The sequence below is a fragment of the Cyprinus carpio genome, chromosome B20, assembly GCF_018340385.1.
Source record: "Cyprinus carpio isolate SPL01 chromosome B20, ASM1834038v1, whole genome shotgun sequence".
Classification (NCBI taxonomy): domain Eukaryota; kingdom Metazoa; phylum Chordata; class Actinopteri; order Cypriniformes; family Cyprinidae; genus Cyprinus; species Cyprinus carpio.
This window is the reverse complement of record NC_056616.1, coordinates 1258312-1312690: the sequence shown is the minus strand read 5'-3', so window position 1 is coordinate 1312690 and position 54379 is coordinate 1258312. Positions and strand designations below refer to the sequence as shown.

Sequence of the window (54379 nt, the reverse complement as noted above, 5' to 3'; positions counted from 1 at the left end):
GAATTTACAGTTTTAGCTATATGAAGTTTGCGCACAACTAGATAATGATAATTTCTTGTGACAGTATTAAATCTAGAATATTAATTTGACAATGAGTAGGTCCTGACACGTGTTGTCTAACCCCAATAGACTTCAGAATGTCTATGAATGCTGACCCCAATGCATCTTTTTCATTATCAACATAGATAAAAAAAAAGAACTTTATCTGCAGCCAGCACTAACTTGGATATAAAATCAGCACATTCTTTAATAAAGTCTGTATGGTGCCCTGGTGGCCTGTATATAGTAGCCAGTACAAACATCACAGGGGATTTATCATTAGCACTTGTTTATCTGGATATTGTTATATGAATCACCATTACTTCAAATGATTTATACTTAAAGCCCGCCCTCTGAGAAATACTGAAAATATCATTATAAATTGTAGCAACACCTCCCCCTTTACCTTTTGGACGTGGCTTAACATTAGTCTGTGGGGGGGTAGACTTGTTTAAAATAATGTAATCATCAGGTTTTAGCCAGCTTTCTGTAAAACAGAGCATATCTAGGTTATGATCAGTGATCATATCATTTACAAAAACTGCTTTCGTAGAAAGGGACCTGATATTCAGTAAGCCAAGCGTTATCATTTGTTATTATTATCTATTTTTTATTTGTTGAACATCAATTAATTTGTTACTCTTAAATTGGTTTGGACGTTTTTTGTATTTTCTAGTTCGGGAAACAGACACAGTCTCTATATTCTGGTATCTAATAATAAGTTTGTGCTTCTTTATCGATCTGCCGTCCACAGATTTGCTGCTATTGCAGTCACATACACATACAATATAAACAAGCTCCACCTCAGAGCATATAATCACCTAACAGAGGGGGATCCTGCCTGAGTGATTATATCTATCACTGCTAGCCCCCTGAATTCCTACTCATACCTCCCCGGGACCAGCTATGGAGGTTCCAAAGGTCTGGGCACAGTTACCAAATTGCACCATGCCTCTGTGAAAGAAAATCCTTCCTGCACAACTGAAGCTGGTAATTCATAGCTGCTTTTAAAGTCTTGACTAGCCCAATTACATGATGGAGAGTGGAATTACTGCCAAGAAGGCAGGCTATTTGCAATAAGTGTAAATTGACACTCCATATTTTTTATTCCATAGTAAGCGCAATTCATACAATACATTTAAACTGAGCTACTTTAATACAATCTCCGAACTTTCTACCACAACTTTGCTGTTCTTCGGCTGGTTCTTCCTGCATACCTTGATTGACAGATGTCTCGTCCATTCAGCAGTGAGTAATCCCAAACCAATGGTGCTGTCTCAAACTATACCTACGTCTTCCGGTATGTCTGATTTGTCGTTGTGTTTTCTGACTTGTTATAATATTTTCTGAATTGTTGTTGTGTTTTCTGAATTGTTATTTTGTTTTTTTAGATTTGCATTTGCTTTTGTAATTTGTTATTTTGTTTTCAGAACTGTGATTTGTTTTGCATTTCTTGGCCACCGTACACATGGAAATGATGTCATAAATATATATATCCCAAAATTATATATATATATATATATATATATACAGTACAGACCAAAAGTTTGGAAACATTACTATTTTTAATGTTTTTGAAAGAAGTTTCTTCTGCTCATCAAGCCTGCATTTATTTGATCAAAAATACAGAAAAAAATGTAATATTGTGATATATTATTACAATTTAAAATAATTGTTTTTAATTTATTGTACTTTAAATTATCATTTATTTCTGTGATGCAAAGCTGAATTTTTAGGATCATTATCACATGATCCTTTAGAAATCATTCTAATATGATGATTCATTATCAAAGTTGTAAACAGTTCTGCTGCTTAAATATTTTTTCAGAACATGTGATACTTTTTTAGGATACTTTGATGAATAAAAAGTAAAAAAAATAAAAATAAAAAAAAGAAGCTATGTTTTTAAAATATAAATATTTTGTAATAACAATATACAATATTTTTTAGTAATTTGGGGTCAGTAATTTTTTTTTTTTCTTTTCTTTAAATAAAATCAATACTTTTATTCAGCAAGGATGTGTTAAATTGATAAAAAGTGATAGTAAAGAAAATATATTATTAGAATATATATTATTATATTTTTTTTTTATTTTGAATAAATGTAGTTCTTTTTAACCTTTTATTCATCAAATATATTAGACAGCAGAACTGTTTCCAACACTCATAATAAATCAGAATATTAGAATGATTTCTAAATGATCATGTGATAGACTGGATGTTACATGTGACACTGAAGGCTGGAGTAATGATGCTGAAAATTCAGCTTTGCATCACAGGAATAAATAATTTTTTTTAAGTATATTCAAATAGAAAACTATTATTTTAAGTTGTAATAATATTTCACAATATTACTGTTTTTTCTGTATTTTTGATCAAATAAATGCAGGCTTGATGAGCAGAAGAAACTTCTTTCAAAAACATTAAAAATAGTAATGTTTCCAAACTTTTGGTCTGTACTGTATATATATACATATTCTGTATGATTTCTTATGAATCATAACTGAGTGTCATTGAAAATGTATTATACACACACACACACACACACACACATATATATATATATATATATATATATATATATATATATATATATATATATATATATACACATACATATATATACACTAACATCTACGTCCTACATTATAATGTATAACTTAGTTATACATTAGGGCACATTTAAGTTCTTTTAAAAATCACTAAACAAACATTTTTCTTCATTGCTCCAAAATAAACAAATGTTTACATTTTATTAGCATTTGTTTTATTGTTTAATTGCAATATTGTTTCACAGCAAACATTTGTGCATTGCTGAATCAAAAGCTTGAAGTAACAGACTGGCTTTCACTCTGCTTATAACTCATCTGAGTGAACGTGATGAAGTGGTCTCTGTGGCTTATTAATTGACATTTAGCTATTACAGAACTGCAAATAATAATAATAATAATAATAATTATAATAAATAATAATAATAATAATAATTAAACAAATGCCCCCATAATGCTTCAGTATTGAATATATATATATACAGTCATGGGCAAAAATTTGGGCACCCTTGGTAAATATGATCAAAGGAGGCTGTGAAAATTAATCTGCATAGTTAATCCTTTTGATCTTTTATTTGAAAAATTCACAAAAATCTAACCTTTTATTAGATAATAAGAAAATAAAATGGGGGTCTGCGGTTGTGAGGCCGGTTGGATGTACTGCCAAATTCTCTGAAACGCCTTTGGAGACGGCTTATGGTAGAGAAATGAACATTCAATTCATAGGCAACAGCTCAGGTGGACATTCCTGCAGTCAGAATGCCAATTGCATGCTCCCTCAAAACTTGCGACATCTGTGGCATTGTGCTGTGTGATAAAACTGCACATTTTAGAGTGGCCTTTTATTGTGGCCAGCCTAAGGCACACCTGTGCAATAATCATGCTGTCTAATCAGCATCTTGATATGCCACACCTGTGAGGTGGATAGATTATCTCAGCAAAGGAGAAATGCTCACTAACACAGATTTAGACAGACTTGTGAACAATATTTGAGAGAAATAAGCCTTTTGTGTACCTAGAAAAAGTCTTAGAACTTTGAGTTCAGCTCACAAAAAATGGGGGCAAAAACAAAAGTGTTGCTTTAATAATTTTGTTCAGTGTAAATAATGGAAACACCAGTCACCATTATGGTGACTTCAAATGAAACAGATTAGATTTAAACACCTGTTAATTCTCAATAACGACTCTTGATCGGGCTGCCTCTGACATGATACCCATGATAGCCAATGAGAGTGAGCAAGCGTCACCTTCCGGATGTTGCATGCTTCTATAGCTGAAACTTGGCAGCCGCAAACATGCCATGAATCAGAGAACATCACCCATATTCTTTTTTTATACTTTGTTTTTCACTGTGAAATAGAATGCGCGTCAGGAGAGTCAGCTGACAACGTTGATTGTCCTCTATTTGTTTTTCCTCTCTATTCACGTTTGATCTCGTGAGTCTCTGTGAGATCAAGTGTCACTCTGAAATCGTTCCAACAATCATCAAGTGTGTGGTCTCGTGGTCTGGTCGAATCGTCTAGTGTGTGCGTTCAGAGGATTATAAGGCTAAAAATCGGTTGAACTGTCTTCTTGTCTGTGGTCTCTCATGGTTTTAAAATCGGTTAAGATTTGAAAATCGTCTAGTGTACAGCCAGCTTAACAGAAATAATGTCAGTCTGGTTAGTCAAGTCAAGTCAAGTCATCTTTATTTATATAGCACTTTAAACAAAAAAGATTGCGTCAAAGCAACTGAACAACATTAATTAGGAAAACAGTGTGGCAAAAAAAAAAAAATTGTAATATGTGAAGCTGGTACTGCTGTTTGTGGAGTTGTTTAATCCTCCTCTGCTGAGATCTTCAGAGACTTAATGTATTTTATCTTCAGCTGATTTCATCTAAGGCTGTGGCTTAAGTCACTTGTAGTTCTTGAGTTTCTGTTTGTCTTTTTTTTCTGTTCTCTTCTATTCTTCAGTGATTTTGCTTGTTAACAAGCTTAGACAAGCTGAGAGGGCTCTATAAATAATATATGAATATTTTGTGGCTCAGAAAAGGTCCAATGTGGTTTATTTCTTTGCTCTTGGCTGACATGTGGCTTTGCTATGGCCTGCTTTTGGCCCAGATCTGGCAAACAGGAGCGGTCTGCCCAAGTGCCATCATTCCATGCTACATGTGGGCCAGATCATCATTCCACATGTGCCAGATGCCAGGGCTGGATCTGTGCCAACAATACGTTGCTGTCTGGGAAGGAATATAAAAATATACAGGAGCATATGTAAAGAAAGTCTGTCCAAAACAAAGTTTATACAACAGTTAAGAATTATAATGAAAAAAAAAAAAAAAACTTAATTCTGGCAAACAATCAACAACCCCCCAAATATTACTTCTAAAAACAAACATTCAAAAGAAATCAGCAGCCCATGATGTTAATGGCTTTTCTGTACAGTGTCGACCTTTTTCCATTGAACTGTAAACAATCAGAAAATGCCAATGAACTTGCTCTTTGAATACAATAAGCATTTTCATAAATTTCACATTCTCCCCAATCATCGAACATCTAAGTGAACAATTTTTGTACATCAGGCTGTGCTGTATTGTGAATGCAGTCTAGGCATTACACAAATCAGTCCTTATCAAAATTCCTGATGACAAATTAGGCATTATAATGACACACAGTTACTGACACACTGCAGCATTACTGTCAGATCTTTATCTAAGTCTTTTTGCAAAGCCTACAATAAACTAGTTTACCAAAAAATTCACAGTGAATGAAAAAAAAAAAAAAGACTCAACTGAGAAATGCTCATGTAGTTGAAAATGAACAGCCACTTTTCTAACATTAGGATCCTCTGGAAGGTAATGGGTCATGTAAATTTTAGTCCAGTGATCCTAGCAAAGATCTGAGAGAACCCCAAATGCCAGAGAGATATTTTACATATCTCAACCTTTTTGCAACTTTAAGTCCTGTAATGTGAAATGTGTTTTGACTAGGGATGCACGATATATCGGTGGCCATATTGTTATCGGCTGATAAATGATATTTTTTAATATTATCGTTATCGGTCCGATAACAAAATTAGGTCGATATCTTTAAGCTGATAAATTATGTATTATTTCCGCTGGTTGAACCACTTGACGTGCTTGCTGCTGGCCACTAGGGTTTTGATCGTCGCTTCTGTGATGTCGTACAAAGCAGACGCGCGCATTACAAGAGCTGCTGCTAGAGAGAAGATAAGATGTCAGCGGTGTGGGAGTTTTTCGTCGTGAAAAAAAGAGGACACCAGATTTGCAATCTGCAACAGCTGCAAATGCAAGGTAATGCGAGGGGGCAGTAGAACGAAAAACTTCAATACTACTAATCTAATAAGCCATCTGAAGTTTCACCATCCGAAATTTATAAAGATTATCATACAAAAGTCACTGCCAAACAAACAGCGTTACCCACTACCAATAAGCCGGTACAATAAACACTTAACAATATGAAGAAATTTGACAAGGACAGTGCCAAAGCAAAAGCCATCACATGCAAAGTTATGGAAATGATTGCAACGGATGACAAACCTTTCAGCATTGTTGAGGATTTTGGATTTCGTCGGCTTATCGAATTTATTGAACTGCGCTACTCGCTCCCTAGCCGGGCGGCACTTCGCTAACGTTTCGCTCCCCGCTCTATACAATGAAGTGGCAGCTCACATCCACATGCTTTTGGGCAAAAATGTGACGGATATTAGTTTCACTACTGACATATGGAGCTCTGACATAAGTCCAGTGAGTGTACTGAGCCTTACTGCTCAGTGGATTGAGGAAAACTTTGAGATGAAGAGAGTAATGTTGCATGCACAAGAATGCCCAGGCTCTCACACCAGCGCTGCTATAGCGAGGGCACTGGAGAGCATGTTCATTCGGTGGAACATAACTAAAGATATGGTACATGCTGTGCCATAATGGCCGCAATATGGTTAAAGCCATCGAAGACTGTGAATTGAACAGTATTGGCTGCATGGCTCATACTTTCCAGTTAGCTGTGCATGAATGAGTTCTGAGCCAGCGCAGCATTTAGAACTGTATGGCGATAGGGAGAAAGATAGTTGGGCATTTCAAGCATTCTCACCTTGCCATGTCCCGACTTAGAGAGATACAGACAGAGTTAGGACTGTCGAAAAATATGCTACAACAAGACACTCCGACACGTTTGAATAGTACATTTTATATGATGTCGAGTTTGTTAGCGCAGAAGCGAGCACTTGGTGCATATGGGGCAGAATTCAAGCTTACAGATAGCAGTGTAAAGATGACAAAAGCTACTCTCCTGGAGGCTATTAAGCAGCGGTTTAACGGCATATACACCGAGCCTTTGTACTTCTTAGCAACGATCCTGGACCCAAGGTACAAAGACCGCTTTTTTGATCAAGCCACCAAACAGAGAGCAAAAGAAATGCTGCTGAGACAACTGAACAAGATGACAGAACTTGAAAATAGCACGGAGAAAGAGAGAAGTGAGACAGAGCCCCCTTTAAAAAAGACGTGCACCTAGAGGGACAGAGGCGCAACATCCCTGCTTGACATGTATGGTGAAATTCTTGAAGAAAACATGGCCAAAGAACACCAGATGCACCAAACATCTCCAGTAGGACAGCAGGTACCCCCCCCTCCATGTAAAGAATAAATAAATAAAAAAACAGCAAAATAAGAAATAACATCTTATTTGACATCTGTAATATAGAGTACAAAACATGCTTTAATGTTTTAGCTTCACTCTAAAAAAAAAAGATCAATATGACATATAAAATAGTGTAACATCAAAATAAATTAAACAGTATTAAACATTAATAAGTTATATAAATATATATTTTTTAAAATCTTTTATATAATTTAACTCTGCAAGCTGACTGTGCAACAAGGGTTTTTGTTGTTGTTTTTTACAGTTTAAATTTATAAGCTTATGTGTGTAATACTGAATGAAGGATTGTAATACATTATTTATTGCTCTTTGTAGGTGAATGCATATCTAAGTGAGCCACCCATTTCCAGGAGTGAGAGCCCACTACAGTTTTGGAAAAGCAATATTTAGGTTAACTTTATTAGTTTGTTGAAATTATTAAAATAAGAATAAATATATTGATTATGTTACAAACTACAGAAAAAGACAATAAGTGAAAAAGATACTAAATAAGTATGTTAACAGTCTGTATATCATGAATATATTTTTCCTGGAGAAAGGCTATTTATTAAATGTTCTTCCTACATACATTGGTTCTTTGAATAACTGATCACTAAAACGCTCTTTGAACCCAAAATGGTTCTTCTATGGCAGTGCTGTGAACACCTCCTTTTGGAAACATTACTTTTAAGTGTGCAGTTGTAAAGAAATCACAGTCTGTCTCTCATTATTCACTACAATATGACACCATAACTCTTGCTGGGATAATAAAAGAAAATGTACTCGGTTATTTAATGTAACCTTGGTTCCCTGAGATACAGGAACGAGTACTGTGTCTTGCTAGACGCATACGGGAAAAAGTCTTTTTTCTCCTGAACTGAAGCCTTTCTTTATTCACGCAGTGAAACTGCACGGCCATTGGTTCGTGCATTGTATTAAAAACGAACCAATGGCTAGGCAGCGGAGCTGCACGAGCCTATGGCGACAAAGCCCACCAAGTCCTGCCAAAGCCTGCCAGAATGGGTGGGGCGTCTGGCTATATAAGCAGGCGCTCACCACAGGATTCTCAGGTTACTTTGACTGAAGCGATGAGTTGTGCAGCTACATAGCATGACTAGCAACGCAGTACTCGTTCCCATATCTCAGGGAACCGTGGTTACGTTAAGTAACTGAGTACATTCCCTTTCGATACTACACTCGTACTGCGTCTTGCTAGACGCAAATAGGAACTCAGTACAATCACTCCATGTTATGTAGTAAAACGACTAAGATATCAACTTCCATAAGCAATCATTGCTCCTAAGAAGTTAACAATAATCCAAGCCTAAAACGGGTTGCGCTTCCTGAGGTCACACCCAGCCTGGTTAATCGTTTGAAAGTACTCCTGTAGTTTTGACACCAAGGGGTCGAGAGCTAACAGATGAACTGATGGCAGAGAGCTTGAGTGAGACACGGTCAAGGGCTCCCTGTCGGATTTGTTTACGCACTGCGTGTCACTTCAAGCAGGAAGGACCCTGGCCTGTAAGGCCGGGACTTCCAGGTTATAAAAACTTGCAAATGTAGACGGCAAGGCCCAGTCAGCCACCTCACAAATATCCGTGATGGACACACCACTGGACCATGTGCAGGACGAAGCAATACCTCTAGTCGAGTGGGCCCGTACTCCAATGGGGCATTGAAGGCCCAAGGAAGAGTACGCTAGTGAGATGGAGTCTACTATCCATGTAGAAAGTCTTTGATCGTGATCGGGAGCCCTTTGGTGCAGTTACCGAAGCAGACAAAGAGCTGTTCAAACTGCCTATAGGGGGCGGAGCGCTCAATATAGATTCTCAGGGCTCTGACGGGGCAGTCCAGAGATAGCTCTCTGTCCTCTTCAGAGGGAGGAAGTGAAGAGAGCATAATGACCTGTGCTCTGAACGGAGTGGAGAGCACCTTGGGTACGTAACCATGCCTTGGTTTCAGGATGACTTTAGTGTCGTTAGGCCAGAATTCCAGGCAGGCAGGGCTAACAGAGAGCACCTGCAGGTCCCCTATTCGCTTTACTGATGCCAGTACTAGGAGCAAGGCAGTTTCAGCGATAGTGACCGAATGCTGGCAGACTGTAGCGGCTCAACGGTGGGGCCCTTTAGCGCCCTCAGTACCGATGGCAGATCCCATGAAGGGACGGTATGGGGACAAGGCGGAGTCAGCCTCCTGGCACCCCTTAAAAAGTGGATGACCGCGCTGTGTCTGCCCACCAATTGGCCCTAGATAGGGGCGTGAGAAACCGCTATGGCCACCACATAGACTTTAAGCATGGATGGGGAGCACCCCTTATCCAACAGCTCTTGCAAAAATGACAACACCTCTGTCAAATCAGTAGTCTGGGGGTCTTTGCCGTGGTTTAGACACCAAGCGGAGAAGAAAGACCACTTTAAGGTGTAGAGGCATCTCGTAGATGGGGCTCTAGCCTCCAAAATTGTGTTCAAAATTCGCTCTGGGAGGTTGGAAGGAGGCTGCAGGGTCCATAGGTTGGGCCGAGGATGGCATATTGTCCCATTCACTTGAGAAAGGAGATTCCGTCTCAGCGGAACAGGCCAAAGGACCGCTATCAACAGTTGTGATAGCTCTGATAGTCACAGCTGTTTCATCCAAAGAGAGGCCACCAGGAGAACCCTGTGTTTCTGTTCCCTTACTCGCCTGATTACCTGTGGGATCAGGGCAATTGGTGGAAAAGCATAAAGAAGGAGGCCAATCGTGGGCCAACACATCCTTGATTTTTGAGAAATAAATTCAGCAATGAGTTGTCTTCTGAGGTGAAGAGGTCTACCTCGGCCTTGCTGAAGATCTACCAGATCTGTTGAACCATTTGCGGATGGAGCATCCACTTCCCTAAGGGGACACTCCTTTGTTCAGTACTCCTTTTGCCCAATACATGCGCTGCTCTCAGCGAGCGCAAGTTGAGCTGAGCCCGTTCCAGGAGGCGCTCTGCGAAAGTGAAGATACGCTTCGAGGAGAGGCCCCCCCTGGTGATTTATGTAGGACACCACAGACATGTTGTCTGATTGGATTAGCATATGGCGTACTTTTAGGACCGGCAGGAAGAACTGAGAGGCTCGACATACTGCTAGCATTTCCAGGCAGTTGATGTGGAAGCCTTTTCCGTTTTCGACCAGTGGCAGAAAGTTGGCATGCCTTTGCACAGCACCCCCCAACCTGAGCTGACTCTGTCTGCTGTAGCGAAGTCTGACCCCGTCCTCTTCCTGTCCCACAGATCTCATCCTCTTCCAGTCTTCTGGGTTCATTGTATTCTTGTGTTGGGGTTCATGGTGAATTGGAAGAGGGTAGGGCTTGGCCGAGCGAGAGCGTTCCCGTGTTTGATGCCCTTTAGTGGGCTGAACAGTGGGGGCGGTAGGTGCTGGGTTTGCGGGCTGCTGAGTCGGTGTAGACTTGCGAGCAGGGACAGAAGCAGAGCTGGAGCACTTGGGAAAGAAATGTTGCATAGCCTGAGACGATTTTTGTGCCTCAGTGAAGCACTGAGTGAATCCTTCGAACAATGGGCCGAAGAGACCCTTGGGAGAGATTGGAGCATTGAGGAAGCGGATCTTATCTGCGTCCTTGATCTCAGTCAGCTTCAGCTACAAGTGGCGCTTGAGCACCACAAGGCTGGCCATCAATCTCCTGATCGCCTGGCCAGTGGTCTTGGTGGTCAGGTCAGTAGCGCTCCTCAGATCCCTGACGGTAGCGGGGTCTAAGCCAGACTCATTGGTGGATGCAAGGATCTTGGCCTGAAAGACCTGGAGGACTGCCATAGAATGAAGCACCAAAGCCGCCTGTCCAGCAGAAGTGTAAGAGCATGGAGCGAGAGCTGACATGGTCCTACACGGCTTGGATGGATGAGCGGCCTTCGCTCTCCAGCCGATGGCTGTGAGTGGGCAGAGGTACGTGGCAACTGACTCATCCAGGGGAGGTGGCTTGTCGTACCCTTTCTCTTCAGCACCATCAATGGAAGTGAGGGCGGAAGAAGAGGCAGTACAGAGGCGGGCAGAGTAGATCTGGTGAGCTTGTCGTGGACCTCCGGGAAGAACGGAGAGGCTTCAGTTCAGCAGAAAAAATACTTTTTCCCATATGCACCTAACAAGACGCAGTATGAGTGTAGTATCAAAAGGGAACTTGTGCTTCATCTACAGTACACTATGAAATGCATGTTGCACTTATAATAGTGGGGTGCACCCCTAAAATTATTGGAGTGTAAAAGTATTAAAACAAATTGAGCGTCTGCATCAGTTCTGGCAGGCCAGGTAGTCAAGACGCTGTTAATGCTATTTGCTAACAATACTGTCCCGTCAGCTGATCTGCTCCAGCTGATCTGCATTAGCTGGTTAACTCCCCTCGCTGCTCAATGGCCAAAGCTCAAACAAGGCGCCCTATTTAAACACATTCAGTTTGCTCATACAGGCTGCTGCTCGCTTCTGCTGATCTGTACGCTGGTAAATCACTCATGTTGTTAAACGCAAAAGTACTGATTCTACTCACCCTATGGTCGGCTATGACTTCCGCCGCTGTCGAGGAAGAATGGCAAGACTCTTCTGAGGAAACCCGCCCATCACCTTTCCAATCGGACCAGGGGCAGGATGCCTGCCCCGTAGATAACGATACCGTTCGTAGGAGTTCTCGGTGGTTGGCGAATAAATCCTCGTCCCAACCATGCATCATTGATTGGCCCTTGGCAAAAATACTGGAAACCCTATTTACAAATGACATTCAGCCTCCGCGTGGCGCCTCTCATGAGGACCTATTTGTCCTCCTCTGCTTATGGCACTTTCTGATATCCAATCTTCTCTCCTCCACATGTCCGCTAGGATATCAACACTGGAAGATGGCTCCATTTCCAGACCTTCCTCCCCCCGTCTCTGCTCAATCGACATCCACCCCGGCCACCACCGTCGCTGCTGTCTCCGACCCGCATCACCATCTGCACCAGCCTCAAGGTGATGATGTCACCACAGGATTTATACCTAAAAGGACCCTAGCAACCGCCGTACCTCTTTCCACTGGCTCGCCTTTTTTCCCACCAGCTGCTGCCATTTCTCATCAGCTGAGGGGACAGATATTTGCAGGTAATGACATTAACCTCGTTAAACTCTTGCTGGGCTCCGAGCTGTGTGAACGGCGTATAGTAGACTGTGGTGATGTACATGTCGAGCTAAAAGATGGGGACTCTAGACTTTCAAAAATTCGAACTTTTCCAGAGTTCTGTACCGCATTTGGAGTTTATAGGTATGTTATTTGTGAGGTCCAACCAGCGCGCAGAGCCGAACTAGATACCTATCTGGCCATAATTTCTGACCTAGCTCTCTCTTACGGTGGGGTTCTGTTCTACGAGTATCACAAGTCTTTTTCTGCAAAGGCAGCTATGTTCATTCAACGCTTTAATCAGAAACTAGACTGGTCCATGTTCAATCTCACGCTCATAAGTAGACACTTCACAGGTCACCAAATCCTGTTCTGCTCCGTTTGCAGCTCTCTCTCGCATTCTACTAATTTATGCTCTAAATCTTAGCCTATTTCTTCCATGTCTCATCCAGGCCCGAGCCATAAATCTGGCCCCCGGGTGAATAACTTTAGGCCTACTCCTATTTGCTTTAATTTCAATGAAAATATTTGTAGGATGCATAATTGTAAATATTTTCATGTTTGTAGCTACTGTGGGGATGGCCACCCAAAATTTGTGTGCCCCAGGAGAACCCGCTTCATAAAAATGGAGTGAAAGAAATAAAACCATCAACTCCCATAAACGTCCCCAAGCTGGGACGGGCATTGAGAAAGCATCCTGACCGCTGTTTTATGGATTATTTACTGACTGGTCTTGTTCAGGGTTTTTTTGCTGGCCTGCTGCATTTTCCTGCTGTATCTTTTCATTGCCATAACCTATTGTCTCAGGAGCCGAAAACTGCCGAAATCAATTTCATAATAAAGGCAGGACGTGGAGCTTGGCTTGCAAAGGCAGATATTTCCGATGCTTTTAAAGTTATGCCATTGCATCCCTCACAGTGGCATTTGTTCGGCATCCAGTGGAGGAAAAAATTGTATTTTGCGGTTAGACTCAGTTTTGGCTGTCGTAGCAGTCCAAAAATATTCGATACCTTGTCTGAGGCTTTGTGCTGGATTCTTCTTAATAACGAGAAATTATCATTTGTCCTTCAATCAATTTTCTCCTGGTAGATTTTCCTTCCGAAAAATCAGACTTCTCTATCTCGACTCTCAAACGCACTTTTTCTGAATTAGGCATTCCTCTCTCGGAGGAAAAGACAGTGGGTCCAGTCAAAGTCATCGAATTCTTAGGCATTTCTCTCGATTCAAATCGCATGCAAGCTTCACTCCCCCTCGAGAAATTATCCCGAATAAGACAAGTTATGAAAGTCGCAAAAAATTCAAAATCTTTTTCAAAAAGGGACTTGCTCTCTCTTTTGGGGCACCTTAATTTCGCGATGAGAGTAATTCCTCAAGGCAGGTCATTTATTTCCAGGCTTCTTGACCTTTCTAAATCTGCAAAAGCTCTCAGTGATATAGTTACTTTAGACGCAGGATGTAGATCTGAAATTTTGGTCTCTGCTTCTAGATAAATGGAATGGCATTTCCTTTCTTCTTAATGATTTCATGGAATCATCTTTTGCTCTCAATCTGTATACTGATGCTGCACCTTCCGTAGGGTTCGGGGGGATTTAAAAAAATAAATGGTTTGCGTCTGCCTGGCCAGAAGAATTGCGTTCCTTACCTGCCGGTGATTCCTCAACAGCCCTATTAGAATTTTATCCGATCGTCGTTGCATGCATTCTGTGGGGTAAACACTGGGCTAGGAAACAAATTATGTTTTTCTGCGACAACGAAGCTGCGGTTAATATAATTAATAAGAGGCATTCATCCGTTCTATTTATCAACAGGTTGTGATGTTTTACATGGCTGTCAGTTATGGGGAACTATCATTTTCGTGCAGAATATATTCCCGGTTTAAATAACCAAGTGGCCGATTCTTTGTCTCGTTTAAATTTTCAGAATTTCATATATTAGTGCGTGTATAGTCCACTGCTTCGAGGATCAGAAACTGCAGCCTTCTTCCATGAAAAGTACTGTCGCTGGCATTCAATTCCATATGCGCTGCCTGGATCCATCTGCCTCCAGTATTTTGGAAAATCCTTCCATTTGCCTTTTGCTGAATGGGATCAAAAGACAATCTCCACAAGGCAATGATAAACGTCTCCCTTTTACTCTACCTTTGGTTAAACAAATCATATCAAAATTTATGGGATGGGTGTTTTGGGCCGTACACCGATCAGTTGTTAGAAACAGTCATTCTCACAGCCTTTTTTGGTTTTCTAAGGGGTGGTGAAATTTCTTCACGCACTTGTTCATTTGACCCAAATCTCAATCTAACAATTTCTGATTCTCAATTCATGATCACCATTTCACATTATTTTTAAAATATTCCAAAACTGATAAAAATTGTAAAGGCGTAATCGTGTACATCTCTGTCCTATTTGAGGTATTGCCCCAGTGCTTATCCGCAGGAGCCGCTGTTCGTCATGCAGGCAGGGAAAACAATGTCCAGAACCTGGTTTTCTTGTCACCTATGCCTCCTTTGCCAATTCTGTGGACTGCCCCCGGACCGCTATACTGCTCATTCTCTGCACATCGGGCAGCAACAACAGTGGCAGCATCCACTCCGGTTTTAACCCTTAAAGCTATGGGGCGGTGGTCTTTTGCTGCCGTCCCGACGTTCGGGCTATTCTTGACGCCCAGAAAGCCATGACCTCAAGTCTCTGATTTGTTTCGCTAATAAACACATTTAATCATTATTTTGCTCGCGGTCTGCTCAGTATAACACCCCTGGATGCCCCTGTTTCAGCTGTTTAATTCCTTCATCTAGTTCGTTTCTCAGAAGGTGGCTTAGTCATCTCTTCATAGCGCTTACACCGTAGACCGTCAAAACAGTTCAAAGACAGATAATTCTAGGTAACAGCATGCTTTAGCTATTGCGGTCTTGAATAGTCATTTCAGTAATTAACAATTTTTACCATAATATAAATCGCTAAATTAGGGCAGCTCAGACGACACCGTTCGAGACACTCAATTTCTGTTTTGGGGGGATAGCTCATCTAGTCAAATAACGTGAGCGCCCTTATGCGGCTGCTATCTCCTCATACTGCTACTGTCTTCTGCTAATTCATGAATGGTCAGGGGACTCATCTGATCAGAACATACTGCCGCGGCTGTCCCCTGATTCTGCTAACTCATGGGTGGTCAGGACTCATCTGATTATAACATATTGCAAATTATCCGTATATATTCGTAGATTACTAAACATATAAACTGTAAAAAATAAAATCATCCTCTGTATCTCAGAGGATTGCCAGGTGTGGTTTTGTTGGGGGGATATTTTAGCTCCCACAGTCCTAAACTGTGTGAGCGTTCCCTAATGCTGCTGCTGCTGTCCTCTGACTCTCTATTTCATGGTGCTCATGAAAGGTCAGAGGACTCACTGAACAGAGCCATACCACCAAATTTCAATTCAGGAACATCAACTTTTTTGCAATCTATTCAATAAAAATTCTTAAATTATTTTTATTGTCTGTGTGTTCTTGACTTAATGGACCTGACAGAAATGTTTGTGATGTTCACTGACACTATTTCTTTTATCAGATTTTATTATTTAGTGTGCAGAATGACACAGAAGATGAGGATGATCTTGACAAAAAGGGAAGAATCACTGGAAGAGTCAGACACCACTTTTAAGACCTTGAACAACGGAAACATCACAGATTTTTGCTCCATCATTTAATGGTTACATGGCCTATCAGCTGCCACACTGAAAAAAAAATTTTTAAACATTTTTTAAAGGTAAGTGGTTGCAAACAATTTGTTTTGTTTTTTGAAAGTTAGTCAATTAAATTTGTTTATTTAAATGTAGCTAAAATAAATTGATTGCAAGCACTTACTGCTCTCCCTTGGGTCTGTGTAGGTCCTAACGCCCCAGTATAGTGACGGGGGACACTATACTTTAAAAAAACTAAACAAAGCACTCTTTCAGATTAGATGTTAAACCCAGGTCCTGACTCTCTGTGGTCATTTAAAATCCCAGGATGTCCTTTGAAAAAGAGTAGGGGTGTAAACCTGCATCCTTTTTTTCCCCCATTGTCCTCTGACCATCATGGCTTCCTAATCATCCCCATATTCTGATTGGCTTCATCACTCTGTCATCTCTCCACCAATAAGCTGGTGTGTGGTAGGCATTCTGGCGCAATATGGCTGCCGTCGCATCATCCAGGTGGATGCTGCATACTGGTGGTGGAAGAGGAGATACCCCCTCAAAATGTAAAGCACATTGAGTACCAAGAAAAGCACTATATAAATGTAAGGAATTATTATTATTATTATATGTGACCCTAAAACCAGTCATAAGGGTCAATTTCTGAATAAACAGAAATTTCCTTTGATGTACTTTGCTTTCCTTTGATGTATGGTTTGTTAGTGTAAGACAATATTTGGCCGAGATAAAACTATTTGAAAACCTGCATCTGAGGGTGCAAAAAAATCTAAATACTGAGAAAATCACCTTTAAATTTGTCCAAATGAAGTTCTTAGCGATGTATATTACCAATCAAAAATTAAGTTTTGATATATTAACGGTAGGAAATTTACAAAATATCTTTATGGAACATGTTCTTTACTTAATATCCTAATGATTTTTGGCATGAAAAAAAAAAGATAATTTTGACCCATACAATGTGTTTTTTGGCTATTGCTAAAAATATTCCCCAGCGACTTCAGACTGGTTTTGTGGTCCAAGGTCACATATGACATAGAGCTGCTAGTTTATTTGGAAGCAGTAAAAGTTCCAAAACATGATGCCATGATGACCAACTAATACTAGCACTTACCTTTTTTCTTGTCTATCCTATTCTTAAAAAAAAATAAAAAATAAATAACCTTACTACGAGTTCTGTGCTAGACTTACTGAGACTTGTCATAGCACTTGTATACTGTTGTTGTTCTCTCATTGGTCTGATTGCTTCTATTGTTCTCATTTGTAAGTCGCTTTGGATAAAAGCGTCTGCTAAATGATTAAATGTAAATGTGATGCATTTAGTACTTGTGAAAACCAGGCAGAATTAAGGATTATTATTAAGATAGTCAATATATCCAGACATGCTATGTGAAATTTGTCCTCTATTTACTTCATAAAGCTACTTTTATGCATAGATGTGGATTATTGGTAGCAAAATGGTTACACTGTTGGTTTGTGTAAACAAGGTTGATTTTATTTCACTGTTGTAAAAGGCATAAGCAGGGTTGACCTTACAGTGTTAAAACAACAGTAAACATATCACTATCTTTCAGAATCTGTACACTAATGCATGTTATAAATAACTTTATACAGTTATTTTATGTACTCTATCAATTATTGTACATTTCTTTTTTTGAAACAAAGGTTATATAAATAGCCTCTGTTGTTACAGGCAATTGAAACGATGTCGAATATATATCTGAAACTTGCATGGCCTGAAGGCATAATATCTACACGACATTCTGTACCAAAAGTACCACATCTTTTTTTTTTAGTAAATGCACTTTAAGAAAATAAAAATAAATAAAAGGAAAAAATGTCCTTAAAAGGCAATCTGTCAGAGAAGCTCTCCCTCACACACAAAATATTTTTCAGTAAAGCTGCTTTGTAACGATGTGTATTGCAAAGAGTGCTATCAAATGCATTTGAAATCTGACTACAAAAATACTAATCCAACATTATGTTTTCCTCTTGTGAAGGAATGTAACCTGCCGCCGAGACAAAATAGTCACGCAGAAGGTTTCGTTGCATTTCTGCCGTAGCTAATGCATTGTGTTCCTCTCTTGGCTCGAGCGGCTGGCAAGTCCCATGCCCTCGATTCCTCCAGGTTCCCTCAACTATGCTGTGGTCCCCATTCTTCAAATCTGAAAATGCTGGAGGTGTATATACCTCGGACCTGCGCTCGCGGAGGAAGTTATGGATGCACAGAGAGGCCATAGCGATCTTCTCCACTTTGTCTGGCTCCAAGAATATGGTGCTCCTGAAAACCCTTAATCTGTTTGCTAGAAGGCTGAATGCATTTTCTGCAACTCTACATGCCCTTGAAAGACGATAGTTTAGTATCCCCCGACTGGGGTCCATCTGTTTATTTGGATATGGCTTCATAAGATCAGGCCTTAAAGGATGCGCCTCATCACCCACAAACATGTACGGCATTGTTATGTCACTATTGGGCAATGGTTCAGGTGGAGGAAAATTCAACAGACCCTGATCCATCGCTTTACACAAGTCGGAATGAGCGAATAGTCCAGCATCAGAGACCTTATCTTGGGTTTCCAAACTAGCATAGATGAACTTGTAATTTGCATCCACAGCAGCCATTATTGTCACATATAATCAGCCCTTGTTATTGTGGTCAAGGCAGCCACTTTTTACTGGAGGCTGTATATAAATCTGTTTTCCACCAAGCGCACCTAGGCAATGTGGAAATTGCCATTTCGATTCAAAGTCCTGGGCTATTGCCCGCCATTCTGTCTCTGTTGATGGTGTCTAGCAATAGAAAAGAAAAACAGTTAAGACAAAGATTTGTACACGGATTCTTGTATTATATATATACACACACATACATATATATACACACACATATACAAGTACAGGTTAAAAGTTTGGAAACATTACTATTTTTAATGTTTTTGAAAGAAGTCTCTTCTGCTCATCAAGCCTGCATTTATTTGATCAAAAATACAGAAAAAACAGTAATATTGTGAAATATTATTACAACTTAAAATAATAGTTTTCTATTTGAATATACTTTTTAAAAATAATTTATTCCTGTGATGCAAAGCTGAATTTTCAGCATCATTACTCCAGCCTTCAGTGTCACATGTAACATCCAGTCTATCACATGATCATTTAGAAATCATTCTAATATTCTGATTTATTATGAGTGTTGGAAACAGTTCTGCTGTCTAATATATTTGATGAATAAAAGGTTAAAAAGAACTGAATTTATTCAAAATAAAAAAAAATTCTAATTCTAATAATATATTTTCTTTACTATCACTTTTTAATCAATTTAAACACATCCTTGCTGAATAAAAGTATTGATTTTATTTAAAAAAAAGAAAGAAAAAAAATTACTGACCCCAAATTACTGACCAGATATATATATTTATATTTTAAAAACATAGCTTTTTTTTTTTTTTTTTATTACTTTTTATTTCATCAAAAGTATCCTAAAAAAAGTATCACGGGTTCTGAAAAAAATATTAAGCAGCAGAACTGTTTCCAACTTTGATAATGAATCATCATATTAGAATGAGTTTCTAAAGGATCATATGATAATGATCCTAAAAATTCAGCTTTTTGCATCACAGAAATAAAATGATACATTTTAAAGTATAATAAATTTTAAAAACAATTATTTTAAATTGTAATAATATATCACAATATTACATTTTTTTCTGTATTTTTTATCAAATAAATGCAGGCTTGATGAGCAGAAGAAACTTCTTTCAAAAACATTAAAAATAGTAATGTTTCCAAACTTTTGACTGGACTGTATGCGTATATATATATATATATATATATCTATATATATATATATATAAATAAAGGGCCTTCTCAAAAAATTAGCATATTGTGAAAAAGTTCATTATTTTCCATAATGTAGTGATAAAAATTAAACTTTCATATATTTTAGATTCATTTGCACACCAACTGAAATATTTCAGGTCTTTTATTGTTTTAATACTGATGATTTTGGCATACAGCTCATGAAAACCCAAAATTCCTATTCTCAAAAAATTAGCATATCATGAAAAGGTTCTCTAAACGAGCTATTAACCTAATCATTCTGAATCAACTAATTAACTCTAAACACCTGCAAAAAGATTCCTGAGGCTTTTAAAAACTCCCAGCCTGGTTCATTACTCAAAACCGCAATCATGGGGTAAGACTGCCGACCTGACTGCTGTCCAGAAGGCCATCATTGACACCCTCAAGCGAGAGGGTAAGACACAGAAAGAAATTTCTGAACGAATAGGCTGTTCCCAGAGTGCGTCTGTATCAAGGCACCTCAGTGGGAAGTCTGTGGGAAGGAAAAAGTGTGGCAAAAAACGCTGCACAACGAGAAGAGGTGACGGACCCTGAGGAACTTAAGATTGTGGAGAAGGACCGATTCCAGACCTTGGGGGACCTGCGGCAACACAAAGCAGTGGACTGAGTTCTGCCAGTAGAAACATCCAGAGCCACCGAGCACTAGGCGTGTGCTTTTGAACCAGAAACAGCGGCAGAAAGCGCCTGACCTGGCAACAGAGAAGCAGCAACTGGACTGTTGCTCAGTGGTCCCAAAGTACTAGAGTTTTTTTCGGATTGAAAGCAAATTTGTGCATGTCATTCGCGAAATCAAAGGTGCCAGAGTCTGGAGGAAGACTGCGGGAGAAGGAAATGCCAAAAATGGCCTGAAAGTCCAGTGTCAAGTACCCCACATTCAGTGATGGTCTGGGGTGCCATGTCAGCTGCTGGTGTTGGTCCACTGTGTTTTATCAAGGGCAGGGTCAATGCAGCTAGCTAAGGAAGTTTTTTATCAGGAGATTTTGGAGCACTTCATGCTTCCATCTGCTGAAAAGCTTTATGGAGATGAAGATTTCGTTTTTCAGCACAATCTGGCACCTGCTCAACAGTGCCAAAACCACTGGTAAAATGGTGTACTGACCATGGTATTACTGTGCTCAATTGGCCTGCCAACTCTCCTGACCTGAACCCCATAGAGAATCTGTGGGATATTGTGAAGAGAAAGTTGAGAGACGCAAGACCCAACACTCTGGATGAGCTTAAGGCCGCTATCGAAGCATCCTGGGCCTCCTAATAACACCTCAGCAGTGCCACAGGCTGATTGCCTCCATGCCACGCCGCATTGAAGCAGTCATTCTGCAAAGGATTCCCGACCAAGTATTCAGTGCATAACTGAACATAATTATTTGAAGGTTGACTTTTTTTGTATTAAAAACACTTGTCTTTTATTGGTCGGATGAAAATATGCTAATTTTTTGAGATAGGAATTTTGGGTTTTCATGAGCTGTATGCCCAAAATCCTCGTATGAAAACAATAAAAGACCTGAAATATTTCAGTTGGTGTGCAATGAATCTAAAATATATGAAAGTTTAATTTTTATCATTACATTATGGAAAATAATGAACTTTTTTTCACAATATGCTAATTTTTTGAGAAGGACCTGTGTGTATATATATATATATATATATATATATACATATATATATATATGCAGTTCTGTGAATATGTATTCATGATTTGACACTTATGACTTGTCACTTTATGACTTGACTTGTATTACAAAATAAATACATAAATTAAAGCTGAAGTCACAATGAAAATATTGTGAGATAAGATTTTAGATACATTGCTTAACAGAGCATTTCATCTTTGTGTCTAGTATTGGAAATCAACAGTGAAAGATGCATTCAGGAAGGAACATGTTCAGTTCATTTGTTTTTTGCTGTGGCCACAACAAATTAACTTGTTGGATCATGACAATTTTTGTCAAGGTAACAACATCCATAACATTTTATTTTGAATTAAGAATAACAAAACCAGTTAAGACATGGCAATTTTATAGTATATTATTATGTTTATAAATATTCTTATATAAATATTCTTTTAACATGATAAAAGAAAATTTTAAAAAAATCAAACTTCATTTGAATGCTGTCTACACATTACATGTGCAATTATATTATGCACAATGTATACAGTCGTGGCCAAAAGTTTTGAGAATTACATATATATTGGAAACTGGAAAAGTTGCTGCTTAAGTTTTTATAATAGCAAATTGGCATATACTCCAGAATGTTATGAAGAGTGATCAGATGAATTGCATAGTCCTTCTTTGCCATGAAAATTAGCTTAATCCCAAAAAAAAAACTTTCCACTGCATTTCATTGCTGTCATTAAAGGACCTGCTGAGATCATTTCAGTAATCATCTTGTTAAACTCAGGTGAGAATTTTGACGAGCACAAGGCTGGAGATCATTATGTCAGGCTGATTGGGTTAGAATGGCAGACTGGACATGTTAAAAGGAGGGTGATGCTTGAAATCATTGCTCTTCCATTGTTAACACGTGCAGCCATCATTGCGTTGCATAAAAATGGCTTCACAGGCAAGGATATTGTGGCTACTAAGATTGCACCTAAATCAACAATTTATAGGTTCATCAAGAACTTCAAGGAAAGAGGTTCAATTCTTGTAAAGAAGGCTTCAGGGCGTCCAAGAAAGTCCAGCAAGCGCCAGGATCGTCTCCTAAAGAGGATTCAGCTGCGGGATCGGAGTGCCACCAGTGCAGAGCTTGCTCAGGAATGGCAGCAGGCAGGTGTGAGCGCATCTGCACGCACAGTGAGGCGAAGACTTTTGGAAGATGGCCTGGTGTCAAGAAGGGCAGCAAAGAAGCCACTTCTCTCCAAAAAAAACATCAGGAGACATTGATCTTCTGCAGAAAGTATAGTAAATGGACTGCTGAGGACTGGGGCAAAGTCATATTCTCCGATGAAGCCCCTTTCCGATTGTTTGGGGCATCTGGAAAAAAGGCTTGTCCGGAGAAGAGAAAGGTGAGCGCTACCATCAGTCCTGTGTCATGCCAACAGTAAAGCATCCTGACACCATTCATGTGTGGGGGGGTTGCTTTCATCTAAGGGAGTGGGCTCACTCACAATTCTGCCCAAAAACACAGCCAAGAATAAAGAATGGTACCAAAAACACCCTCCAACAGCAACTTCTTCCAACAACCCAACAACAGTTTGGTGAAGAACAATGCATTTTCCAGCACGATGGAGCACCGTGCCATAAGGCAAAAGTGATAACTAAGTGGCTCGGGGACCAGAATGTTGAAATTTTGGGTCCATGGCCTGGAAACTCCCCAGATCTTAATCCCATTGAGAACTTGTGGTCAATCCTCAAGAGGCGGGTGGACAAACAAAAACCCACTAATTCTGACAAACTCCAAGAAGTTATTATGAAAGAATGGGTTGCTATCAGTCAGGATTTGACCCAGAAGTTGATTGAGACCATGCCCAGTCGAATTGCAGAGGTCCTGAAAAAGAAGGGCCAACACTGCAAATACTGACTCTTTGCATAAATGTCATGTAATTGTCGATAAAAGCCTTTGAAACGTATGAAGTGCTTGTAATTATATTTCAGTACATCACAGAAACAACTGAAACAAAGATCTAAAAGCAGTTTAGCAGCAAACTTTTTGAAAACTAATATTTATGTAATTCTCAAAACTTTTGGCCACGACTGTAGATACCTCTTGCCTGTGACAGAATTATGAAGTTTGTTATTAATATATGCTAAACAATAAATATGAAAAATATTTGTATTCATCCCATCCCAAAGTCTTTTTTTTAATTTTTTTTTTGTTTTTTGGTTTTTTTTTTTTGTCTATTTAGTAATCTCTTTATTTTATTTTCCCCTTAAGTTCATGCTTCTCTTCACCCACGCAGCTATTTTACTACACAAGTATACATGTGTTGTAAATACTGTAAATATCTGACCATCTTGCAAAAAAAGCATTAATTTTAACTAAGTCTAAGACTAAGTTAATCATTTACATTAATACACTTCACTTTACAGTAATTTAACATTTATTTTAGGCTATAATATTTCATTATGAACATATTAATAACTATTTTAGTAAGGATAATCAAAGATAAAATTAGCGGTTTTCATTGGGACTTTATTTGTGTTTCTGAATGAATTGTTTCACAGATGCCCACTGTTTCATTTTGATAAAGAGTCACTGTTTGTAAGGAATCATTTGAGCCAATGCTTTAATGAGTCACTAATAACATAAAACAGATGCTCATTTATTGCCACTGACTGGCGTAGACCTACAGAAATAAAGTCAAAGATTTACTGACATGATTGTCCAGCACTTACAGTATTTATGTTGCTTTAAATAGTATATTATGTTTATACATATTCTTTTAACATATAAAAAATTCAAACTTCATTTGAATGCTGTCTACACATTGCATGTGCAATATAATATAGCCACATCTTAATGCCACACAATCATCCTTAATTCAAAATAAAATGTAAAGTCAAGTGTTTGTTATTTATACTTTCAATTTCTGATAATCCCAGGTTGCTATGGTTGTTTACACACTAAAAGTTGTTCCCTCAACATATGACCTTGAGGCCATGACTTCACATTGCATGGTCACGATACATTATCACGTCCCAACAAGTTCAAATGCCGATGTCACAAGAAAACTAAATAAACCCAAATGGTCCCTTCCCGGTCACTGTATTAAAATAATTTTGTAGCTTATTACTGCAGCAGAAGTTTATGGTGGAACTCATCTCACTGAAAAGTACCAAGTAATAAACGTTCACTGTACTTGAGTAAATGGTGGTAATCTGAGCTTACCTTCAAAAAGTCTTTTTTCATAAGCTGGTACAGAGCGCCACAGGTCTCCATAACTATCTGTGAAATAGTGCTGGCCCCAATCCTGTACTGTGCACTGAGGGAACTGAATGTTTTGCCTGCATAAGAAATAAATTACAAAATGCACACTAACAGACCCTTAAAATGGATAATGGTTAAAGCAGTAGCTATGCTGATATCGCCATGGCAGACCCACCTGTTGCCAAAAACCGCAAGGTCACAGATAGGTCAAGATCTCTTGGGGATATCGCCCGTCTCATTTTTGTGTGCTGCTTGGTAATGAGGGGCCCCACCATCTGCAGCAGAAACTCAAACTCCTCTGCTGTCATCCGCAGCAGCTCCCCGAACCCATTCTCATCAGTCATCTATAAGAGATGCAAACAGGTAAGGGAGGAAAAGGTGAGAACATTGCATGGATCGGGGGCATGCTCCAAATAGAATTTCTTTTAAAAGATATTTGCTTTACATGCTCATTTATAGTTACTTCAAGGCAGGGGAGCCCAACCCTGTTCCTAGAGATCTACCTTCCTGCAGAGTTCAGCTCAAACACAACTGAACCGACTAATTAGGATATGAAGGGGCACTTGATAATTACAGACAGGTGTGTTTGATCAGGGTTAGAACTGAACTCTGCAGGAAAGTGTTTTTTTTTTTCTGTAATTTTTTCTCACACAAAGTTACATCTTGTTGCAAAAATCAAGATTGAATATATTTGGTCAAAATCCCATGTTATAAAAGATTAAGTGTTATGCAGGCTATTTAAGACAATAATGGCTGATTAGACGGCAATGCAGACCTAAAATGTTTGCCCTCTCTCTCTCTCTTCACCGTTCCCACATCTCCGACCTCTAATACAGAAAATCTACCTTTTCATAACTGAATTTAAAAAGTTATGAGTCCCGGTCTTGATGGGAAAAAAAAAGATGACAAACGTTTTAAGACAAGTCTAAACAGTTTATGCAACCGTCCCCAGTTCTTTTTTTACCCTCTTTCGCATTGGATCTAAGCAATTCTCCTAAGTGATTATAAATCTCATAATCCCATTTTGATCTAAAAATCTAAGTTGTAACTGAAAGGTGAGGAGTTTGAATCCATGATCTACTGTATGGCAAGCACAAACATAAAGTTTCTATCTGAATAAATTTACACACACAGGCTTTTCAATTATTTGAAACAAAAACAAAGCAGACGAGCTTCGACGAGCCGCAGCAGGCAGCTTGCGTCCACTGCAAAATGATTTATTTACCTCCAACTCTCTCTGCAGAACAGACAACCCAGGCTGCTCGCGACGTCCCGGGCATTCTTTCTTCCATATTCGTTTATTTTTCTTTATCTTTTTCTGTTTTTCGCTGCAAATCAACGCACAGACAACTCGAAAAGCAAGCTGCTTCCTCACCAGCGCGTCACGGTTCATTGTTTTCAAAAACTCTTCTTCTTCTTCTTCTTCTTCTTTAGTTTTTTTTTGGCGCATAACAGTCTAAATTACAGCCCCACCTACAGTACATTGCTGTTGTGCAGTCATGTTAGCTATTATCTTCAAAATGACTTCTGACCCAAAAAATAAATAAATAATTTTATAATAATAATTATACTTCTTTATAAATTTGAAAATATACCAGATTTTCCAGGTTCCAAGGTACCCTCTGGCGCTGCATCTCCAGCTCCTCAACACTTCCCTGGTTCCCTAAAATCCAGATCAGGTGAGTGTATAGCTGCTTGATTTTATTTCCTGTTGATAGGAAATGTACTATAAATGTATTTTATTTTTTGAATAATTCCTACTCTATCTTTATTAAACTCATATCCTAACAAGTACCCCAAATCTTTATTTACCTTTCCCTTTTTATTTAAGAATGTATGAAGGTAAAATGACGTCAAAAAGATTTGCACATGCAGGGTAATATTTGTGGAAGTGTACATAAGACTGTAAGCGTGAATTAAATTTGCATGCATAAGAGAAGCTTTGTAAAGGTGTAAATCGCGTTTCAAGCGTAAGAAAAAATTATTTGCAGCATTTTTCTGTTACTTGTAAGTGTAATTCATGTATTGTGAAACTGTAGCTTCATGCTAAAACAAAATAAATATGATCTGCATGCTTCTGACTTCCATTTTTCTGCGCTTACACTTTTGGCACGATTTTTTCGCCAAAAGATGGTCAAAAGCACTGCAAGCCTGTGAACAGTGATTTGCAAGCGAAAACAACAGTTTAAAGAACTGCAAAACAGACTGACTGCATAGAACCAATCTGCATGTGTAAAAAAAACAAACTGTTGCAAATGTCTAAATGACCTGTTGTGCATGTGGGGCAAAAAGTTCCCAAAACTGTACAGCTCCGTCTTTCTTTTCTCTGTGTTTACAATTTTGGCATGATTCTCTCACTAACTGAGTTTTGCAAGCGTGAGGGGGAGGGCAGGTCCACCTTCTTCTTGTAGTCAATCAAATGAGCCTCTCGCTGACTCTTCATTTACTCTTATCTTATTGGTTCAATAAACACATCATACACCAAGACATTAATCTTCATTTAGTTCAAAATAGTTCTTGTTGCAGGAATGGTGTATGTCAGGGGATGTCAAAATTTCTCCAGGCGCCAAAAAAAACCCTAGACCTCAGAGGGTTAATTAGTTGAACTCTTGCTTCGTCATATGCATCACACTCTATCCACCTTTTTCTTGTCGTAAAAATGGGCACGGCCATTTGTAAATTCTATGGGTCTGGCTTCCGGTCTCATCTGCGTCCACTCCATCAAGCTATTTTTAGCTGAACAAAACAGTTTGTTTTGCTGCTTGATGTTGAACGTTGGTGTGCCTTATCATATTATTTTAATGTATTATCTTAATTATGAACACACTGGTTTGTAGTGCAAACAGTTTTACAGTTTACTGCACGTTGTAATTCTCCTCGTTATTTACCTACAGCAGCTAATGAACCGGAAGTCTCACCCATATAGGCTTACTTCCACGTTGAAGAAAAAGGTGGATAAGTACGTGTTCTACTGATTCTGCATGACCACATTTGTCACAGTTTCCAGTTTCATACTTCCCCATTCTATACAGCCACTGATTTAATGAACAATGTCCAAATCACATTCTTGACATTAAAATGTCTTCTTTGCTGTTGCCAAACTTTCTTCTTTCTAGAACTACTTTCTCTTGAATATGATGAAAGTGTCTACATTTTATTCCACTATCCCACTCCTTCTGCCATTCTTATTTAATTTGCAATTAACCATTTTACTTCTGCTTTGCTCATTGACATTTTAATGTCAATTTGTGCATGTTTCAGAGCCTGTTTAGCCAGATGATCTGCCTACTCGTTTCCTTCCACACCCATATGTGATGTATACCACAGGAAATTTACCATAAAACCAGATTGTCTTATTCTACATAGACTCTGCATCACATCAAAAACCATATTGTGTCTTGCTGTTGAAATTCCACTTAGAAAACTATTAAAAACTGAAAAGGCGTCTGTACAAAGTACTGATCTTATTGACTGTACTTCTTTTATCCACTGAAGAGCTAGGAATATTGCTATTGTCTCTGTAGTAAAAACAGATATATGATCTGAAATTCTTTTTGATACTTTGACTTTGAATTGGGGTATGTAGACTGCTGCTGCTGTTATTCCAGATTCAGGATCTTCAGAGCCATCCGTGTATATTTGCAATATGCTATAATAAGTTTGTTCAATGTATTACTGCACTGCTATATTTGTTAACATATTTCTTTCCTTGTTATGTTTTTCTTCATAACTGAATGTCAACTACAGGCATAGGGAAAAGCCAAGGAGGAATTGCTGAAGTTGCCACAGAAGGGGCAATACTGATGTCACTAATTCCCATATTCTGTGCCTCCTCTTTGGCAGTCCATCCAAAGCTTGATAGTTTTTTATACTCATATTCCCAGCAATCCTTCAGAACTTTCTGGATGACTCTCTAAGTGCCCTTTTATATTAATCCAGTATCTCATCTTTAACTTGAGCCTTCAAATTTCTTGAGGCATTTCACCCTTCTCGCAGCTACTGCAGCTATTGCAGATTATCTTATTGCTCCACAACATATTCGCAGTGCTTGTGATTGATTGTTTTAGATGCCGAACCGTACAACATACTGCCATAACCAATAGATTCAAGATTCAAGATTTTTATTCGTCACATACACAGTTATATTGTGCATATATAACCAGTAGTGAAATGTGAGTCAGGTCCCCTCCATGGACAGTGCAATTATTAAAGAATACAACACAGATGAAAATATACATAAATATAGCTATGAAAGAATGAAATAAAATAAACAATACAAATATAAGAATAAAATATAAAAAAGATGTATACTGTATAATTAAATATAGAATGGAAAATAATGTGCATGAAAGTACACTGTAGTCTTAAACATTAAGATACCCAGGGATGTACAAGAGGCAACGTGCATATGTGCATTATACTATAGTCTTAAATATTAAGATACACAGGAATGTACAAGAGGCAAATGTGCAAACAGGTTGACACTGTCAGTATGTCAATGTCAATGTGAGGTAGAGAATGATGAATATCTTACTGATAAAGTGAATGTTAAGTGGAGACATGAAGATGTTAAGAGGCTGGTTTGGAGTTTAGGAGTATGATGGCCTGGGGGAAGAAACTCCTCCTAAGTCTGTCAGTTTTTGCCATCAGGCTACGGAAGCGCTTACCAGATGGCAGCAAAGTGAAAAGATGGTTACTGGGGTGGATGGAGTACTTGATGATTCAAGGAGTCCAATAGATGCTCTTATCAGAGCACAGTAGGCCTATATACTTTTAAGAGACTGACGACATGCGACCATTCAACTCCTGCCAACTTCTCATTACATTTATTGCTTTTTTATTTTTGTCTACTATTTTCTGAAAATGAATTCTAAAATTCAGTTTTGAATCCCTCCACATTCCCAGAAATCTAATTACTGACACCTGCTCCAATTGTTGTCAATAAATTTTAATATTCACAATTGGATTGAGTTTCCTTTTTGTAAAACAGATCACCTGAGTTTTTGCTACAGAGAAACAGAAACCCCATTCATTAGCCCAATTCTCTACTTTTTTAACAGCATTCTGCATATACTTCTCCACATGCCCCACATTGTGCCCCCTTTTCCACAGCGCGCCATCATTTTCAAGAACTCCAGTCTCACGCTTTCTCTTACACCATTTCCTGTATTGCTTTCCATGTGCGTTTTGTTGAGAAAAGTAGTTTGTAGTCTGTGTGTTAAGCAAGATATGGGGATTTAAAAACAAAAGGAGCAGGTGTATTTTTATTTTTATTTTTAATTAAATTACGTCAAGGCACATATGATCCAAATTGGCCGGTATGCTTTCTCCAATTGTTGCTGACCTTGGCATCTTCCAATAATAAGATCTTCTCTGGTTCAGTTTCCTAATTTCCCCCTCAGCGTGCATGCGCAACTTAATGACAAAATTACATGTGTTAATTTGCTTCTAGTCTATAACTGAACATTTAGCCAGATAACATGACTTTAAGACTTTTAGAAAAAGTTACAAAAAATTTTACTTTAGCTGTTTTAAAGCGCTGATTGAAAGTTTGTGAACTTTTTAGAATTGTCTATGTTTCTGCATAAATATAGCCCAAAAAATCATCAGATTTTCATGAAATTCAAGTCCTGAAAAATTACAAAGAAAACCCAGTCAAACAAATGAGATGAAAATATATACTTGTCTAAAATGACTAAATATGTCATTTATTTATTCAGGAAAATGATCCAATATTACATATCTGTGAGTGGCAAAAATATGTGAATCTCTAGGATTGGCTTTTAATTTGAAGGTGAAATTACAGTCCATGTGTTCAGAGGTGTTTTTTATCAGTAGGATGACTATCAGGTGCCAGTGTGTGCCCTGTTTTACAATGAGATCTCTGAGGACCTCAGAAAAAGAGTTGGTGTTGCTCATCAGGCTAAAGGTTTCAAAGCCATCTCTAAAGAGTTTGGACTCCACCAATCCACAGTCAGACAGATAGTGTACAAATGGAGGAAATTCAAGACCACTGTTACCCTCCCCAGGAGTGGTCCACCAAACAAAGAAATCTCTAAAAGCAAGACATTTAAAAGTCCACTAGGTTTCAAAGGACTACAGGCCAACTTCTAAGCAACTAAAGGCCTTTCTCATTGGCTAATGTTAATGTTTATGAGCCCATCATCAGGAGAACACTGAACAACCATGGTGTCCATGGCAGAGACGCAAGAAGAAAGCCACTGCTCTCCAAAATGAAAAATGCTGCCCATCTGCAGTTTGCTAAATACCATGTGGACAAGTCAGAGGAATACTGGAGAAATGTTTTGTGGATGGTTGAGATCAAAATAGAACATCTTGGTTTAACCTGTTAACCTTGACAGTGCGTGTGCTACATCCTTTTTACAGTCTCTGGATTATAAAACACTGCATTCTGTCAGCAATGTAACGCAGCAGTAACCTATAGAGACATCGGCTTGTAACTATACTCTAATTACTTTTTTGAAAATTATAATGCGTTAAATTACTCCATTATTAAAAAAGTAATCAAATTACAGTAACACGTTACTAAGTAATGTGTTACTGCCCAACACTGATGCCAAGTACATACTGTGATTGCTGCTCATACAGTCAGTAATCACATGCTAATGGCCAGTCATACAGATGGTAATCATACAGATGGCCGGCCATATAGTCAATAATCACACTCTATGGCCATTCATATATAGACCACATTCACACTCAGTGTTGGGGAAAGTTACTTTTAAAAGTAATGCATTACAAGATTGCATTGCTTCCTAAAGAAGTAACTAATTACTTTACTTAGTTACTTTTTATTGAAAGTGATGTGTTACATTACTTTTGCATTACTTTTTAAATCTAGGCTGGGCTTGCTTGTTTGATTTTAATATAAAAAGTTATATTTTTGGCAAATGTAAAAGCCCTTTCACACCAAAAGCCTCAGGCTGAAGGAAATGTAAATTCATGTCTGTACAGTAGAACAAAGAAGAAGTTCAACACTCTTCAGCAATTAAAAAAAGAAAAAGAAGAAATTTATCTTGTGTAATTTTTGCTTATTAGTATGGTTGAATTGGATCATTGAAGATCAGCAGCAAATTGGTTAATAAAATGGGATGAAATGCATAAAAGCTATTTGTATTATTTAACATATTTAATTATTGCAGCTTTGAGTCATATTCTGAGTTGGTTTTAACTGTTTTTTATTAATTTTGAGGAAAACTTAATGTGTACTGCTTACACAAATTTAGCAAATACATTCTTTATAAGCTTTCCATTGAAAAACAGCAATCTATCGTCGATAATTGAGGCTTAGACCTTTAGAATGATATATAGTTTATCAAGATTAATTGTGTTGCTTTTCATTTAATCTATTAGTAAACATTGACACATGCAAGCAAACAAAGAGAGTTCAGTGCGCTCGTTGTTTGCAACACTGCATTGCAGCATAAGAACTTTATCCCATCTGTGAAACATGGTGGTGGTAGTATCATAGTTTGGGCCTGTTTTGCTGCATCTGGTCCAGGACGGCTTGCCATCATTGATGGAACAATGAATTCTGAATTATACCAGCAAATTCTAAAGGAAAATGCCAGGGAATCTGTCTGAGAACTGAATCTCAAGAGAAAGTGGGTCATGCAGCAAGACAATTACCCCAAGCACACAAGTCGTTCTACCAAAGAATGGTTAAAGAAGAAGAAAGTTAATGTTTTGAAATGAGTCGAATTCCGGACCTTAATCCAATTGAAATTTTGTGGAAGGACCTGAAGCAAACAGTTCATAGGAGGAAACCCACCAACATCACAGAGTTGAAGCAGTTCTGCACTGAGGAATGGGCTAAAAATTCCTACAACCCATCGTGGAGGACTTATCAGCAGTTACAATAATTGTTACTTGCAGTTGTTGCTGGAAAAGGGTGTCACAGCAGATACTGAAAGCAAAGATTCACATACTTTTGCCACTCACAAATATTTAACACTGGATCATTTTTCTCAATAAATAAATGATAAAGTATATATTTTTTGTCTCCTTTGTTTGATTGGATTCTCTTTGTCTACTTTCAGGATTTGTGTGAAAATCTAATTATGTTTTGGGTCATATTTACAGGTGCTGGTCATATAATTAGAATATCATCAAAAAGTTGATTTATTTCATTAATTTCATTCAAAAAGTGAAACTTGTATATTATATTCATTCATTACACACAGACTGATATATTTCAAATGTTTATTTCTTTTAATTTTTATGATTATAACTGACAACTAAGGAAAATCCCAAGTTCAGTATCTCAGAAAATTATAATTAGAATATAACAGAATATTCTAATTAATAATAAATATTAATTTATAGAATATAAATTAAGACCAATACTAAGAAATGATTTTTAGAAATCTTGGCCAACTAAAAAGTATAAAAATGAAAAGTGTGAGCATGTACAGCACTCAATACTTAGTTGGGGCTCCTTCTGCCTGAATTACTGCAGCAATGCGGCGTGGCATGGAGTTGATCAGTCTGTGGCACTGCTCAGGTGTTATGAGAGCCCAGATTGCTCTGATAGTGGCCTTCAGCTCTTCTGCATTGTTGGGTCTGGCATATCGCATCTTCCTCTTCACAATACCCCATAGATTTTCTATGGGGTTAAGATCAGGCGAGTTTGCTGGCCAATTAAGAACAGGGATACCATGGTCCTTAAACCAGGTACTGGAAGCTTTGGCACTGTGTGCTGGGGCCAAGCCCTGTTGGAAAATGAAATCTGCATCTCCATAAAGATGGTCAGCAGCAGGAAGTATGAAGTGCTCTAAAACTTCCTGGTATATGGCTGTGTTGACCTTGGACCTCAGAAAACACAGTGGACCAACACCAGCAGATGACCATCACTGACTGTGGAAACTTTACACTGGACCTCGAGAAACGTGGATTGTGTGCCTCTCCTCTCTTCCTCCAGACTCTGGGACCCTGATATCCAAAGGGAATGCAAAATTTACTTTCATCAGAGCACATAACTTTGGACTACTCAGCAGCAGTCCAGTCCTTTTTGAAGCGAGACGCTTTTGAGGCTGTCTGTTGTTCAAGAGTGGCTTGACACAAGGAATCCGACAGCTGAAACCCATGTCTTGCATATATCTTTGTGTAGTGGTTCTTGAAGCACTGACTCCAGCTGCAGTCCACTCTTTTGTGAAATCCCCCCACATTTTTGAATGGGTTTTGTTTCACAATCCTCTCCAGGGTGCGGTTATCCCTATTGCTTGTACACTTTTTTCTATCACATCTTTTCCTTCCCCTCGCCTCTCTGTTAATGTGCTTGGACACAGAGCTCTGTGAACAGCCAGCCTCTTTTGCAATGACCTTTTGTGTATTGCCCTCCTTGTGCAAGGTGTCAATGGTCGTCTTTTGGACAACTGTCAATTCAGCAGTCTTTCCCATGATTGTGTAGCCTACAGATCTAGACTGAGAGACCATTTAAAGGCTTTGCAGTTGTTTTGAGTTAATCAACTGATTAGAGTGTGGCACCAGGTGTCTTCAATATCGAACCTTTTCACAATATTCTAATTTTCTGAGATACTGAATTTGGGATTTTCCTTAGTTGTCAGTTCTAAACATCAAAATTAAAAGAAATAAAAATTTGAAATATATCAGTCTGTGTGTAATGAATAAATATAATGTACAAGTTTCACTTTTTGAATGGAATAAGTAAAATAAATCAACTTTTTGATGATATTCTAATTATATGACCAGCACCTGTATGCAGAAATATAGAAAATTATAAAGGGTTCACAAACTTTCAAGCAGCACTGTACAGTCGTGGCCAAAAGTTTTGAGAATTACATAAATATTAGTTTTCAAAAAGTTTGCTGCTAAGCTGCTTTTAGATCTTTGTTTCAGTTGTTTCTGTGATGTACTGAAATATAATTACAAGCACTTCATATGTTTCAAAGGCTTTTATCGACAATTACATGACATTTATGCAAAGAGTCAGTATTTGCAGTGTTGGCCCTTCTTTTTCAGGACCTCTGCAATTCGACTGGGCATGCTCTCAATCAACTTCTGGGACAAATCCTGACTGATAGCAACCCATTCTTTCATAATAACTTCTTGGCGTTTGTCAGAATTAGTGGGTTTTTGTTTTGTCCACCCGCCTCTTGAGGATTGACCACAAGTTCTCAATGGGATTAAGATCTGGGGAGTTTCCAGGTCATGGACCCAAAATTTCAACATTCTGGTCCCCGAGCCACTCAGATTATCACTTTTGCCTTATGGCAGGGTGCTCCATCGTGCTGGAAAATGCATTGTTCTTCACCAAACTGTTGTTGGAAGAAGTTGCTGTTGGAGGGTGTTTTGGTACCATTCTTTATTCATGGCTGTGTTTTTGGGCAGAATTTGGTACCATTCCCACTCCCTTGGATGAGAAGCAAACCTCACACATGAATGGTGTCAGGATGCTTTACTGTTGGCATGACACAGGACTGATGGTAGCGCTCACCTTTTCTTCTCCGGACAAGCCTTTTTCCAGATGCCCCAAACATTCGGAAAGGGGCTTCATCGGAGAATATGACTTTTCCCCAGTCCTCAGCAGTCCATTCACTATACTTTCTGCAGAAGATCAATCTGTCCCTGATGTTTTTTTTGGAGAGAAGTGGCTTCTTTGCTGCCCTTCTTGACACCAGGCCATCTTCCAAAAGTCTTCGCCTCACTGTGCGTGCAGATGCGCTCACACCTGCCTGCTGCCATTCCTGAGCAAGCTCTGCACTGGGTGGCACTACCGATCCCTCAGCTGAATCCTCTTTAGGAGATGATCCTGGCGCTTGCTGGACTTTCTTGGACGCCCTGAAGCCTTCTTTACAAGAATTGGACCTCTTTCCTTGAAGTTCTTGATGAACCTATATTTGTTGGTTGATTTAGGTGCAATCTTAGTAGCCACAATATCCTTGCCTGTGAAGCCATTTTTATGCAACGCAATGATGGCTGCATGCGTTTCTTTCCAGGTCACCATGGTTAACAATGGAAGAACAATGATTTCAAGCATCACCCTCCTTTCAACATGTCAAGTCTGCCATTCTAACCCAATCAGCCTGACATAATGATCTCCAGCCTTGTGCTCGTCAACATTCTCACCTGAGTTAACAAGATGATTACTGAAATGATCTCAGCAGGTCCTTTAATGACAGCAATGAAATGCAGTGGAAAGGTTTTTTTGGGATTAAGTTAATTTTCATGGCAAAGAAGGACTCTCTGCAATTCATCTGATCACTCTTCATAACATTCTGGAGTATATGCAAATTGCTATTATAAAAACTTAAGCAGCAACTTTTCCAATTTCCAATATTTATGTAATTCTCAAAACTTTTGGCCACGACTGTATATAATCACCAAAAGTGCACAAAAGAAAAACACACTGTTCAAAGTAAAGGTGGTGGAGGTGGTGTAGAAGCAGACAGCATTTCTTTTTAGAAATTTCATGCCAGTGAGGCAGGTGTACATAGTGGCAAGCAAAAAACAACACATGCTATAAACCACAGACTGCAGATTCCACACTCTACTTGCCTCCTTTGATCTCAAGCGAGTGTTAACTACGGCTACTCACAAATCAGGCAACCAACTGGACCTTATTTACACATGACACTGCTCCACTGATCATGTACTGGTTACTCCACTGCACACCTCGGATCACTTCCTCCTCACTCTTAACCACAACACATACCCCTCCATATGTCACTTTTCAACGTAACCTATGCTCTGTCTCACTCTCCCAGCTATCTGCTATGGTTTCATCTTCGCTTGCTCCTGAATAGTTATCATCTGTTGATGTTAACAGTGCTATTGATACTTTCTGCTCCACTCTTACGTCTTGTTTAGACAGTGTCTGCCCCTTGTCTTTCAGGCCAGCTCGTCCCACCTTTTCTGATGTTCTCCGTGAGCATCGTTCTAAGCTCAGAGTTGCAGAAAGAGTATGGCGCAAATCACAAAATCCTACTGACCTTAATGTAAATCGATCACTCCTCTCTTCATTATCTGCTAATGTCTCCACTGCTAAAAGGACATACTATAACAACAAAATTAACAATTCACCTAACTCAGCATGCTCTTTAAAACATTTTCCTCCCTTTTTTGTCCTCCTCCTCCCTCTCCTTCAATAACTCTAAGAGCTGACGCCTTTGCCACATTCTTCATTAATAAAATCACAAATCTCAGTGCACAATTTGCCACACCACAAACTGTCAAACACATCTTACCAGCAAACATACACTCCTTTTTATCCTTCTCTCCATTCTCTGAGGCAGAAGTCTCTAAACTAATCCTTTCCAATCATCCTGCTACTTGTCTACTTGATGTTATTCCATCTCATTTCCTTCAAACCATTTCTCCTGCCGTTGTACCTGCACTCACTCACATCGTTAACACATTCCTTCACACTGGTGTTTTTCCCTCAGCATTTAAACAGGCTTGTATAACCAGAGGTGGTTTGTCCAGGGGTCAGAAAGTAATGCCGTGTTCCAGGCAACCCGTAACCCGTGTTTTTCCAACCTTCTACCCGTGAAAGTGGAACCACAGTCAAACCCGTGACTTCCCACCCATGAACTCGTACTAGATCGATGTACTCCCAGTTCCGAGCTCTGATGTCACCTATGGATAATATTGCCTATGGATGCAGTGTTTATTCTAGTGGTAATAATTGCTAAAATAGATTTTAGGACGATATTGGTTTGCATTGAAATTATTATTTTAGGTAAATTTAATTTTGCTATGGAATTTTTGATTTAGTTGCATTGACTTGCACAAAAGTCATGAGTCGTGGTTTGAAGTCGTGACTTACGGGCTCAAAACCTGCCTGTAACGCAGCATAAAAGTCCTGCCATATGTTTATTCCACCCATGAATTCAGCTGATTTCACCAGAGGAGAACCAAGTAATTCCTTTCAAGTCACAAGCAAGTCTCAAGTCAAATCCTAAGTCCTCAAAGAGTTAAAGTTAATGAGATAATTAAGTGACTAGTTAAATGATGATTGTGCATTAGTGATAAACACCTGCTCTTACTGAGAATTACAGAGGATCAGATGTTGATTTTTTATTGGTTAAAATGAGATCAGTGTTTGCTTTAGTTGGGATTTTGTAGTTTTTTGTAGTTCTGTGTTTTTTTTTTTTTGTCAATTGCAATATTGTTTCACAGTAAACATCTGTGCATTGCTGAATTAAAAGCTTGAGGTAGCAGATTAACATACACTTTCTGCTTTTAAATCACTTCAATGAACATCATGAAGTGGTCTGTCTTTGGTTTACTAACTGACATTCAGCTGATACAGAACTGCAAAAAAAGTCTGTAATGCTTAAATATTGGGGTAAAAAAAGAACTGTATTAGCTCAGGCTTTCAGACATGAACACTTATCATACGATCCTCAACAGTGGTGGCAATAATTATTCATGCTGCAGTGCATGATGGGAGTTTTTACTATAGTGTTACCCAGCATGCATTGCAGCATGAAGAATTTTGTTGATTGTGTCCATTGTTGAGATTCATATAATGGTTCTTGATGCCTGCGTGTGAATAATAGTACAAGAATTCAAATAAGCTGATAGGCTACTGCTAAATACTGTAGAAACTTACATTACATTTACATTTACATTTAGTCATTTAGCAGACGCTTTTATCCAAAGCGACTTACAAATGAGGACAATGGAAGCAATCAAAAACAACAAAAGAGTAATGATATATAAGTGCTATAACAAGTCTCAGTTAGCCTAAACGCAGTATACGTAGCAAGGGCTTTTAAATAATATAATAAATAAAAAGAAAACAGATAGAATAGAAAAAGAATAGAGTAAGCTAGTGTTAGAGGTCTTTTTTATAATTGTATAATAAATGAAAAGAAAATAGATAGAATACAAAAAGATTAGAAAGGTAGTTATATATATATATTTTTTTTAATAGAATTAGAATAGTGAGTGCAAAAGTTAGAGGGTCAAATAAAGGTGGAAGAGATGTGTTTTAAGCCGATTCTTGAAGATGGCTAAGGACTCAGCTGCTCAGATTGAGTTGGGCAGGTCATTCCACCAGGAGGGAACATTTAATTTAAAAGTCCGTAAAAGTGACTTTTTGCTTCTTTGGGATGGCACAATCAAGCGACGTTCACTTGCAGAACACAAGCTTCTAGAGGGCACATAAGTCTGAAGTAATGAATTTAGGTAAAGGGGTGCAGAGCCAGTGGTGGTTTTGGATGCAAACATCAATGCCTTGAATTTTATGCGAGCAGCTATTGGTAGCCAGTGCAAATTGATAAACAGAGGTGTGATGTGTATTCCTTTGGGCTCATTAAAAATTAATCTTGCTGCCGCGTTCTGGATTAATTGTAAAGGTTTGATAGAACAGGCTGGAAGGCCTGCCAAGAGAGCGTTGCAATAGTCTAGCCTGGACAGAACAAGAGCTTGAACAAGGAGTTGTGCAGCATGTTCCGAAAGAAAGGGCCTGATCTTCTTAATGTTGAATAAAGCAAATCTGCAGGACCGGACAGTTTTAGCAATGTGGTCTGAGAAATTTAGCTGATCATCAATCATAACTCCAAGATTTCTGGCTGTTTTTGAAGGAGTTATGGTTGATGTGCCTAACATGATGGTGAAATTGTAATGAAACGATGGGTTTGCTGGAACCACAAGCAGTTCTGTCTTGGCAAGGTTGAGTTGAAGGTGTTGGTCCTTCATCCAGCAAGAAATGTCTGTTAGACAAGCTGAGATGCGAGCAGCTACCGATGGATCATCAGGATGGAATGAGAGGTAGAGTTGATTGTCATCAGCATAGCAATGGTATGAAAAGCCATGTTTCTGAATGACAGAACCTAATGATGCCATGTAGACAGAGAAGAGAAGTGGTCCAAGAACTGAGCCCTGAGGCACCCCAGTAGTTAGATGTTGCGACTTGGACACCTCACCTCTCCAAGATACTTTGAAGGACCTATCTGATAGGTAAGACTCAAACCACTGGAGTGTGGTTCTTGAGATGCCCTTTGTCAGTAGGGTTGACAGGAGGATCTGGTGGTTAACCGTGTCAAAAGCAGCAGATAGATCAAGCAAGATAAGTATTGAAGATTTGGATTCCGCTCTTGAAACTTAATTTTCTGTAAAGTTGCTTTGCACCGATTTGTATCATAGAAAGCACTATACAAATAAACTTGAATTGAATTATTTAAATGCATTACATACAATAGATTTAAAATCAATTCATTGTAACTATTAGAGCAACACATTTTTTTGCATGCTGTAGTTTCACGAGATTGATTATATAAAACCTAAACATATAAATGAAAAAATAAATAAATAAATGACTACCTCATCATATAAAAACAGATAACAGCTTCTCACTGTGCAACACCACATGCATTGTTACTGAGAGAGATCTAACGCAGGAAGTCAAGGGTCAGGAGCCCAACTAAAGCAAACACTGATCTCCATGATGGTGGCATCATTTTAACCAATAAAACATCAACATCTGATCCTCCACATATGGAAGGACTTTTACTTTCTTACCCCTGGACTACCCACCTCTGACCTGTTTCCAGTAGCGTACCATGGGGTTTCAGTCAGGGCCTTCAGTAAGCAACTGTAAACTACATACCCTTACACATCTATCTTACACACATCTCTGTAACATCTAACGCAGCCAAATGCATTTAATTTGCATATTATGCCGCACAGAGGCTCTCAATGACAATGACAGCTGATCAACCATTTCAACAGTAGACTAGATGGGGGTGGGTTAAATTCAGAGTAAATTTCCCTACATGGATCAGTAAAAGTAATCTACCAATAGACGGGTCACTATGAACATTCACGTCACTCTAAAATGACGACACACCCACAGCAGCAAAACTGTACAAATGCTGGACATCCGCACACCACGCCACAGCATTATCAGCCATCACATACACCTCCATAACAATGTGCATGATTCAATACTCGTCAAATCATAAAGCACTCACCTGTCACTTGTAAATAAAGTCTGCGCATCTGTCATTCCATGTCTCTTTACTCATATTAAAAAATAAACATGGCCAAATAACTTGTTGTGCTCTGTGCAAGCTGTTAGCCACACATAGTTGCAATCTTTGAAACGGCGCACAAAACCATTGTTAGCGAATTAAGTTAGTGTAGTTTATCCTTTCTCAGTTATTCCTCTTTTGTGTGCAAAAGAGTGCCTTGAAAAAGGCAGATCAGCAACAAGGTCTGGTGTAGGCACCAGCGACAGCGACAGCGGCTTGGAAATTCACAACTAAATGCTGGGCGCAGTGTTGCCAAAATGGGGCTACTTTAACAATGTTGCCGCGAGTTGTTTTTCTTGTCTAATGGTTGAAGCAACCTCATTGACATGATATTTAGCCCTGGAATGTTAATTTTACCAGGGGAACCCTGCCAAAAATGTGTATTTTACTCCTGGAATGCGATTTTTAATGAGGGACACCTCAAAACGCGATTGGTTGGGTTTTGTCGAGAAAACCTGACCCTGATGGCCCACCACTGCCTGTTTCTGATGCAGAAAAGCTAGTTCATGCATTTATGACCTCTTGATTGGACTATTGTAATGCACTGCTAGTTGGTTGTCCTGCATCTTCAATAGACAAGCTACAGGTAGTCCAAAATGCAGCTGCTAGAGTCCTTACCAAGTCAAGAAAATATGACCATATTACCCCAATTTTACAGTCTCTGCACTGTCTACCTATTAAGTTCTGTATCAGTTACAAAATGTTACTGCTTACTTATAAGGACCTTAATGGTTTAGCTCCTACATACCTAACTAGTCTTCTATCTCACAATCCATCACACTCCCTAAGGTCACAAAACTGAGGAATTTTGGTAGTTCCTACGATAGCAAAGTCCACTAAAGGAGGTAGAGCTTTTTCATATTTTGCTCCCAAACTTTGTAATAGCCTTCATGATAACATTCAGTGTTCAGACACACTCTCTCTGTTTAAATCTAGATTAAAGACACATCTTTTTAGCCAAGCATTCACATAATGTATCTCGTAACCTTGTACTTCCGTTATATTTCATCAAATGCATATTATCATTCTTTTGCTTGGTTTGAACGCATCACTTTTGCTTGGTTGGAACAGCAGCTAGGCAAATTGTGTATCTATTTGCTTCTCTGTTTCTGCCATGGGAATGGCATCCTGAGGTACCTGAGAATTTACAGAAGCTTCAGTCTGGATCCAGCCCTTCCAAAGACCTGAGATGACGGAACACCTGAGAAGAGATGATGCCAAACCCTCAGAGGACCTCAATGATGCCAGCCCTCAAACAACTACCAAACTTTGCTATAGGTTTAATCGCAACATATAATCATTGCAGTTAATAGTGTTTACCATCTGTTTGATTACATGTCATTAACTAACTGCATGAATTTTACTGTACATTTCTGCCATATGGACATCAACTTGACATTATTTATGACAAATATTATGTAGAAACTTTAAAATAGAAACTTAAATGTTCTGTAAAGCTGCTTTGCAATGATTTGCATTGTGAAAAGTGAATTGAATTGAATTTCTCCGGATCAACAAAGATGTTTGTGAAAAATGCAGTCTTTATTCACTGTACCATCCACAAACCAATGGGTAATTCACACGGATATATGGCACAATAAAGGTAAGATCAGTAATTGTATTTATGCAAAATAATGGACATCTGCACAATTGTGGCATGGCAATGATTGTGTGAGCTACACACACAAATCAGTATCAAAATCAGTATTGATAATCCACCAAACCAAGGCTATTGTCTTATTTGACCAGATACTTGTCTAAAACTTGATAAAACTTGATAACTGTACATCTATAGTCTAACAAGATAGGTGTGGACATGTGGTGTACACAGTCTGTCTGAAATCCTAACAACACTGCTGTGTCTGATACACTCGTATCAGTAAAAAAAAAAAAAAAAACTAACATGGTACAAGGTCAGTGTCACTGATGTCTTCAGAACACTCCACCACCCAAATAATGCCTTCTCATTTGTGGTCCCATAGGGGCCTGAACATTGATTAGGCAAAGGCAAACAAATTAGTATTGTGTAACATGAACAAATGAGTGTTGATACATGGCAGGCATACTTAAAGTGAGTGCCATTCATAGTGCTTTTATAAAGCAGTGTTGCACTAAAAACGTGCAAGCAGTTGCTGTTTACTCTTACTCTTTATTTTTTATTTTTTTAGTCCCCTTGGAAAACTGTGCCAGGACAAACCACAAATATGGGATAAAATACCTTGATGCTGTGCTGTTTAATATCAGGACCAAAAAGCATCTGACTATACATTTTCACCATTTTAACTTATGCTTGGAAGAGAGACACACTACTTCTCTGAAGAACCTGAATCTTTTAGTGTGAGTTTTTGTTTTCCACTGCTATTAACCTGTTTTTTTGTTGTTGTTGTTGTTTTTTTTTTATAGATTTTAAATCTAAATTTTAATTTAAATATTTTATTTCTATATATATATATATATATATATATATATATATATATATATATATAAATATTGTGACGAGCGTCCCGAGAACAGATCAGCGTTGCCCTGGAAACGGATACAAGGCACCTGCGGAAAGTCATCACCGGCTGATTGGCCACACCTGAGACTTGTTTGCCCGCGGCCAGATAAGTCGTGCGAGGCCCGACAACGGGGAGTCTAATGTCTCCAAAGCGGCTGAGAACTAACCTGTGTTTGCTCCCTGTTTTTCTCCAGACACCAGTGTGTGACCGATCAGTGACAGAATGAGACTGCACAGCCGAGGACCCAGCACCGGGAGACCCACGCGGAGAGCACTCGGACACTCAGCACGCACCTTACTCACTAAAATCCTCGATTGTGAATAAATCCACCCTCCGGGGTATTTATTTTGAGCTCTCCTTGTCGTGTGTTCCTTCCATCCTGTGACAGATGGTGGAGAATGCGGCCATGAAAAGAGGAAGTACACCGACAAGTGATCTCTGTTGACTCAACTTTCTTTTTTCTTTTTTTTTTTTTCCCTTCTCGCTCCTTGTGTTTCCTCAGATCGGCGAGCGCTCCTCCCCACGAAAAGATGGATGAGCTATTGCAACGTCTGGCGGAGGTTAGTCTCCGTCAGCATCAAATTGTGGAACATCTGGCCTCTCGACAGAGTGAGACGGAGCAGGAACTCGCCGCCCTCCGCCTAGCCGGCCGCCAGCGCGTTCCGGTGGTAAATCCTCGTGTGCAAGCCGCCCAGCTGTTGCCCAAGATGACCGCTCATGATGACGTAGAGGTCTATCTGCAAATGTTCGAGAACACAGTGACCCTGGAGGGATGGGAACGCGATGACTGGGCGCGAGCCCTGGCCCCCTACTTACGGGAGAAGCGCAGCGGACCTTTTTCAGCCTGCCTGCGGATCTGGCAGACCGCTACGATGACGTCAAGCGGGAAATCCTGGCTCGCGTAGGGCTGTGCCCAGTGTGTGCAGCCCAACAATTCCACGAGTGGGTCTTCCAACCCCGTTTACCGGCTCGCGCCCAGGCCGCGGAACTGACGAGGTTAGCACAACATTGGCTAATGGATGGAGATCTCACGGCTGCCCAAGTGATGGAACGCGTGGTGATTGACCGCCTCTTGCGCGCCCTGCCCCGTGTCCATCGTCAGGCGGTCGCTATGAGGAACCCGGGGACAACGCTGGAACTGGTGGAGGCGGTTGAGCTGGCCGAGGCGGCCCGGAGCCGGGAAGTGGGAAAGCGAGTGCCGCCGTTTCCCCGGAGGGTGGTCCAGGGACAACGCACGCCGGAGGGCATCCTGCAACCCATAGGCAGGCCGACGGGCCCTGGTCCCCGGGATGAACCGATGCCCACGGAACACACTTCCAATCCCGTGCGGATGTGGCTGGCAGGTTGCATTCTGCACCAACATCTACCGGTAGGAGCCCCGGAGGCCATGGTGAAAGTCAACGGCCGTCCCTTCAAGGCCCTGTTAGACTCCGGTAGTGCCGTGAGCCTGGTCCAATCCCACGTGCTTTCTCTGCGGAGTGATAGTAAAGCCCAGTTCCCGATAACTTGTGTACACGGGGACACTCGGCAGGTCCCCGCCCGCCGCGTCACTATCTCCGCCGCCCCTGGATCCTGGCCAGTAGAAGTCAGAATAATGAGGGACCTGCCAGTGCCCATGCTGCTCAGAAGAGATTGGCCAGGCTTTGAGGCCCTGTTGGCCGCCGCTACCCAACCTGCCAGCCTTGGAGGGGCCCGTCGAGGGCGACGCACCCAACACAGGACACGCCGCCCACACCCGTTCTCCTGGCTTCGGACAGTGGGAGAGATGGTGAGTCCCCCTCCCAAACTAATAATCTTTTTTATGATGTCTACCAGCAGGTCACGGGAGGGGGCTCGTTTGGCCAGGCGCAGCGGGAAGATGATAGTCAGGGCCTTCAGTAAGCAACTGTAAACCACATACCCTTACACATCTATCTTACACAGATCTCTGTAACATCTAACGCAGCCAAATGCATTTAATTTGCATATTATGCCGCACACAGGCTCTCAATGACAATGACAGCTGATCAACCATTTCAACAGTAGACTAGATGGGGGTGGGTTAAATTCAGAGTAAATTTCCCTACATGGATCAGTAAAAGTAATCTACCAATAGACGGGTCACTATGAACATTCACGTCACTCTAAAATGACGACACACCCACAGCAGCAAAACTGTACAAATGCTGGACATCCGCACACCACGCCACAGCATTATCAGCCATCACATACACCTCCATAACAATGTGCATGATTCAATACTGATCAAATCATAAAGCACTCACCTGTCACTTGTAAATAAAGTCTGCGCATCTGTCATTCCATGTCTCTTTACTCATATTAAAAAATAAACATGGCCAAATAACTTGTGCTCTGTGCAAGCTGTTAGCCACACATAGTTGCAATCTTTGAAATGGCGCACAAAACCATTGTTAGCGAATTAAGTTAGAGTAGTTTATCCTTTCTCAGTTATTCCTCTTTTGTGTGCAAAAGAGCACCTTGAAAAAGGCAGATCAGCAACAAGGTCTGGTGTAGGCACCAGCGACAGCGACAGCGGCTTGGAAATTCCCAACTAAATGCTGGGCGCAGTGTTGCCAAATTGGGGCTACTTTAACAATGTTGCCGTGAGTTGTTTTTCTTGTCTAATGGTTGAAGCGACCTCATTGACGTGATATTTAGCCCTGGAATGTAAATTTTACCAGGGGAACCCTGCCAAAAATGTGTATTTTACTCCTGGAATGCGATTTTTTATGAGGGACACCTCAAAACGCGATTGGTTGGGTTTTGTCGAGAAAACCTGACCCTGATGGTCCCACAACTGTCTGTTTCTGATGCAGAAAAGCTAGTTCATGCATTTATGACCTCTTGATTGGACTATTGTAATGCACTGCTAGGTGGTTGTCCTGCATCTTCAATAGACAAGCTACAGGTAGTCCAAAATGCAGCTGCTAGAGTCCTTACCAAGTCAAGAAAATATGAACACACTTCCAATCCTGTGCGGACGTGGCTGGCAGGTTGCATTCTGCACCAACATCTACCGGTAGGAGCCCCGGAGGCCATGGTGAAAGTCAACGGCCGTCTCTTCAAGGCCCTGTTAGACTCCGGTAGTGCCATGAGCCTGGTCCAAACCCACGTGCTTCCTCTGCGGAGTGACAGTAAAGCCCAGTTCCCAATAACTTGCGTACACGGGGACACACGATAGGTCCCTGCCCGCCGCGTCACTATCTCCGCCGCCCCTGGATCCTGGCCAGTAGAAGTGGGAATAATGAGGGACCTGCCAGTGCCTGTGCTGTTCGGAAGAGATTGGCCGGGCTTTGAGGCCCTGTTGGCCGCCGCTACCCAACCTGCCAGCCTTGGAGGGGCCCGTCGAGGGCGACGCACCCAACACAGGACACGCCGCCACCCCGTTCTCCTGGCTTCGGACAGTGGGAGAGATGGTGAGTCCCCCTCCCAAACTAATAATCTTTTTTATGATGTCTACCAGCAGGTCACGGGAGGGGGCTCGTTTGGCCAGGCGCAGCGGGAAGATGATAGACTGAAACACTGCTGGGCACAAGTGTGCACGCTGGAAGGCAAGGATGTCTGGCCAAAACCCCATCCTCTCCCACACTTCATTGTGGAGAACGGCCTGCTCTTTTGGGTTGCCCAGCGGAGGGGGGAGGAAAAACGGTTACCGGTGGTGCCCCGATCAAAAACGGAGGTGGTCCTGCAGTTGGCACATACACACCCCCTGGCTGGACACCTGGGGGCAGCAAATACCACACAGCGCATTCGTGACCGGTTTCATTGGCCAGGGTTGGATGCCGAAGTGAAGCAGTTTTGTCAAGCCTGTCCTGTTTGCCAGAAAACTTCACCCAAACCGCCTCCCCCCACCCCGCTAATTCCGCTGCCAATTATAGGGGTGCCCTTCGAGCGCATCGGGATGGATCTGGTGGGGCCGTTGCCAAAGTCAGCCCAGGGGCACGAACCCATACTGGTGATTGTCGACTACGCCACCAGGTACCCGGAAGCCATGCCCTTACGGAAAGCCACCGCCAAGAACATCGCGCATGAGTTGTTCCTGTTCTTCAGCCGAGTCGGCATCCCAGCTTAAGAGATACTGACCGATCAGGGAACCCCGTTCATGTCCCGGCTAATGGCTGACCTCTGCCAGTTACTCCGAGTAAAACAACTCAGGGCGTCAGTATACCACCCCCAGACTGATGGGCTGACCGAGCGTTTCAATAAGACCCTCAAGCAAATGCTGCGACGTGTAGCCGCAGAGGATAAATGGGACTGGGACGTAATGCTGCCGTACGTTTTATTCAGAGTCCGAGAGGTACCCCAAGCATCCACTGGCTTCACCCCATTTGAGCTTCTGACAGCCAAGGGGGGCTACTGGATGTCGCCAAAGAAGCTTGGGAGCAACAGCAGCCTTCTCCCCAACATTCAGTCATTGAACATACCGAAATGCGGCAGAGGATCGAACGCATAATGCCATTAGTCCGGGACCATCTCGCCAAAGCACAACAAGCCCAACAACGGCATTATGACCGGCCTGCCCAGCCGAGAGAGTTCCAAACGGGAGATCGGGTGATGGTGCTGGTACCCACAGCGGCGTGCAAATTTCTGGCCACCTGGCAGGGGCCCTACATGGCCGTTGAAAGAGTGGGTCCGGTGACATATCGGGTGCGCCAACCAGGAAAGCGAAACGCCGTACAGTTATATCACATCAACTTGCTCAAGAGATGGATAGGAACCCGGGACCAAACCGCCGCCCTCGCCGTTGTGAAGGACCATTTGTGGAACCAGTGACTGTGGACACGAACCCCGAGCTGTCAGCCGGACAGCCAAACGGAATTACAACCTTTACCTGATCGGTCAGTTCTCGGATGTGTTCTCCACAGTCCCCGGGCGGCCTTAATGACCAGTGTCCTCCAGCACGACATCAAAACGCCACCAGGGGTCGTTGTTAAGCAACTGTCCCCTACCGCAATCCCAGAGGCTGATCGTCGGCGGGCTATTGAGGAAGAGATTCAACAAATGCTGAAGTTGGGGGTAATTGAACCTTCCAGCAGTCCATGGTCCAGCCCAATCTATCCTGGTCCTGTACCAAAACCAGTAAAATGGCACCCTCCGCTTTTGTAATGAATTCCGCCGCCTCAATGAAAGTCTCCGATTCGAGGGTTACATCCGATGCCACCGGGGGATGAGAGGTGCTAGGTTATACTAATGCACTAAACGAACGCCTGGGGAGGGCCCATTTTATATCCACCCTAGACCTCACCAAAGGATATTGGCAGGGGCCACTAACGGAGGACGCCGCCAGCCCAAGACCGCTTTTCTCCATGCCCAGCGGTCACTGGCAATATCGGACCCTTCCCTTTGGCCTTCACGGGGCACCCGCAACCTTTCAGAGACTGATGGATGTGCTGCGCTATTTCGGACCGCATCACGCAATACTCGGGCTGAGTACCTCGACAACATGGTCATTCATTCAGAGTCGAATGCACGATTTGAGCTATCGTACGCAATTCAATATTCGCTGTCGCAAATGGCGATTCTATTTGCCGCCATTCCTTTCATTATCAACGGTTACTAACTCTATCGCGTACGTTTTGCGAGCGGAACTTATTTCGCGTCCGAAATGGCAATTTCCCAACTCATTTATGCTGGGCGCGGCCATGAATTCTTTGACGGCGGCGCAGTGCGCGGCCGCGCGCGGAGCGCGCAGCTTAGAGGGAACATTGCCGCCAACCCCCGAAAGTGTCACCTGGCCCTATTTGAAGCGAAGTATCTGGGGTTTCAGGTGGGCCGGGGCTTGATCAAACCACAAGAGAAAAAAGTCGAAGCGGTGCAGACGGCCCCCCGGCCCAACACCAAGACTCAGGTACGAGCTTTTTTGGGGTTGGCGGGGTACTATCGTTGTTTTATCCACAACTTCTCCTCCATAGCCGCCCCTCTCACAGACCTGACCAGGAAGGGGCAGCCCGAACGAGTGGTCTGGAGTGAAGAGGCAGACGAGGCGTTTAAAAGGATAAAGCAGGCGCTGACATCCGAACCGGTCCTACGCGCCCCAGATTTCGGCTGCCCCTTCCTGTTACAAACGGATGCGTCGGAAACAGGATTGGGAGCCGTCCTGTCCCAGCTCCAGGATGGTGAGGAACATCCCATTTTATTCATTAGCAGAAGAAAGCTGACGGCAGCCGAGAAGAAACTATGCGGCGGGTGTGGAAAAGGAAGCGCTCGCGGTGAAATGGGCTATTCTGGAGCTGCGTTATTACCTGCTAGGGAGAAAGTTCACCCTGTTCACGGATCATGCGGCCCTACAGTGGATGTCCAGAGCCAAAGAAACCAATGCCAGGGTGACCCGATGGTTCCTCGCACTCCAGGATTTCCATTTCACCGTCCGCCACCGCGCTGGCACCGCCGACGGCAGTGAATGCGGACTTTCTTTGATGTGTTCAGCTTTCTCAGGTCTGTCAGGGGTCACTCCCCAGCCACCCCCAGTTTCCCCCTTGTTACTGTCACATCTTTCCACCAGGACCAGGACAACGCCTAGGTGGGGGGAGTGTGACGAGCGTCCCGAGAACAGATCAGCGTTGTCCTGGAAACGGATACAAGGCACCTGCGGAAAGTCATCACAGGCTGATCGGCCACATCTGAGACTCGTTTGCCCGCGGCCAGGTAAGCCGTGCGAGGCCCGACAACGGGGAGTCTAATGTCTCCAAAGCGTCTGAGAACTAACCTGTGTTTGCTCCCTGTTTTTCTCCAGACACCAGTGTGTGACCGATCAGTGACGGAACGAGACTGCACAGCAGAGCACCCAGCACTGGGAGACCCACACGGAGAGCACTCGGACACTCAGCACGCACCTTACTCACTAAAATACTCGATTGTGAATAAATCCACCCTCCGGGGTATTTATTTTGAGCTCTCCTTGTCGTGTGTTCCTTCCATCCCATGACAATATATATATCTTTATAAAATTATAAATAAACATTTTTGTTGCCTAGCTCAATGACATAATGGAAGGTGATCCAAGCAAATATAATCAAGCCTGTCATACAGATGCAGGACCAGCTTTGCGAGACTGTGAAGAAAAATATTCAAGACTCAAGTGATGGGAGAAAAAAGGTTAAAGCCTCCAGGGCTGAAACATCATTTTGTTTTTGGGGAAAAGGCGATCCGAAGTCAGCAGAGGAAAGGAGCAAAGTTAGAGATTTTCTGGGGCCCTTCATGATTACAGAAAAAAGGCAAAAGTGTAGATTTAATTCATGATGATGGTGTGCTATTTACAAAAATAGTCTGGATCACTTGTTGTCAGTCCTAAGTTCCTCACAGGTGCAGAGGGTTGAACACAGCACCTCTGGTCCCAAGCATAGCTTCTTCAGTCCTAACCCTGCAAACAAGCCTTTACGGACCCACTTAGGCCTGCCAGTGCAGGACCCCTGAGAATTTACTCATTGGCAAAACACTGGCCCCTTAGCACTGGCCCTGCATGGGCAGCCCTCACTTAGCCTCCAGGAAGCCTTAGTGCTGTTTTATTGAAAATGATAAAGTTTGAAGTCACCGTTATGGAGGTAAGTGCTTGTTTTAGTTGGCCTCTTGACCCTTGACGTCTTAACTTCAATGTTTCACTGGCTGCTATAACTGAGTGTTTCAGAAGCACATTTGTTATAGCAAAAGTTGTAAGAAAAAAAAACTGATCAGATGGTGATAGTTCAGTCATCATGTAGTGTCCTGGTTTGCTGATCTTATCCAGAGGCTGATCTCTGAGAACATTATCTAGTTTTAATAATTTAACTTTATAGTTGCCCTAAAATACCACTGCATGAATTTTTGTCCTGCTTTATTTTGATAATTTTTTAAGTTGTTATGTAGTAGTTATTAGCATGTGGTTATCTCCATAAGTGAGGGCTCCCAGTGCTAAGGGGGCAACGTTTGGGCCAACACACCCAGGCGTGTTTTCAGGGAAGCTCTCAAGACAAATAGTCTAAAGCACCCCCAATCCCAAGTACAAGGCCACACAAGCCAAAGCACAGCACCTCTTTTATGCACAGCTTCTTCAGTCCCAAAACAAATAGTCCAAAGCACAGCACTTCAAATCCCAAACACAAAGCCCCCCAGTCCTAAGCACAATATCAATAGTCCTAAGCACAGCACTTCCGATCCCAAGCACTGATCCCAAGTACAACAACAGTATCACAAGTAGAGCTTCTCCAGTCCAAAGAACAGCACATCCCAAGCATAACACCAAGCATTTAAGTGATTGACAATATCAATTCACTTCAAGGTAGATGCCAAGGTCCATGAATTGGAGAACTGGAGAAGTGGAAACAGCCAACTTGGATCATGTGTTCCTTGACAACTAATCATATTACATCCATTATGTCATTTCATTTCAGTAAGAGTTATCCTAATTCTGCTTGTAGTAATATAAACTTAAGTGTAAACTCTAAAAATAAATCAATCAAAATGGATGTTTTATGGAAAACATGTCAGAAATTAACCAATAGACTGTAGATTTATTACATGAGAAGCTGTTTTCTCACAAAAGCAGCTTATTAAACATACTGAATCCATTGACATCCATTGATTTTTTTTTTTTTTTTTTTTTTTTTGCTAACCCTGGTTAGTTGAAATGTCCTACTTCCAATTCATGTTTTTGTGTCAATTATGGCAAAAAAATAAATAAAAATAAAAATAAAATTATTAATTAATTAAATGCAGCCATGTGTTTTGAAAACAGCTGAAAAAAAGCAAAAATTTTAAGGTATTACTTTAGAAACTTAATGTCTAAGGTTTTTAAGTTTGACACACTATGCTCATGGGAAGCAGTGATGACAAATGTTGTGTCATGCTGAAGTCAGGGTTGATCGAGTTCAAGTGGCCTTCCAGATATTATTTCCAAATAGAAGTTGAGAAAATTTCTGATTTCGAGTTGTCTGTAACACATCATGAGACACACACTTGGCAAATGCGCATTGGCTGGTTCAGCCTGAAATATGTTTTTTAACACTATTTGAGCATAAAGTACAACATTTATGGGACAGTTCATGTCAGATTTTGTTCATTTTTGACTTGAAATAATATTTAAATGTGAGTCTGGATTTTTTAGACTTTATGAGCAGTAATTAAAAAAAAGAAAAAGAAAGCCAGAAAACTAAGAAAGCCAGAAAACTTCACAAACATCATAAATGAACCACAGTGATTATAATTTGAAGACAAAAATGCATGACATGACACCTTAAAAACTGCTTTCTGGAATACACAGCAACTCTGTACTGCCATCTGGTGGTAGCTGCTTGACTCCAGTTATGAGGAGAGAAAAAAGGCATCAGTGAATGCATGCATGCCAACTTGATCCACAAATGCAATTCAGTAATACAGTCAAGATGAATCTGTATTTGATTTGAAACATTTTTTTTTTCTTTGAGTGCATGTACATATTTAAAACAAATTTGTGCCAAAGGGAACATTTGTATACATGGATGTGTCTCTATGCCAGGGCTTGACTGGGACAAAAAAATCGGCCCTGGCATTTTTTGGTTCAGGCAGCCCACCTCCACTTAGATATGTATACTACGATATCCGCATCTGTAATATGGTTTGCTATAAATACCATGTTAAACAAACAGGGTTCGGCTAATATGTTTCTGTTGATGGATGCACATTCTGGCTGCCCAATACATTACAACAACAGCAATGAAAAAAATTTAAATCAATGTGGACAAACCATTCACTCTTGTTCAATGCGAATGACGTATGCTGGAATATGAGCATTGATTCCGTCAACACCCATGTGCTGATAGCTTGCACACAGGTGAGACCTGAACAGCACACGTTAATATCTTTGTTTAAGCTAAATTTGTTTAAGCTTTACAGCCAGAGGACACAAGCTCGAGTGCGCAGTGAGAAGATTTGTGCATTCGCAAATATTATGCTTTCTCTGAAGTATTGTGTTTAATTGGACAAAATCACACAAAAAATGTCAAAATGCCAGTCTTGGTAAGTATCCTTAGACATAGCTGGCTGAACGTACTTACAGTGTCTTAAAGTGACAGCACTTTCTTAATATTAATTAAACAGCAACAACAAAGAAATCACTCACTGCTCTTGATTGAATAGCTTTTGTAAACTTTAATAAAGAGTTAAATTCTCTTTTAATATCTTAATAAAGATTAATCTTTAATAGTTACATTTCATTACTTTATTCAATTTCTATACCTAAAAACTAACGTTAGACCTACCTAAAAAAAAAAACCTGAAAATCACTGTTTATTTTATTTGTATCTTTACTCTATTCTATTCATTTGTGCTGTTGCTTGTAGTTTGATAGATTATTCTTATTTTCTTTATTTTTATTTGACAGTATAGTTTTTGCCTAAACATAGCACATACCTATCCGTACCGAAACCGTGACTCTAAAACAGTGATACAAACCGAACTATGAGTAAGCTGAACCGTTCCACCCCTAATATATACGATATATATATATACACTATACCAGTCAAACGTTTTTAAACAGTACGATTTTTAATGTTTTTTTTTAAAGAATTCTCTTCTCCTCACCAAGCCTGCATTTATTTGATCCAAAATACAGCAAAAGCAGTAATATTCTGAAATATTTTTACTATTTAAAATCACTGTTTTCTAGTTGAATATATTTTAAAATGTAATTTATTCCTGCGATCTCAAAGCTGATTTTTAGCATCATTACTCCAGTCCTTCAGAAATCATTCAAAAACAGTGGTGTGTTGCTGTTTTAAGTTCAGAAGGACAGCATTTATCTGAAATAAAAATGTTTTGTAACATTATAAATTGTTTTTGTTTTTATTTTTGATTTTTTTAAATTTTTGTTGCTAAATAAATAAAAGTATTAATTTCTATCATTCTCTCACTCCCACACATTATTATTATTATTATTATTATTATTATTACCATAGTAAATTTGTGGTTACTGCAGTTTTACTACAAATGCTGTGATTGTCACGGTGTCTGTTCTGTGTCTCCCTGGGTGGCCACTAGAGGTCTCACTTCCCCTTATTGTCACCCCTTTCAGAACTACATTTCCCACTAGCCTTATCTGTTCATCACTGTTCATTGGGTTCAGCTGTCACCACTTACCTTGTTTGCAC

General features: G+C 40.4%; 1 protein-coding gene across 3 annotated transcripts; it reads right to left on the bottom strand.

Annotated features, from left to right (window-relative positions):
* Window positions 1-17230: 17230 nt before the first annotated feature.
* On the bottom strand, window positions 17231-26195 carry LOC109112835. 3 transcript variants are annotated; one of them, XM_042747080.1, is made up of 4 exons: window positions 25221-25960; window positions 24933-25101; window positions 24719-24834; window positions 17231-18820 (listed from the first exon to the last, which is right to left on the bottom strand). In XM_042747080.1, exons 2-4 carry the CDS (start codon window positions 25099-25101, stop codon window positions 18668-18670), a joined length of 438 nt encoding a protein of 145 aa, XP_042603014.1. In that variant the 5' UTR covers window positions 25221-25960; the 3' UTR covers window positions 17231-18667. The 3 variants fall into 3 exon arrangements, with proteins under 3 accessions (XP_042603014.1, XP_042603013.1, XP_042603012.1); XM_042747079.1 differs by having other exon boundaries at window positions 17232-18820; window positions 25203-25960; XM_042747078.1 differs by lacking the exon at window positions 25221-25960 and adding an exon at window positions 25983-26195 and having other exon boundaries at window positions 17240-18820.
* Between the last annotated feature and the right edge of the window lie 28184 nt (window positions 26196-54379).

Bases quoted from the DNA above. Each gene is read 5' to 3' on its own strand.
- LOC109112835 (XM_042747078.1), bottom strand. From the start codon at position 26,150: ATGAACCGTGACGCGCTGGTGAGGAAGCAGCTTGCTTTTCGAGTTGTC. The intron at 25,102-25,982 runs GTAAATAAATCA...CATCTCTTATAG, and splicing joins TTCTGCAGAGAGAGTTGGAG to ATGACTGATGAGAATGGGTT. The intron at 24,835-24,932 runs GTGGGTCTGCCA...TTTCTTATGCAG, and splicing joins CTTGCGGTTTTTGGCAACAG to GCAAAACATTCAGTTCCCTC.